The sequence below is a fragment of the Perognathus longimembris genome, chromosome 8 (genome assembly GCF_023159225.1).
Source record: "Perognathus longimembris pacificus isolate PPM17 chromosome 8, ASM2315922v1, whole genome shotgun sequence".
NCBI lineage: Eukaryota > Metazoa > Chordata > Mammalia > Rodentia > Heteromyidae > Perognathus > Perognathus longimembris.
This window is the reverse complement of record NC_063168.1, coordinates 25,439,605-25,510,854: the sequence shown is the minus strand read 5'-3', so window position 1 is coordinate 25,510,854 and position 71,250 is coordinate 25,439,605. Positions and strand designations below refer to the sequence as shown.

Below are 71,250 nucleotides of genomic sequence, written 5' to 3'. Positions count from 1 at the left end.
GACACACACACACACACACACACACACACACACACACACAGATTTATTCTCTTAAGTCTAACACTCCCATTATTTTCTTCCTCCCTGCCTGCTCCCTAAAGACCACTGGGCATGTGCTTACTCTGTTGTCTTTGAGTTTTATCGTCTCATAAAATATGCAATGTTTTATGTGCTTGTAGCTTTAACTGATGTACATAATATTGGGTCTCATGTTTCATGTTATTTTTACTATAATTAAAATCACTTTAAACCATTTCAAATGTATGGGTAAGTTGCAAAAATACTAGAACTAACTCCATTACAGTTGTCTTTTTGCTGCAGCTGGTTTAACATTTCTTTTCTCTGCAAACTTACAAAATTATCATTACTGACACACTTGACAGTAGATTGCAGGCACCGTGCTCGTGCTCCATCCATAACCAGTGAATACTTCAGTTGATAGTTCTTAAGGAGAGCCTTCACGTACAGTGCCAAAATGGAGTGATTTAAATCAGGAAATTTAACATGGATAAAATGTTAAGATATAGTCTTCAGAAATTCTTCAAACATTTAAATCAAATTTTCAATAATATTTTTATATATTGTTATTATTTTCTAGCTCAGGATTTAATCCAAAATTATTCATTACATTTAGCTTTCAAGATCTCATTAGTTTTTTTTTTAATAAGGCTGGAAACAACTCACTGACTTCCTTTGTCTTTGTAACCAATGATTTTGGAGAATATAGCCCACTTATTTTGAATACATTTGGTTTGCATTTAGTTTTGATTTTATTTTAAATAATCTGACAGAAAAGAGCTGCACAAAGAACCCCTTTACTGACCTATTTGAGCATAAGTCGTTAATACAATGCCTTTTTTGTATTTCTAACAGACATTCTCCCTTATAATCACAATGCAGTTATCAAAATTAGAAAATAATACTATCACCATTGACTTCTCAGACCTCATGAAATTTTGCCATGCCCTGAAAATGTTCCATATTATAAAAAAAGGACCCATCAAGATTATGTTTGCATTTAATTGCTATGAAATTAAATAACTAAACATTCAGTCCCTTTCAGTCTGTGAGTTTGTTCCAATAGTTGCTTGGTTTTCTTGACATGTTCTGTAGAATGTTCTCTAGTTTGGATTGGCCTGAGGTATTCTCAGGGTTCAATTCAGATTATTTAATTCAATGATTCAGATTCAATTCATTGGTAGGAATATCTCAGATGTGATGCTGAATTTTTCCCACTGCATCCTCTTAAATGGGACATGATTTGGATTTATTCCATTATGGTTAACTTTGACCAGTTGAGTAAGGTGATGCTTGCCAAGTTTCTCCCTGTACAGTTGTTGTGTTTTCCTTTTGTAATTAATAACTAACTATAGACTACACAAATATCCTGTCTCCCATCAAACTTTTGATTCATTATTTAATCAGTACCAACAAATGGGTTCCTATTGTTTCAAACGAGTTAAAATGTGTTACTATTATCATTTATTTAGTTGTCTCAAATATGGGAATTTCTTAAAGGTAGTTTCTTTGTCATTTTTGTAATGTTACAGGTTTATTGAGATATAATTTACATACCATACCATTTACCTCTTTAAAGTGCACTAATCCGATAGTTTTTAGTAGTTTCACAGAGTCATGAAACCAGCTCTACAATGAATTTCAGGACATTTTTTACTACCTTAAACAGAGACTCCAGGGCTAGGAACTGGCATTGTGGAAGAACATCTTCCTAGTATGTTTGAAGCTCTTGGTTTGAATCCTAGCACTTAATAAACATTTCTGTGTCCTTTTGTCACTTCTGTATCTTTTTTTGAGTATCTCCTTGCGTTTTAGCACAAGACACCTCACTCTCTAGCTTTTGACTCAGCCATTTCTTTCTCCAAATAACCATAGTTTTCTTAGTGGAGTAATTTAGGAGGCAAGATCTGTTATGTCAGTACTATTGTGGATTGCAGTACAAGATTACCTCAGTGAACAAAGCCAGAGAATGTATGCCCTTTTATGCATTTACAGTTATGCTTATTGAGAGTCATGTATTCTAACAGGTAACTATAGTCCCAAATCAACTACAAGTTGTGTGTGTGTGTGTGTGTGTGTGTGTGTGTGTGTGTGTAATTTTCTTATACTAGTGGGACACCTGGCTTCTTTTGTCTTTGATATATTCTTTGACCAGTCCCCTATTGTATAATCAGATTCTTGTCTGCCCCATGCTATTTATGGGTTGTATTGCACAATGTCACCTGACACAGATGTCAGATGAAGACTGAAAAAATTAAGTTAATTTTTACAGAGGTGCTGCATGGTTTAGCTGTGCTCCTGCCTCTGAGCCACAAAGGAGATGGCCATGTTCATGGCTCCCTGATAACAGGCCAGCCATCTGAAGTGGCCTACGGAAAGGTCCTCAGGATCTGCTATGAGCTGTCTTCTTTGAGGACGCTGTTCCCCAGGGAAGGGGACCCCATTTCCCCAGGCAGATGCCATCCCGTTCCCCTGAATGGGACTGTGTGGAGAGAAGAAAGGTAGACTCCTCAACTGGCTTGAGCTTTCAACTTGTTCTTTGGGGAGTGGGGGAGTAGAAGGTTAACCGAGATGGTGTCCCCTTTCTACTATTGAAATCCACAGCCAAAGTGACAACAAGTACAGAGAATTCAGGCTAAGTTCTTTTGGATAGAATGAGCATCCAAGGAGGTGGATAGGTGGGCAGGTGGCTGGGGAGAGTAGTCGCTCCTTTTACACAACAAGGAGGTCAGGCTTCAGGGGTTCCTTGGGGCTGGAGCCTGAGGGAAACCAGATGGGGTCCAGGGACTGATTTGGTTCGAGGTCTGAGCCAGTATTCTGAGGTCCACTGTGGAGCCTGGACAGCCTCGCGTCAGCTCCACTCCGCAGCTTCACATCCCCTCGCTGTGCAGTTAGTTACTAATGTCATGGATGCTGCTGGGTACTGCCAAAGTGACTGGCAGGCATTACCTACCTGGGGGAATACAGATATTCAGGGGACTTCTCACCTGTAGGGCAGAGATTGTACTCCTGGGTAAAGATCCTCAGAGATATTTTCCCATAGGTTCCTGTGGAAATTTGTGCAAGGAGAGAGGCACAGACAGGCAGTAGTTAAGCGCCTACTTGCTGTGTGCTTATGAGTTCTGTAATGACCCCATTGTTCCATCTAATAGATGGGGAAGTTACACAGGCATGGTGAAGCTTGTTTCTTTGATCTTTGCTCCATACATCACCTCAGTATGCTTATGCCATGCCCCAATCCTGAAGGTAATTTGCCCTTCATTGCTCTCATGGTTGCCTCCATCCAGTGTCTGCCAGCTCTCCAGCTTTGCAGCGCCAGCCAGCTCCAGAGAAGCGGCCTTATGCTGCCCCCACCCGACCACAAACTCGCAGTGCCAGGAGTTTGCCTCAGCCAACTTCCTGCGCAGGCGCTCTGGATGGTGGGCACCGTGCCAATCAGTCCCTTCTATTCCCTCAGGAACTCAAGTAGGGGTGTAGGGTGGGTGGAGGGGGTGGGGTGTTGTCACACGGCTCCCGTCTCTACAGGATTGACTGTGCCTAATTCTGGTTCCTAGGAGGGGGCTGTGGATGGGCTGGACCAAAGTTCCCTTAGGGAGGTACTTCCAGAAACATCTATTAAATACTATGGAGTACAAGGATGATGAAAAATGGCAGCTCCAACTCTAGGCTCCACTTACAACCTGACATCGCCACTTTCCTCCTTTCCCCCACTCCTCCGTCCCTCCCTTCCTCTTCCTCTCATCCTGGTAAGGTCTGAATGCAGTGTCCTGCTCCCTCCCCACACTTATAAATCAAAACCTAAGAGTTGAACTGATGGCATTCAGAGGTGGGGGCCTTTGGGGAGTTCTCAGGGCACGATGATCTGCCTTCATGAATGAGATTGCTATTCGCATCAACGGGACCCCCACAAAGAGCTCCCTTCCCCATGGGAGGACATGTCCCCACCAGAAGCCACAGTGGCAGATTCTTTGGACTTCCCAGGCTCCAGCATTGTTAGAAATAAATGTCTATTATTTATAAGTGACTAAAGGGACTTACGTAGGGGACGAAAATTATTCTTAATCTGGCCACTTTGGACTATTAGTTTCTGTGGCTTGTTTAGTTCACACAAGCAATGGTCTTTGGCTCTTATTTTATTTGTCGGAATGTGGGACCCTAGTGGGCCCCAATTTATGGGCTCAGGATCCTGTGGACACCTGTCTAGGGCAATGGCTACTAGGGACATTTATATTTTTTTAAATTTTACTTTTTTTTTTTTTTCAGTTCTGGGGCTTGAACTCTGGGTCTGGGCACTGTCCCTTGGTCTCTTCAGCTCAAGGCTAGCATTCTACCATGTTGAGCCACAGCACCACTTCTGGTTTTCTGCTGGTTAATTGGAGATCAAAGTCTCACAGACTTTCCTGTTGGGCTGGCTTTGAACCCCAATCCTCAGAAATCAGCCTCTTGAGTAGCTAGGATTATAGGTGAGAGCCACCAGGGCCTGGCTTACTGGGGCCATTTATATGGGCAAAATGTATATGTGAGAATCACTTTAAATGGTCCTAGAAGTTGCTATTTAAATACTTTAAAATAAACTTGATAAACAGATTGAAGGAGAAAAGGAAGCAAAGACATAAAAAAGAAACCAAATGGGAACACTAAATATGCAATACAATTCTTGAAATGGAGAACAGGCTGGGAGTTGGGGACTCATACCTAGTGATTCTGGAGGCTGAGATCTGAGGACTGTGGTTTGAAGCCAACCCAGGCAGAAAAGTCTAGAAACTCTTATCCCTAAGTAACCAGCAAAAAACTACACTGGCAGCATAGCTCAAGTGATAGCATCTAGTAATGAGTGAAAAAGTCAAGTCAAAGAACAAGGCCCTGCTATTTTCGCATATACACACAGAGCACTTGTACCACAGTTACCCTCCCCATTCACCCTTCCCCTTTACTGATACCTGCTGCCCCAACAGAAGCTATTTTGCTCTTATCATTCATGTTTTAATGTGTATTAATTGTTTCCAAGGGTTTCATCATGGCATTTCTCAATGCAAATATTATATTTTCATCAGAATAATTTCCCTCTATTGCTCTCTTTCCCATATTGTATTCTCCTAAGTGTTTTTTTATTACATACATTAATTGTACAAGGTAAGGGTTTCATTGTAACTTCTCTGCACACACACATGCACAGAAATGAAATAATATCAAATTACATTGTGTACTTTATAGAGATGCCAAAATGAAACTAATGTGTGCTAATAAAAACATTTTTTAAAAAAAGGAACACAGCTATGAAATAAATAGGAAAGGTTACAGTTGGTAATTAGTTGGAAGATAAAATTAAGAAATGTCTCAGGAGGAAGCACCAAAGGATAAATCAGCAGGAAAATCTAGGATAAAAGTTAAGGATTATGGCTGGGCACCCGTGGCTCACACCTGTTATCAGGAGGCTGAGATCTGAGGATCATGGTTCAAAGCCAGCTCTGGCAGAAAAGTTTTTATGAAATTCTTACCTCTAATTAACAACTCAAAACCCGGAAGTGACACTGTGGTTCAAGTGGTAGAGTGCTAGCCTTGAGCACAAAGAGGCTCAGAGACAGCACCTTGGGTTCAAGGCCTACAACCAACAGAAGAAAAAAAAAAAAGGTCAAGGATTATGGCAGAGAAGTACAGAATCCAGATGATGAGTTATAGAAAGAGAAAACTAAATACTCAAAAAAGACAAGCATATCTTTGAAGAAATTATAAGCCAATTTTCTTGAAATGTTGGAAAGATGAACAACTTCAAATGGAATGGATTTATGGCATGCCAAGCAGGAGATAAGAAAAACAAAACACTTAGACATGTTATAATGATTTCCCCCCAGCTTTATTGTTCATGGCTGGTGCTCTACTTGACTCTGACTTTTTTGTTGATTAATTGGAGATAGAGTCTCTTAGACTTTTGTGCCCAAACTGGTTGCCTTTAAACTGCAACCCTCTGAATCTCAGCCTGCTGAATAGCTAGGATTACAAACCTGAGCCACCAGTACCCAGCTGTTACAACGAAATTTAAGACCAAGGCTAAGATAAAACCCTGAAGTCTTCCAGAGAGGATATTACTTCCAAAGAAACATGTCATTGACATCAGACTTCTCATTAATAGCACTGGATGTCAGACAATCAAGTAGAGTATCTAACACCTTGAGAGAAAAGAAATTTGAAAGACATTTGTATTCAAGCAGATTACCACTCAATTACAGAAAAAGCTGGAAGTTCTAGCCCAGGGAAGGAAAGATATGGATGGGACTTCTAGTATTACTAGGTACAGTTATTAATGCCAGAATTCCTACATAATGTCATCGGGTCCTACAAATATCCAAAGACAAGATTCACACATTGTGCAGCAGCTGTCCAATGTGCAAGCTGAGGCAATGGCGCCATCTAGGGTCACTGGAGGAGACAGCACCATGTCTTTATCTCAGGATTCAGCCAGGCATGGCCGCTCATGGCAGCTCAGCCAGCATTCTGCAGGAGGAAGTAGGGGGATCACAAGTTACAGGTCAGTTTAGATTACAAAATAGTCTAAAGAGATGTGAAAAAAGGCTGGAGCAACTTGTGAGCCTGGTGTGCTCTTTAGCCACCACAGAGCCCAGTGAAGACGCTGAGACAGGTTGCTCAAGGTACACTTAGGAGATGATAAACTCCTTTGATAGATGACTTCAGATTGAAGGCTCCCTCTTGGCCTTAAGGAACACCCCTTACACAAATAGCAGCCTAGGATGGACAGCTGTTTTCTTTTTACCTGTCCCTCACTCCAGCAGGCTGACACGTTGGGCTTATCTTGATAGCTGTTAGCTTCCTTCAGATCTCTGCAGATTTCCTCTCACACACATCTCCCTTAGTGAATGCGGTGTGATAAATTGTTATTAAGTATCATATCTCAGAGGACCTGGATAAAGGCATTCCCTTGTTCAAGAGCAGAAGCCTCTTGGTGTATGTATTTTAGAAAATTGTTTTTGGAAACAATTTTCTATGTAGCCTAGGCTGGACTTAAACTCACTGTGTTGATCATGTTGTCCTTGAACTTGCCATCCTTCTGCCTTAGCTTCCTTGAATGCTTGGACTATAGGTGTGCGCTACTACATTCTGTGTGAAGCCCTCTTCAAACTCTTCCTTCCCAGCTCATTCTCCCTCTTTGCTTTCCATAAGTTTGATGTGAGTCTTTTTGCTTAATCTTCTATGTCTCTACTTAATTTTTAAACATATGGGATACATTTATGTCCATCTTAAAGTCCTCTGATAATTCTAATATCTGTGCTGTTCTAGGTTTATCTCAATGGATTGATTATTATCATCTTGGGTCTTGTTTCCTGCATCTTTGCATTTATTGTAATCTTTGATTAAATACCAGATATTTCTATTTTTTTCCTTTTTGGGCACTGGATATACCTGTATAATATTTCCTTATTCTTATGTGCAGTTAGCTAATAGACCCATCAAGTTAAATAAGACAAATTGAAGGAGATTTTCTCCCTTCCTTCCTTCCTTCCTTCCTTTCTCCCTCTCTCCTTCCCTCCTTCCCTCTCTCCCCCATCCCCTCTCTCTTTTCCTTCCTTCCTCCCTCCCTCCCTCCCTCCCTCCCTCCCTCTCTCTCTCTCTCTCTCTCTTTCTTTCTTTCTTTCTTTCTTTCTTTCTTTCTTTCTTTCTTTCTTTCTTTCTTTCTTTCTTTCTTTCTTTCTTTCTTTCTTCCTTTCTTTCTCTTTCCCAGTCCTTGGGCTTGAACTCAGGGCCTTGGCTATGTCCTTGAGCCTCTCTGTGCTCAAGGCTAGCACTCTAACACTTCACCCACAGTTCCACTCCCAGATTTTTCTGTTTATGCAATACTAAGGAATCAAACTCAAGGCTTCATGCATGCTAGGCAAGCACTCTACCACTAAGGCACATTCCCAGCCAGGAGAGATTTTCTAAAGAATGATATTTATTTGGAACTAGCAGAGTTTTGGGAACACATGTACCATAATATACTATGAACATATTCAAAGGGACTAAAATGAGGGGAAGTTTTGAAAGCCAAAGAAATCAGGAAGATTACATCAGATATTTTGAAAGAATCATCCTTATCTACAATAAGTACTAACAAGAGTGGTGTTGGAGGTTGAACAGACATTTGCTGGGAAGATTTCTTTGTAGAAATACTTTCTATATAAGATTGTGGGGGCCCTTGGGCAAGCTTGAGGTTCTGATAATCTTTGGGATAGTTTCCTACATTTAGTTTTGTGACAAGTCACCTCGAAAAATCAAAATCAAATTAAAGGATAAAAGATTTATTTTGGCTCACAGTGCCAAGGTTTTTGGTTTGTTTTTTGGCCAGTCCTGGGCCTTGGACTCGGTGCCTGAGCACTGTCCCTGGCTTCTTTTTGCTCAAGGCTAGCACTCTGCCACTTGAGCTGCAGCGCCACTTCTGGCCATTTTCTGTATATGTAGTGCTGGGGAATTGAACCCAGGGCTTCATGTATACGAGGCAAGCACTCTTGCCACTAGGCCATATCCCCAGCCCAGTGCCAAGTTGCTTTTTTTTTTTTTTTTTTCAAATTTTTATTATCAAACTGATGTACAGAGAGGTTACAGTTTCATACGTTAGGCATTGGATACATTTCTTGTACTGTTTGTTACCTCGTCCCTCATACCTCCTCCCTCCTCCCCCTTTCCCTTCCCCCCATGAGGTGTTCAGTTCACTTACACCAAACAGTTTTGCAAGTATTGCTTTTGTAGTTGTTTGTCTTTTTTTACCCTGTGCCTCTCAATTTTGGTATTCCCTTTCAATTTCCTAGTTCTAATACCAATATACAGGGTTTCCAATATACTCAGATAAGATTATAGAGATAGTGTAGGTACAACCACAGGAAGGTGATACAAGAACATCATCAATAATAGAAGCTACAGATACACATGGGACGTTGAAAGTAGTTACAATTGTGATATAACCATCGTTTCCATAACATGGAGTTCATTTCACTTAGCATCAACTTATGTGTTCATATGGGTATAGCTATTGGGCTCTTGTGATCCTCTGCTGTGACTTGCCTAAACCTGTACTAATTATTCCCAATAAGGGAGACCATAGAGTCCATGTTTCTTTGGGTCTGGCTCACTTCACTTAGTATAATTTTTTCCAAGTCTTTCCATTTCCTTACAAATGGGGCAATGGCATTCTTTCTGATAGAGGCATAAAATTCCATTGTGTATATGTACCACATTTTCCTGATCCATTCGTCTTCTGAGGGGCATCTGGGTTGGTTCCAGATTCTAGCTATGACAAATTGCGCTGCGATGAACATTGTTGTGCTGGTGGCTTTACTGTGATTTTGTTTGTGGTCTTTTGGATAGATACCCAAAAGTGGGGCTGCTGGGTCAGAGGGGAGCTCTATATTTAGCCTTCTGAGGAATCTCCATACTGCTTGCCAGAGTGGCTGAACCAGTTTACATTCCCACCAACAATGAAGTAGGGTTCTCTTTTGGCCACATCCCCTCCAACAATTGTTGTTGTTAGTTTTCTTGATATATGACATTCTTACTGGGGTGAGATGGAATCTCAATGTTGTTTTGATTTGCATTTCTTTTATGGCCAGTGATGTAGAGCACTCTTTCATATGTCTCCTGGCCATTCTCATTTCTTCATCAGAGAAGTCTCTTTGTAAGTCTTTAGCCCACTTGATGAGGGGGCTATTGGTTCTTTGCGGTTTTGTTTTGGAGGAAGGTAATTTTTTTAGTTCTGCATATATTTTAGATATGAGGCCTTTGTCCATTGAATGGCCGGTAAAGATCTTCTCCCAGTCTTTGGGCTTTCTGTTTATCTTGCGAGCTATGTCCTTTGCCATGCAGAAGCTCTGCAGTTTGATGCAGTCCCATTTGTCCAACCTTTCTTTGATTTGTAGCATTTCTGGGTCTTTGTTAAGGAAGTTACGTCCTGCGCCAAGGAGCCCAAGTGTTTCTCCTACTCCTTCCTTTAGTGTTTTCAGGGTGTCTGTTTTGATTTCGAGGTCTTTAATCCATTTGGAATTGATATATAAGGATCTAGTTTTAGTTTGTTGCATGTGTTGAACCAGTTTTGCCAGCACCATTTGTTAAATAGGCTATCTTTCTTCCAAACTATTGTTTTAGCTCCTTTATCAAAGATTAAGTAGGCGTAGTTCTGTGGGTTCATTTCTGGGTCTTCAATTCTGTTCCATTGGTCTTCAGGCCTGTTACGGTGCCAATACAAAGCTGTTTTTATTACTATAGCTTTATAATGCAGCTTGAAGTTGGGTATTGTAATTCCTCCAGCACTGTTCTTTCTGCTTAAGATTGTTTTTGCTATTCTAGGTCTTTTATTGTTCCATATGAATTTTTGGATTGCTTCCTCTATTTCATTAAAAAATGGTGTTGGGATATTAATGGGTATTACATTGAATTTGTAGATAGCCTTTGGCAATATTGCCATTTTGATTATATTAATCCTCCCAATCCAGGAGCATGTGAGGTTTTTCCATTTCCTTAGTTCTGCCTTAATTTCGTTTTTCAAGCTTTTAAAGTTCTCATCAAAGAGGTCTTTCACGTCTTTGGTTAAGGTTATTCCTAGGTATTTTATGTTTTGGGGGGCTATTGCAAAAGGAGTTGCTTTCCTGAGTTCAGCCTCAGTCTTCAGGTCGTTAGCATAGAGAAAGGCTGTTGATTTTTGAGGGTTTGTTTTATATCCTGCAACTTTGCCAAAGTTTTGGATCAGCTCTAGTAGCTTGGGGGTAGAGTCTATGGGATTCTTTAGGTATAGGATCATGTCATCTGCGAAGAGAGAAAGTTTAACTTCATCTTTTCCTATTTGGATCCCCTTTATATTTTCTTCTTGCCTAATTGCTCTGGCTAGGAATTCTAGTACTATGTTGAAGAGCAGGGGAGATAGTGGACATCCCTGCCTTGTTCCTGATTTTAAAGGGAATGGCTTTAGTTTTTCACCATTTAGAGTTATGTTTGCTGTTGGTTTGTCATAAACTGCCTTGATTATATTCAGGAATGTTCCCTGGAATCCCAGTTTTTCCAGGGCTTTTAGCATAAATGGGTGCTGGATTTTATCGAACACTTTTTCCACATCCAGAGATAAAACCATGTGGTTCTTTACCTTGCTCCGGTTGATGTGGTGGATTACATTAATTGACTTGCGTATATTAAACCAACTTTGCATCCCTGGGATGAATCCAGTTTTATTGTGGTGTATGATTTTTTTGATGACCTGTTGAAGTCGATTGGCCAGAATTTTGTTGAGAATTTTTGCGTCTATGTTCATCAGGGAAATCGGTCTATAGTCCTGTTTCCGTGATGAGTCCCTGCCTGGTTTTGGGATGAGGGTTATACTGGCTTCACAGAATGTGTCTGGTAGTGAACGTTCTCTTTCAATTTCATTGAAGAGTTTGAGAAATATTGGTGTGAGTTCTGTTTCGAAGGCCTTGTAGAATTCTGCAGTGAATCCGTCTGGACCTGGGCTTTTCTTGGATGGGAGATCATTTATTGCTGTTTCTATTTCAATACTGGATATGGGTCTGTTTAGAAGGTTTAAATCTTCATGGTTGAGTTTGGGGATATGAATTTTTTTCTAGGAAATCATCCATTTCTTCAGAGTTCTCGAATTTGTTGGCATAAAGGTTTGCAAAATAGTCCCTTATTTTCTGAATTTCGGTTATTTTTGTGGTGATGTTACCTGTTTCATCTCTTATCTTGTTTATTTGAGTGTGCTGCCTTCATTTTTTGGTCAGGTTTACCAGAGGTCTGTCTATTTTGTTGATTTTTTCAAAGACCCAACTCTTTGTTTTGTTGGATTCTTTCAATGTTTTTTTTTCTTCTCTAATTGATTTATTTCTGATTTGATTTTAATTATTTGCTTCCGTCTATTGACTTGGGGTTTGGCTTGTTGTTCTCTTTCAAGGAAATTAAGGTGCTTCCTTAAATTATTGAGTTGATGTTTCTCCAGTTTGTTGGTGTATGCACTCAGAGATATAAAATTTTCTCTGAGTGTTGCCTTTGCTGTGTCCCAAAGGAGCTGGTACTTTGTGTCCTCATCTTGGCTGAATTCCATAAACATTTGAATTTCCATTTTAATTTCTTCAATGACCCACTGATGGTTCAGCAGTGTGTTGTTTAGTCTCCATGAATTGTAGGATTTTCTGTGGTGGCTGTTTGAGTTGAGCTCTAATTTTATTCCATTGTGGTCTGAGAGAATGCAGGGAATGGTTTTGATACTTCTGAATTTGTACAGATTTTCTTTGTGCCCTAAGATGTGATCTATTTTGGAGAATATTCCATGTGCTGTGGAGAAGAATGTGTATTCTGTTGTTGCTGGGTGGAATATTCTGTAGATGTCGGTTAAGTCTAGTTGGTTTATGCAATTATTTAGTTCTGTGGTTTCTTTGTTCAGTTTTTGGCGTGTTGATATGTCCAGAGGTAATAGTGGAGTGGTAAATTCCCCTACTATCAATGTGTTTGGGTCTATGAGTGTTTTTAGAGTCAGTAGTGTTTGTTTGATGAAGTTGGGTGCTCCTGCATTTGGTGTGTAGATATTTAGAATGGTTATATCTTCCTGTATGAGAGATCCCTTTACTAGTATGTAGTAACCTTCTTTGTCTCTTCTTACCTTTTTTATTTGAAGTCAATTTTGTCTGATACTAGGATTGCAACTCCAGCCTGCTTATGGGGGCCATTTGCTTGATAGATTTGATTCTAGCCTTTCACTTTTAGAAGATATTTACTTTTGCTGGATGTGTCTCTTGGAGGCAGCAGAAAGATGGATCTTGATTTTTTTTTTTTTTTTTTTTTTTGGCCAATCCTGGGCCTTGGACTCAGGGCCTGAGCACTGTCCCTGGCTTCTTCCTGCTCAAGGCTAGCACTCTGCCACTTGAGCCACAGCGCCGCTTCTGGCCGTTTTCTGTATATGTGGTGCTGGGGAATCGAACCTAGGGCCTCGTGTATCCGAGGCAGGCACTTTTGCCACTAGGCTATATCCCCAGCCCTGGATCTTGATTTTTGATTCAACTTATGAGCCTATGTTGTTTGATTGGAGAATTAAGTCCACTAATGTTGAGAGTTAGGATTGAGAGATGATTGTTTGTTCCTTTCATTATCACTATCTTGTTAAAAGCTGTGTCTTCCCATTTCTTGATCTGATGTTTATTATTTAGGGTTCATTTCTCTGTCTGTATTGGGATCTTGATTATTTTCCCTGTATAGTACATCTTTGAGGATTTTCTGTGAAGCTGGTTTGGTGGAGATATATTGTTTCAGTTTTTCCTTACTGTGGAAGACTTTTATTTGACCTTCGGCTATGAATGAGAGTTTCGCTGGGTACAGTATTCTTGGTTGGTAGTTATTTTTATTTAGTGTTTGGTATACCTCATTCCAGGCTCTCCTTGCTTTCATGGTCTCTGCTGAGAAGTCTGGGGTAATTCTGATTGCTTTTCCTTTATATGTGATTGTTTTCTTCTCCCTAACAGCTTTAAGGATTCTTTCCTTGTACTCTACTGATCCTGTTTTGATCACAATGTGCCGGTGGGATGTCCTATTCTGGTCTGGTCAGTTTGGGGTTCTAAATGCTTCTTGTATCTGTATAGGACTTTCCTTCTGGATATTTGGGAAGTTCTCAGCTAATATTCTGTTAAATAGGTTGCCTATTCCATTAATTTCTTTCTCCAAGTTTTCCTCAATACCTATTTATCCTTAAATTGGGCTTCCTGATCATGTCTTGAGTCTCCTGTAGCGATCTGTTTTGTTGATTGGACTGGATTTGTATTGATTTTTGATCTTTCTCCATAGATTCTAGGGAATCTTCAGCTCCTGAGATTCGATCCTCTGCTTCAGTTAGTCGGGACTTTAGGCTAGCTACTTGATTTCGAATCTCTTTTCCTTCTGACTGGTCTTTCCTGATGATTTCCATGTCATCTCTTAGGTCTTGCATGGAGTTCTTTACTTCATTAATTTGGTTTTGAATGCTGTCTCTCAAATCTTTTACCTGGGTAGCTATCTTTTCATTTGACTCTTGAATTTCATTTATCTTTCTATTTGTTGAGGCCATGAAATCATCTATTACTTTATGGAAGGATTGCTGTATTGATTCAAACTTTTCATTTAACATGTTTATCAATAGACTTTGTAGAGCATTTTGAGGGTTCTCTTCTATGTCTTTGATTGACTGCTCTGTTTCCTGCTTGTTTTGAGTGGGAGAAAAGACTCCATTGTTTGCCATCTTTCTTGTGTTTCTTCTGCCCATTTGGATTGGGAATGCCAATCTACAAGCACCTGTGAGCACCGTTTAAGACCCAAAGCAGCCCTTACCAAGCACTGTTGTGTAAATCTTATAAGTTCACAATTATATACAGATACCTTGTATACCTGTCTATAAAATTAGATTTGGTGTTCCTAAAGAATACAATTTCAATATAACAACCGATCCTGGGCCCTGTAGTCAGTAGTTACTTATTTACTGTTACAACCCTATGAGCAATTCTTGTTCTTATATTAAGTTCTTTTAGGACTGGCTTTCTCTATGAACCCCTTTGATTCACTCGGATTAAGCAGGGATACCCTCTATCCAATAACCAGGAGTCAATGGAACCTGGAGGTCCTGGCAGTAAGTCAGGAAGGTAGGTTAGAGGTAGTAAAGAGAATAGAGTAAAATGTATTGGGGGTGGGGGGTGATGATTTTGGTTTAGTTTCAGTGACGTGGAAATGTGGAGAAGAGTAGAATCAGTAGAAAGAACAAGGTTAAAATGATAGACAATGGAGAGTTAGCAGAAAAGAGTGGAGGTGTTATTCATAGGAAAGTAATTTTTAAAGAAAGAGAATGCAAAGAGAGAAATAAAGAAAAAATACTGGAAGACAGATGCACAAAACAGAGAAAAATTATTTAAAAAAGAAAAAAATAAAAAGGAAAAAACCAGAAAAATGAACAACCAAAATAAAAAAAAACTTGATAAAACAAACAGGTAAAAATGGAAAACAAAAAAAGAACGACGTTTCAGAAGTGAAAAAATTAAAAAAATTTTTTTTTAAAGTTTAAAAAATGTTTGAAAAGAAAAAAATATGGAGTCCTCCTTATTTAGGTGGTCTTTCCCCAGCCTCTGGTTTCCTTGTGATGGTCTGCAGTCTATTTTCCTGACTGGCTGGTTTGACTTGGTTTCAGTTTGCAGGGGGTGGATCTGTTTTGACCCTTCTCCCCTGTTGGTGAAATCCTGGGTCTCTGTGGTTTGCACAGCTTGCAGGTAGGCCTTGGGTGTCCTCTGTAGATGGGGACGTGAGCAGTCTTGGGAACCGTGGCTCCTCCCGTCTGCTGTGGGGCCACTGCCTTTAATGCCTGGCTTTGAATAGGCTGTGGACTCAGCAGGGCGGGGCGCCTCTGGCCTGGTTTACCTGGCTGAGAGTCACTTTCCTGGGGGAGGTTCCTCCCTCCTGGGCGGGGCGGCCTCCTTGGCGGAGGTGGCTATGGAATTCAGCTCCGTTTTGGGCTGGGAATTGGGCTTCCTCTGTGAGGGGACTGTTTTTCTGTCTCAGGAACTGTTTGTTCCTCTGTCTGGTGTTTCCGTGCCGCCGGTAGCTGCTCTCTGCTTTCGCTTTAAATTTAGAAATTCCGGCGGGCAGGGCGGGGCACCTCTGGCTAAGCCAGGACGAGCCTCCTGCCTGGGCAGGGGGCATTCTCCTGGGCGGAGCTGGCTTTCACTGGTCGGTCCCTCTTGCCCTTTTCAAAGATGGCTCCGTTGTCCTCGCTTTCCCCAGGCCCGCTTTAGTTCCAATCTGGTCTGACCCCCATGTCAGTGGCAAAGATGGCGCTTTGCACTGGCGGTGGGGGAAGGGCTATCTTCCAGAAGCTGCTCTGTGGGCGCGAGTGAGAATATCTTTCGTGGGGTACTCACGCTTTCTCTGCGATTCCAGCCCGTCCATGCTCAGCCGCCGTCTGGAGGATTTCTCCCTGGTCTACGCTGTGTGCTTTAGCCGCGCGGAGTGTGGGTCTCTGTGCCAGGCGCTGTGCCGGCGCTGGCACTGGCGTGGCAGCGGGATGCCACCTGGGGCTCAAATCTGTGTTTTCAGATGAGCAAAGTCGATTTTTCCTTCCTGGCCAGAATCCCTGTACTGTTAGAACTTACTCTGGCTGTCTTTCTAGGAGTAAAAGTTTCTATGGGGTGAGAAAACTGCGATGTCGGAGGGAGCTCAGCTAAGGCTCTGCTGCTCCTCTGCTGTCTTCCCCGAAGTCCACAGTGCCAAGTTTTAATGTTAGGAGAGAGAGAGGGAGGGAGATTGGAAGGAAGGGGGAAAGACTGATCCATCGATTGATGAATTGATCAGAAGGGGCCAAAGACAAAATATGCCTTTGTAGACATTTAACCTTGCTTCATGCTTCAACCTTCCAAAGTTCCCACTAACTCTCAATAGCACCAACAAGTGGTGACCAGTCCTCCAATACATGCACCTCCAGGAGACATTCCATATTTAAATTATAACAGTGACTTTTAGGTAATCTTGTACAAGAACACTTTCTTCATAACCTCCCTTCTTTATTTACTTTTCTCATGTTAGGATGGAGCCTAGTGACTCCATTTTGACTGGCAACTTTCTTATTTCTTTCACAAATCTTTTCAGGCTCAGCTTTATGACTTATGCAGCAGGTTTAGGAACTGCTTAGTCTAGAGTTAAGCATCCTCTACACTGGAGACAAAAGCTTCATGTGTATTTTACCCAATTCCCTGTGAATTGTGAACTTTCCTGTCTGGCTGATGGAAACAGGCACTGTCTTAGACTTGTGTGAGCTCTAGCCACTGTTTCTTTTAATCATTTTGAATGGGTCTGTGCATGCCTCATATGTACCTCCTCACCCCTAAACAGTACTCACTAGATGCCTAAAGGGGATCAGATACAGATCTCTGGAGCTATAGATCGGTACAGCTTTCTCCTCTGGTGCACTGTCCTCTGTACCTCACTTCCCTGCTCTGCCTGGACTCTAAACTCTGTCTCTTTAGCTCAGGGACTCCGCCTGGCTCTCCCAAAACTGGGCAATCAGGGATCACCTAACCTTTTTACCTTTATCTCAAGGACTGTGCTCTTCATCACCTAGTATCAACTGATCTTGAATATATTTTCTAGTTTTTTTTTTTTTTTTTTTAAAGTTCCCAAGCTGGGGCTGTAGCACAATCTTTATTAGTCCCTCTGGCCAAATGCAGAAATCTTGTGATGACTTCAGTTTTGAAGTAGGCTATGCCACATTTCTAGATGGTTTAGAAGATGCCACTGAGCAGTTGTAGGGCATCCCAGTAGATTTGCACCTAACTCCTGTTATCAGGACTCACATTATAAACACACAGTTCTTCTCCATACCAGCTGGGTGTGGTTGGTATGTGGTGAAGGGAACACATGTTGTTCCTCGGGACTGTGATGGACTCCTTGGAGATACATACCCAGTGAATAACAATGGCAGAAAACATTGTCTTTGCCTATTGGAGCACCTTATTTATTCCAGTTGGGGGGTCCCAGAAACAAGGGCTTCCATGTAGAGTGGGTTCCCAGTTTCTTTGTCTTCTCTCAAGTCATTTGTTATAGTGGTTTGGACATTGTTATCAGAAGGCACCAAAACTTGATTCCAGGAGCTGTAGACCATTCTCTGGTCTAGAAAATTCCATATTAACATTCCATCTTGGGGTGGGGGTGTGGGGGAGAGGTCAGGACCTGATTACATCAGAACTGTGGAGCCACAGGAAGCTGGAGTCCAGGCTGGGCAGTGGCAGCCAGTATGCTTGCTAGGCCCTCAGCGTAGTCTCAGCTTGATGCACTGTTTATTTTAAAATAAAAATGGTATTTTCTAACCATGAGAAAGCAATCAGACAAATCTAGTCTTAGGGACAGTCTACAAGCAACTATCATGGATTCTCCAATATGCCAATGTTATGAAAGGCAGATAAAGGTGTGTGTGTGTGTGTGTGTGTGTGTGTGTGTGTGTGTGTGTGACTTGTGGTAGTGGTGAAGCAGTTCTAGCTTAAAGGAAACTAACATACCATTGCAGTCAAAGACAATGTATGAGTTTTCACTAGATTCTGACATTTAGATTTTTTTTTTGGGGGGGGGTCAGTTATAGGGCTTGAAGTCAGAGCCTAGGTGGTGTCCCTGAACTTTTCTGCTCAAGGCTAGTTGCTCTATTACTTTGAGCCACAGCTCCATTTATGGCTTTTAGGTGGTTAATTGGAGATAAGAATCTCCTGGCCTTTCCTGCTGTGGCTGGTTTTTAACCTCAGATCCTCAGATCTCAGCCTCCTGAGTAGCTATGATTACAGGCATGAGCCACCAGTACCTGGCCCTGACATTTACATTATTAAATCCCAACATTTATCTAATTTCTCCTTTTATACCCAGGGAAAGTCTGTAGGTCTCTTGAGTTGCCTCTATCATGGAAAGGTTTTGTGTTCCTTGTAGACATACCTACTATCTCTCTGGTAGTTAAACACTAGCCTTTGTGGTGGCTCTTTCTGGTGGTTCTTGCTCCAAAGAAAGCCCTCAGGAATTGAGGAGTTTCCATGTCAAGTCACTTATTCCTGAGACAGTAACCATAAGCCACATTCAGGAAAAGGAGCTAGGCTCACGTCAGGGCTCTGTGGTGATGGGGGCAGCCAGGCCTTTTGTGGTGAGGGAAGAGGAACAGTTCATTCTGGAGTTTCAGAGATATCTTCAAACAACACTATTCTATTGATGGAACTGGTAAAAGTGGACCAATACATTCTGAGACTAGAGAATCCTCAAGAAGCATAGGGAATTTAACTTTCCATTGTGTGTGTGTGTGTGTGTGTGTGTGTGTTTCCCCTAGCCCAGGTTTCCATAATAGCATTTAACAGTATCATACTCCTAGTAAATCTGTCCTGATAAATACAAATGCTCTTTTTCTCCTTCTAGGGGATCAAAGGTAGTGAAAAACCTACATAATAGAATACATCGGGGCCATAAGTAGAAAACATTCCTGTCCCCTAGTGGTTTTTGGGTTGAGTCTTTCAGGCTCTCAAGAGTCCATTGTGTGTCTCTTTCTCAACCATGCATTCAGTGACATTGTGCTAACTTGCAATTGTTCATGGTGGGGTTATTTACAGGATGGTAATTGGCAAATACTCCACATCAGGCTTCCTTTATGGAACTAGAAGGCCAGTTGTTAAATATCTATGAACACAGCACACCATGTTCCATTTGCTTAAAATTCTCTTGTGTCCTTTTTGTTTTTCAGAACTTTATTCTAGACTGATGGACCTACCTTTGATACTGATGTTGAGGATGGTGTTCATTAAAAAAAAAAAATCTTAGAAACTCAAGGAGAGAAACCAGATCTATTTAAAGTGAGTTTCAATAAAGAAGTATATTGAAAATAATCACAAAATACATCAGTTTTACTCTTCTGCCTAGAAGGCAGACTTGTTGGAAGTGTATAATCCTGTTCTTTTTTTTGAATAATAAAGGAGTCTTTTAAGATGTTTGGATTCCAGAGTTTGCTATGAGGTACTACCAAGTATTACCTTCAATCCTTGAGTCTCTGATTCTGACTGGTAGTTGTTCAATGTTTTGATAACAATATTTGCAATGAAGTTTTTTTTTCCTGAAGATATAACTTGCAAGGTTTTTGTTGCGTGTTTTCTTTTTTTTTTTTTTTTTTTGGTAGGTCTTGGGGGACTTGGCCTTGGCACTGTCCCTGAGCATTTTTTATGCTCAAGGCTTGCGCTCTACCCCTTTGATCCACAGCACCACTTCCAGTTCTCTGGTGGTTAGTTGGAGATAAGACTTTCCTGGCTAGGCTGGGTTTGAACCATGATCCTCAGTTCTCATCCTTCTGAGGAGGTAGGATTACAGTTGTGAGCCACCGGCACTTGGCTTAGCTTGCACAGTTTTAAATTAGCCCAGAAAAATAGGTTTGCTACTTTGCTTGTGTACTTCCATGTATTCTGGACTCCTGTTTCAAAGTATCTGAGAATTACTGACATTTAAGGGGCCACTTAGCATTCTAGGGTCATCACTGTGTGGTCTTCACACCTGCCTGTCATTTCCTTGTTTTTAGGGAGCTCTTTCCACTTTCCTTTACTACAGTTTTAACTCTTCACTCTTATTTTTGGTTTCTTTATGTAAACCCAGCAGAAAACCATTCCAATCCTCCTTTCTGTGTGCAGGGGTGGGGGTGGGGGTCCTTGGGACTTGAACTCAAGGCCTGGCCACTGTCCCTGAGTTTCCTTTATTCAAGGCTGCACTCTACCATGTGGGCCAGAGCTCCATTTATGGCTTTCTTGGGGGTAGAGAGGTAATTTATTGGAGATGAGAATCTCATCACCTTTTCTGCTCATCCTGGCCCTGAACTGCAAACCTCAGATCTCAACCCCCTGCCATGAGCCACTGGTGCCTGGCAAAATTCTGTCATTCATGACAATGTGAATGAGCCTGGAGGAGATTGTTGTCTTATAAAGACAAAAACACTTCCCCCCACCCCCAAAGCAGGAAAGAGTGAGAGGAAATGGCAGCAAAGAATCATCCAGGAGTTTTGGGAAAGGTGGTGGGTAGGTGGCCAATCGAACAGACTTACAGAAGGAAAAGAACAAGGTAGTGAAGCCCATAGAGGCAGTGCTCAAACCAGGAATGAGAAGAACCTTGAAAAGTGTCATGTAGAGGCCAAAATGTGGGCTGTAGGACTGAAATGAAATCGTATATGACAATGTGGTTCTTCCCTTGCAGAGTGGCCGTGGGGCAGAAGGAGGCCAGGTAGAACTCTGAAATAGTTCATTCATGTCCAGTATCCTCTCTGCTTCTAAACATATTGGAATCTCCCCAGTTTCTCTGTGTATCCATATTTTCCAATTAGCTTGTTTAGTATAGAGGAAAGACATTTATGTGGATTTTTTTGGACCATATGATTATAGAACTCTCTCAATTTAATAATTCTTCCCAATGGTTTTTGTAGTCTCCATGGGTTAAAAACATCATCTTATTTACAATAGCTTTAACTTCTCTTTTTTTTTTTTTTTTTGGCCAGTCCTGGGCCTTGGACTCAGGGCCTGAGCACTGTCCCTGGCTTCTTCCAGCTCAAGGCTAGCACTCTGCCACTTGAGCCACAGCGCCGCTTCTGGCCGTTTTCTGTATATGTGGTGCTGGGGAATCGAACCTAGGGCCTCGTGTATCCGAGGCAGGCACTCTTGCCACTAGGCTATATCCCCAGCCCTTAACTTCTCTTTAAAAAAGCATTTGGATTTATGAGATGGAAGCCAAAACCATTTTGACTGACAGGTAGAAAGGAAATATCGTGTGCATCTGAAAATAAGGGCCCTTTGAAAACAATCAAATCTTACTAAATTATATTATAGCTTTATAAACATTCTACTTAATATTTTTACAGGACTTGTCCAAAGGTAAATTGAAATAATACATTTAAAATAGCTAAGAAAAACTTTATTCCAAAGTTAAAAAGGGGAACTCTATATTAAAAATATTTTATAAAGCAACTATTAGTTTGGTAATATTAAAAGATTTAGAAGACCAATGAAATAGACTGGAAAGGTCTTAGACAGTATCTGGCATAAAATACCTTACAGTTGTCTAGGGAAGTCTCTAAAGTGAGTGGGAGGAGGAAGAGCTAATTTGCCAGACCGGTCCTGGTTTCTGTGGGCGGGAGGCCCCCTTAGACCTGGGCGATGATTCACTGTGTGAGTCCGTGGGGGAAGTCACAAGATCTCATAGAATAATCCAGAACTTGGAAATCAGAGGAAGTGCAATCCCTTTTGGAACTTTCATGAATTCAGGCTGGTGTTTCTAAGAGGGAGAAGTGTCCATGCATTATGTTTATCATTTTAAAATGTTGATAATGGAAATCCTAGTATAAAAATGTTAAGCAGATTTCTTTAACATGGGTCTTCTCAGAACCTTTACTATGGTCACAAATACCCTCAATCTCCAAGAAAGATAAAAGGTATGGGATATTTCATCAACTTATTTAATATTTTCTAAGGAGAGTATATATTCCATGCACAACATGAGAAGATTGGGTTAGTGTTAAAAGGAGAGTTGATGTTCTGGTGGGCATATTACTCAGGGTCCTTGTAAGGAAACAATAAACTCATGCCTGCATGATTTAAGCATAAAGACAGTTTATTGGGAGGATGACTATTTGCTCTAAGACTCAGTGGGAAACTTGGGAAACGAGACAGGATCAAGGAGGGTAAAATCAGAGAAGACTCTCAAAATGTCCCTTGAAGAATCAGATGTCTCTGAAGCAGTGTATTATTATGTCAGCCACACAGATGGTGGCATCTTCTAGCCAGAGCCTATGTAATAGGCCCGAGATCTATCTATCTGTCAGGCAGTCAAGAAAAGAACTAGGGGGTTAAAGTCCTGTCTATCACTGATTTTGAGATTCATCTTTATTAGGAAGCATATTCTGAGAGCTGAAGATGTGGTAGAGTGCTTGCCTAGTGGGGTAGGAGGTTCTAGGTTACATCCCTAGCATTGAAAAGAAAAGGTATTATGGAAAACCAAAGAAAACAGCTCTCTACAGCTCAGCCCAATTTATGTTTTTCTCTTCATAGTGACACACCCCAAGCAACTGTCATCTGGTCTCATACAGCTGTATCTTTTTTTTCTTTATTGTCAAAGTGTAATATACAGCTGTATCTTATCCAACTACAAACCCTAGAGAATGCCCTTCCTTCAATGGTCTATAGACAGTGAATGAATGAGCCAACCAGGTCTTGCCATTTGGGCCACGATGGACAGGTTTGGTGGGTCATCTTTGCTTCAGAGTGCCCTATGGTCACTATGGCTTAGCTCAGCCTCTCTCTCCACCCAGTTGCCTTTTTCCATTCCTATGAACCGATGTTGATTGTTCATAAGCATTCAGCACGCCAAACTCCACTCCACTCTCTGCTTCTGGAAAACTCATCTGGAGACAGAGACAAACTTGTGATCATTAGAAACAAAGCCAAAATTATTTTTCCCTCCTGACATGAGATGCTTGAAATAGCCTCTTTTCCAAACAGGAAGTAAAAGCTTTGTGATGGGTTACTATATGTCAGTTAGGGAGATGTCATCCGTTTGTGTTCTTGGCTATTCAGAGCAATGGATGTTTTGGGGAATCAATGACATTGTTTTTCTTTTGTTTGTTTTCATGGCAGTGTTGGAGAATGAACCCAGGGCCTCATGCATACAGGTAAGCACTCGACCATGGAGCCACTCCCACAGTCCGCAGCCCAGTTGTGAAGCATGTGCTTCATGGTGTCCAATACCTCCCCCAAGTTTCAATGACTTGTCTCCCAGCTGGCAACTGACTCTTCTATAAACTCTTCTCTACTTCAATATCCTATAAAGTCAGCTGTTTCTGGGTGATGGGGACAAATCCCTGGGAATGAGTCCATTGTTCTATTACTCTGCAGTGAGTTGTTTGGACAATAGTTATGTGTTGTATGGAATACCATGACATGTAGTGAGACAATGAAAGATGTTGCTGTCAGAAACATGGCAAGCAATGAGAACAAATCCAAAAGTAAAGTTTACTATTTTTAAAAAAATCAATGTGGATAAAAACACTATGCCTTTCATGATGACAAATAACCCAGCCATCAGGTACCACTTTGGTGAGCAAATATTTAGGGATCAGAGTTATTTGAGAAGATCTTGAAGGCTGGGCATCAGCAGTGGAAACCTTAAATTTTAAACTGTTGAGCCCATGCTTACCTTCTGTGACTGACAGTTTGATCACAAACCTGTCACGTTATCATGGAGGAGGCTGGGCAAAAGACAGACTCTCATCCATAGACAGCTCACCTGGTCCTCTGGCTACTCAGAGCATCTTCTTGTAGGAAGCTTTTGTAGAAGAATTAACTTGATACAAAAATATTCTTCTATTATCATGCAATTTAGTATTCTACCCCGGACAAAAACATCTAATATAATGAACATGTTACTAGGTAGCTGACTGCTTCTACTCCTCTGTGCATAGAAGTAGAGGTATTCTTACTATTAGAGCCCAATAGCTATACCCTTATGAACACATAAGATGATGCTAAGTGAAATGAACTCCATGTTATGGAAACTATTGTTATATCACTGTTGTAACTATTTTAAATGTGCTATGTGTAACCGTAGCTTCTATTATTGATGATCTTCTTGTATCCCCTTCCTGTGGTGTACCTGCACTATCTCTGTATCTTATCTGAGTACATTGGAAACCGTGTATACTGGTATTAGAACTAGGAAACTGAAAGGGAATACCAAAATTGAGAGACACAAGGTAAAAAAGACAAACGACTACAAAAGCAATACTTGAAAAACTGTTTGGTGTAAATGAACTGAACTACTCATGGGGGGGAAAGGGAAAGGGGGAGGGGGGAGGGTGGAATGAGGGAGGAGGTAACAAACAGTACAAGAAATGTATCCAATGCCTAACGTATGAAACTGTAACCTCTCTGTACATCAGTTTGACAATAAAAATTAAAAAAAAATAAGTATGTAATATTCATGGAACAGTGTCTATATACTTGTGCTTATAATAACTCATGAAATCCCTATAGAAACCTGTGAAGTAGATATCATTATGTTCATTTACAGATAAGGCAGTGGCACCACAGACATTTTAACATTAAATAACAGAGTTCTATGTGTCTTTGGTTTTTTACAGTGCTAGAGATTCAGCTGAAGGTCTCATGCTTGTCAAGCATTCCACCTGTGAGATATAGCACCAACCCAACCTACTCTCTTGAAAAAGAACAACCTGGACTTAAACTCAGTTGGGCTAGTTCCAATTGCCCTTGTTCTTTTTTTAGGACTGAATCTGGGACTCAAATTCAATGATGCTTTTGCTGATTGACTGGCACTTTACCAACTGAGCCACGCCTCCAACCCCCATTACCCCCCCCTTTTTTTTTTTTTTGCTAGTTTTGGGGCTTGAACTCAGGACCTGATTGCTGTCCCTGGGTTTCCTTTTGCTCAAGGCTGGCATTCTACCACTTGAACCACAGCTCCACTTCTGGAATTTTTGGTGACTAATTGGAGGTAAGAGTCTCCCAGACTTTCTTGTTTGAGCTGGCTTTGAGCTATGATCCTCAGATCACAGCCTCCTGAGTAGCTAGGATTACAGGCATGAGCCACCAGTGCCTGGCTTTGTCCTTGTTCTTTAAAAAAAATTAATTAAATTTTATTGACAAGGTGTTGTGCAAAGAGGATACAGTTATATAATAAGGTAGTGAGTACATTTCTTGTGATATCTGTTGCACCCTCATTTTTCTTTCCCTTCCCTAGTTCAGGTGGGCATATATACAATATCCAGTGTACCAAAATCATATATAGTAACCACATAGGGTACGCCAAAGGAAATTCACCTAGAACATTAAACGTAACGACAATAGAATCCTTCGGTGTCATTCTCTTGGAGTTCTTTTTGCTTATCCTCATCTTATATAATCATATGTACATAGCTGTTGAGCTATTGTGATCCTCTGATAGGTCTATCCTAGACCTTTCTATGTTTGTTTAGTAGTTGTTTGATTTTAGATACATAATGTAAAGTCGCTGACCCAAACATGTGGAAATACCATTTGAAAAGAAGTTTGTTATTTTGCAGCCCTGGTCTCTACTGTTCCCCCACCCCCACCCCAGCAGTCATATATCAAGGAGATCATGCCTCTTTGCTCTCTGTGTTCTAGGCTTGTCTCACTCAACATTATTTGTTCAAGCTCTGACCATTTCCCTGCGAATACCAGTATTTTATCATTTCTAATCTCTATGTTGTCCTTATTCTTTTTTTTTAAAATTTACAGCATTTTATTGATTATGGAAGCAAAACTACAATTAAAAATTTTCACATGATGGTTCTGTTTTGGTCACATGTTAACTGAAGCTTAGTATGCACCACAGAAGTGGCTTGATAATTTTTTCCACTTGATTAGAGATGTGCCAAGTTTTTCTGTAAAGGTCCAGAGAATAAGACTTTGCTAGGCCATCTGGTTCTCTGTACTTATCAACACTGCCATTGTATTAGAAACAGCCAGAAGAAGCCATCAATATATGATTGTGCCATCAACGTTTGGTATGGAGTTTTCAGTACAACTTTATTTAGAATAACAGGTGGTAGGCCAGAGTTTTTCTTTAGGTTATAATTTCTTACCTATCTGTGATGATTGTTTTAACCGTTCAAAAAATGTGTCTTTTCTCTTTTCATGTTTATTGTCTCCAGGAACTTTTAAATCATTTTTAAAGTAAGTTCATTCTTTAGATAGGTCCTGGTAGCTCATGCCTATAATTCTAGCTACTCAGGAGGCTGAAATCTGAAGATTGTGGTTTGAAGTCAGCCTGGGGAGGAAAGTCCAGGAAACTTTTTTTTTTTTTTTGGTCATGGGGCTTGAACTCAGGGCCTGGGTGTTGTCCCTGAGCTTTATTGCTCAAGGATAGTGTTCTGCCACTTTGAACTACAGTGTCACTTCTATCCAGGAAACCTTTTTTTGCCAGTCCTGGGACTTGAACTTAGGGCCTGAGCACTGTCCCCGAGCTTCTTTTTGCTCAAGGCTAGTACTCTACCATGTGAGCCACAGTGCCACTTTGGCTTATTCTGTGTACTGAGGAATCAAACTGTGGTACTGAGGAATCAAACCCAGGGCTTCATGCATGCTTGGCAAGCACTCTACCACTAAGCCACATTCCCAGCCCAAGGAAACTCTTTTATCTCCAGTTAACCAGCAGAAAGCTGGAAGTAAATCTATGGCTCAAGTGGTAAAACACCAGCATTGAATAAGAAAGCTCAGGGACACTGCCCAGGCCCATAGTTCACTTGCTGGGCAAGTGCTCTACCACATCAGCTTTACTCCAGTTCTTTTTCTTCTGGGTATTTTTTAGACAGGTTCTTGTGCTAAATTTGCCTTGGCTGGTCTCAGGAATAGGATCATAGGCATGTACCACCATGCCCTACCACATTGTTTTGTTTCTTTTTTTGCCAGTGATGGGACTTGGGACTCAGGGCCTGAGCACTGTCTCTTGCTTTTTGCTCAAGGCTAGCACTCTACCATTTGAGCCACAGTGTCCCTTCTGGCTTTTTCTACATAAGTGGTGCTGAAGAATTGAACCCAGGCTTCATGTATATGAGACAAGCACTCTACCACTAGGCCATATTCCCAGCCCTGTTTTGTTTTCAAAGAAAAAAAAAATCTCTGTATGGGACAGCACTGAATTTAATTAGTTGATTTAATGGAATAGATTTCTTTTTGGAGCTTTTTTTGGTCATTCAGTTTTTTCACTGAAGTTAAATTTGTCAATTACTTGGGATCCTTGCCATTTAATGAATTTTGCCTAATATGTTTTTATAAGATAGATTTCTCTCCTCCTCCTTCTCCTCCTCCTCCTCCTCCTCCTCCTCCTCCTCCTCCTTCTTCTTCTTTTTTGATCTTGGGGCTTGAGCTTCTGGGCCTGGGTACTGTCACTGAGCTATTCAGCTCAGGACTGACAGTGCTCTACCACTTAAACCACAGTGCCGCTTCTGGTTTTCTGGTGGTTAATTGGAGATAAGAGTCTTATAGACTTTCCTGCCCAGGCTGGCTCCAAACCACAATCCTCAGATCTCAGTCTCCTGAGTAACTCGGATTACAGGTGTGAGCCACCAGTGCCTAACTACAAGATATAACTTGGCCTTGGTTTGTTCTTTATAAATATCAAATTCTATGTTAGATTAAAAAAAATCTTCAAAGTAAGCCAGGTACCAGTGGTTCAGACCTTTACCTAGCTACTCAGGTGGCTGAGGTCTTGAGAATTGAGGTTCGAAGCCAGTCCGGGTAGAAAACTCCCCATGAGACTCTTATTTCCAATTACCCACTCAAAAACCGGAAGTGAGATGTGGCTCAAAGTGGTAGAGCACTTAGCCTTGAGTAAAAGAGCCCAGGGACAGTGCCCAGGTCCTGAGTTGAAGTCCCACAACTGACATAAAAAAATCTTCAAGGTCCACTTTTTTTTTTTTAATGTATGTATGGTGTTGGCGATGTAACCCAGAGTTACTTATGGTTTAGTTGTATAATTTTCCATCATGAGCATTGGAAATAATATTGATTTATTTGATTTTGGTGGTTAACATTAGCAGAAGTCTTAACAAAATTTGTTGGGAGCTCGGCACTGCTACTTCACTTATAAGCTGTTCATACGTAAGCATAGCTTACTTCGTTAAAATACATTACTTAGCTTATCATGGGGAAGAATTTGGAACTGAGCTCTGTAATAACTCTTTTGTTTCCCAAAGGTTATTGTGCAGTTCCAGCCTTCCTCAGTGCCCGATGAGTGGGGGACTACCCAGGATGGACAGACAAGGCCCAGGGTTGTGAAGCGCGGGATTGACGACGGCCTTGATGAGATTCCTGATGGTATGCATAGCTTGTTTAGGTGTCAAGTCTTGCTTGCTTGGAAGGGCCATCCATTTCTTTGGCCAGTTTATGATAATAAAAAAGTATTTGATGGATTTTGCTATTTAATGAATAGAACTCAAATTCTCAATTAAAAAATTTTTTTAATAGGGGAAATGCCTCAAGTTGACCATTTGGTGTTCATGGTGCATGGTATTGGACCTATGTGTGACTTGCGCTTTAGAAGCATTATTGAATGTGGTAAGTATTTTGTCCTGTTTTCGCCCCTAGAATGATTTAAGAACTAGTAGGAGAATATTTTCTTTCTTTCATTCTTTTTTTTTCTTGGTCACAAGATTAAACTTGGCCTAGGTGCTGTCCCTGAGCTTTTTGGTTTGTTAGTTCTGGGGCTTGACTCAGTGCATGAGCACTGTCCCTGGCTGCTTTTTGCTCAAGGCTAGCACTCTACCTCTTGAGCCACAGTACCACTTCTGGCTTTTTCTGTTTATGTGGTTGTGAGGAATTGAACCCAGGGCTTCCTGCATGCCAAGCCAAGCACTCTACTGCTAAGCCATATTCCTAGCCCTGTCCCTGAGCTTTTTTTTTTTTTTTAATTTATTTATTAATTGACCACAAATTTTTTGACAAGGTGTTGTGCAAAAAGGGTACAGTTACATAGTAGGGCAGTGTGTACATTTCTTGTGATATCTTACACCCTGTTTTTCTTTCCCTTCCTTAGGTCAGGTAGACATATACACAATACACAATGTATCAAGAACATATACAGTATCCACGTGGCCTACGCCCAAGAAAATTCGCCTAGGGCTTTAAATGTAATGTTGATATTAGACAATATGTCGACAGTAGTCTTATATGAACGTACATACATAGCTTTTGAGCTATTGTATTCCACTGAGAGGTCAATTTTTGACCTTTATATGTTGAGTAGTTGTTTGGTTTTAGTTACATAATGTTGGGTCGCTGACCCAATCCTGTGGGAAATACCATTTCACAAGAAGTTTTTGGTTTCACAGACGTGGTCTCTACTGTCTCTCTGTCTCCCTTTCTTAATAGTCATATATCAGGGAGATCATGCCCCTTTGTTTTCTGTGTTCTAGGCTTGTCTCGCTCAACATTATTTGTTCAAGTTCTGACCATTTCCCTGCGAATAACAATATTTCACCATTCCTAATTGCTATGTAGTATTCCATTGTGTATAGGTACCATATTTTTTGGATCCATTCATCTGTGGAGGGGCATCTGGATTGTTCCCATATTTTGGCTATTGTGAATTGTGCAGCAATAAACATGGAAGTACATATGTCTTTTTGATATCTTAGGACCTGTTGTTCAGGATAGATGCCTAGGAGTGGTATGGCTGGGTCACAGGGTAGGTCTATATTGAGCTTTTTGAGAAACCTCCATACTGTTCTCCAAAGTGGTTGTACTAATTTGCACTCCTACCAACAATGGAGAAGGGTTCCTCTTTCCCCGCACCCCCTCCAGCATTTGTTGTTGCCTGAGTTCAGAGTATAGGCCATTCTAACTGGAGTGAGGTGGTATCTCAGGGTTGTTTGTATTTGCATTTCCTTTACTACCAGGGATGTTGAACATTTCCTCATATGTTTCTTTGCCATTTTTATTTCTTCTCTTGTGAAGTCTCTCTTTAGCTCCTTTGCCCATTTCCTAATTGGTTTATTGGGCTTGGAGGGGTGTTGGGGAAGCCTTGGCCCGAGACGCCGCCCTTTCCGCAGCTCTGGGGAATGCAGAAGCAGGCCACATTTCTCTGGGTCCGGAACCAGAAGAACTGGCTTTGCGAACAGTCCCCCAAACTTTCTCGCCAGCCCATGTGCCCCCAGTCTCATGGGTTTTCACCCCTGACGTGGCGCTTTCCAAGTGATGTTAGCTCATGAGGGGGTCCTAGGGCAAGCTTGCCAGCCTATCAGCGCTCTTGCCGATCACCCTTCTCTCGTCCCTTCCTACCATTAGCCTTTGCCCCGCCCTAATAAATCAGATTGCTCACGAAGCGTCTCCGAGATCCGAGCACGCCTGGCTTTCTTCATGGATAAGGAGGGGGTAATGCGATCTCATATGGCCCCGTGCACCTGAGGTCTTTCCTGAGCCCCCCACTCCACCCTGGCCTTACCTGCGGGTCGGGTGACCAGGGGAGAGGGTGAGAAAGGAAGCTGTTAGAGCAGAGCCGAGCCTTGATCCTCGCGCCAGGGGAGGTGAACCGAGCCTGGCACTTGGCGCCCAGCGTGGGTTGGCAAAACCCACGGGAGGAAGTCCGGCTTCTGATAGACCCTCAGGGAATTAGAGTGGAAACTCTGGGACATGTGGTCCTCCCACCCAGGTCAGAAAAGAGGATGGGACAAGTTCAAAGTAGGCGAAGTAATTCGCCCCTTAAAATCCTGAAGTTCACCCTCCAAAATGCGGGGATGAATATCTCAGAACCATGTGCCATGCTTATTTGGCAGGAGCTAAATCTCAGGGTCCCGTGGCTAACTGGAGCCAACCCACTCTTGTGGGAAACTTGGGACCTCCTAGAGCAGGAGTTACAGGAGGCAGAATGGGGAGAAGAACTCCCACTGTGAGCTATTAAGACCCTCATGGCTTGCTTCTCCTAGGACCCAGGGGAGAATCCCTGGACTCAGGAGAGGGCAGCCGGAGGGAATTTTGGTCTGGAGGGGGCCTCGACGCCCTGGTCAGAGAGGCCCAGGGATGAATGCACGCTTGGTCCGCGGGACCCCAATCCAGGTGCCGCTCACGCAGCAGCCGGGAGACACGCAATGCTGCCGGCTCGCTACCCCTCCCCGACGGGAGGCCCGGCTCGGCTCTATACATATGCAGATTCTGGCAGCCCACTGAGCGGCAGCGTCACAGCCGCAGCAGCCTCAGCAGCGGCTGCGCTCCGCCACCAAGCACAAACGGCCCTGCCAGTTCTAAACTCAGAGCCCTTACCACTTCCTGGGAGTTGCAGGAAACTAAAGATTTCCATGAGTTCAGGAGGGTGGTCCTTGAGAGAGGCGGGCCGAATGCGCCCTGGGCAGAGCCATCTGCTTTACGGCCTGACTTACCAACTCTCCACCGACCAAGACAATAAACAGCCTGAGGCCCTCTGGGCAGTCTCCATCGTCCCCAAGATGAGGCCAGAGAAAAAAAATCATCATATTTGGAAAGAAGTTCTGATTCTTAATTGATACAGGAGCAGATCGGACCATATTAAAGAAAGAGTTAGTGCCTCCATGGTGGGACCTAATCCCCGGCCCCCAGATGTCGGGGGTGGGAGGCACAGCTGAGAGTGAAACAACCAGGGACTGGCTTCCTTGGGGTGATATGAATGGTGGCAAGGGAATAGTGCATCCCTTAATAATAACAAAATCACCAAATAACCTGTTGGGACGAGATATCTTGGGAAAGATTAAGGTTGCGGTCATCACAGGCCAGCCCTGTCAGGTGGCCCTAGGGGCTACTAAAAAGAGCCTCCCTCTGAGGCCTCGGGGCAGGAGGCTCCTAATTCTTCTACAGGGCCTCACACCCAATCCTAAGGGCCACTGTTCCTACTGTCCTTGCCATTCGATGGCACCCGGGAGCCCCAAATTGGGTGGAACAGTGGCCTACTCCCTCAAACAAATTAGAAAAGTTAAAGGAAATAGTATTAGAACAGCTATCCCTTGGGCATATTAGACCCTCACTGAGCCCTTGGAACAGCCTGTATTTGTTGTACAAAAGGCCTCAGGTAAATGGAGGATGGTACAGGACCTAAGAAAGATTAATGAGCGGATAGTCCCCATAGGCACCCCCTTAAGGGGGCTGCCATGGATCCCCTCTATTCCTCGGGATCTTAATTTTATTATAATTGACATCAAGGACTGTTTCTTTTCCATTCCCCTTGACCCCCAGGATTTTGAGAAGTTTGTTTTCTCTGTGCCCTCGGTTAACTACCAGGGGCCAGACCAGAGGTATGAGTGGGTAGTATTACCTCAGGGCATGGTTAATAGTCCGGCCTTCTGCCAACATTATGTGTCACAAGTTCTTCAACCTCTTCAGAACCAGTCAGATATTATCTTATACCTTTACATGGATGACATTATTATTGGATCAGCAGATGTTCAAGTGCTAGACTTGGCCTATAGCAAGGTACAAACACTCCTGCAAAGAGGAGGATTGCGTATAGCCAGTGACAAGGTTCAGAAAGTATACCCCTTTAAGATCTTAGGGGCAGAGCTTAAACTAGACTCTGTGTGCCCCCTTAAGCCACAGTTATCCTTCCAGTCATCTTATACTCTGGTGGAGATGCAAAGACTGTTAGGTGAGATTAATTGGCTAAGACCCTGGCTTCACCTGCCTACAGAGGAGCTGCTTCTGCTCCATGACGCTTTGAAGGGCAAAGCGCCCACTGATGTTATTACAATAACTCCATCACTTCAAACAGCCTTCCAGAAAATCCAATTGGCCCTAAATATGGCACAGCTGGCACACTACAAGCCTGAGTGCCCACTTTGCCTTTGGATCCTCCCCAGGTCTGAACTTTCCTCAGCTACTATTACCCAGTCAGGCGAGCTTCTTCAGTGGGTGCACGCCTCAGTGGGAGGAGCTCCCAGAGTTTATTCCCTAGCTGACTTGGTAATTAAGGGCAGAGATACTTCCCTGAGACATTATGGGCGAGATCCCGATGTGCTAACTATTCCCTACCGGTTGTCAGATTTTGAATGGGTCAGAAGGAATAACGCATGTGTGTCCAGTGCCATGGAGGGCTTTATGGGAAAGGTAGATTGCCACTATGGCACCTCGAGGTGGGTGACCTCATTTTCCAGGCTACAATGGACACCTCCTGTACTTTTTTCTACCAGGCCTCTTGTCAAGGCTGCCAATGTGTTTGCAGATGGGGGACGAGCCGGCTCTGCCGTAGTGGTGCGCTCCGCCTCGCCCCCTGCCGGTGAGAAAGAAAACACCCATTACTTTGAAGCAGTCACTGGGTCTGCGCAATTTAAGGAATTGTACGCAGTTGCCCTGGCACTGACCCATGTCAAACAGCCAATGAACTTGTTTTCTGATAGTCTGTATGTGGTTAATTTGCTACCCAACCTGGTATTTTCATACATTAAATTAGATGAAAATCCAATCACCCCTCTGATGATCCAAGTCAGGTCTCTGTTAAAAGAGCGGGGTGAGCCTATATTTTTACAGCACCTTCGTTGCCTGGGGACCTGGCACAAGGTAATCGTATGGCTGACCAGCTGGCCACTAATGGAACCATTATAGCTCTGGCCATTGTACAACCTCAAAACCTTCAAATGGCCCAAGGACTCCATGAGCGTACTCACTTAAATTGGAGAGGGTTACATCAGAGATTTCCTTCAATTCCTATAAAAGACTTAAAAAAGCTTATAAGGACTTGCAAATCGTGTATGCCTTTTGTGCAGGTCCCTCCACTGCAATCTCCTGGGGTCAATCCAAGAGGCTTAAAACCCAATGTTATCTGGCAGACTGATGTAACCCACTACGCTCCTTTTGGAAGGCTAAAATATATATATTTATGTCTATTGACACATGCATGTTGGGCCTCCCTGCATACGGGGGAAAGAGCATGGCATGCTGAAAGCCACTTCTTACAATGTTTTGCTATCCTAGGGCTTCCTTTACAGGTGAAAACAGATAATGGACCTTGCTTCACCAGTAAGCCTTTACAGGCCTTTTTCCAAATGTGGAATATTAAACATACCACTGGAATACCATACAACCCAAAGGGTCAGGCCATAATTGAGAGGCATAATAAGACCCTGAAGGAGCAATTATTAAAACAAAAAAGGGGGGGGAAGCCCCCAGGACCAGCTGAGGACAGCGATGTTTACATTGAATATTTTAAATTTCTCTAAGGACCAACCTCTGTCGGCTTTCCAGAGACACTGGTCAAGCCAAACACCCTACTTAAAGGTGGAAGTCCGTTGGAAGGACCCCCTTACAGGGGCATGGCGAGTCCCAGACCCACTTATCAGTGCGGGAAGGGGCTTTGCATGCGTTTTCCCAACTGGGGAGCCGAATCCAATCTGGATACCAGCTAGAGACTTAAAATATTGTTCATCAGAATGACCACCCAAGGGCACTTGCCCTTGAGGGATGTCTCTTCTTGTTTCCTCTCACGAAAGCAAAGACCGTGGTGGAATTTTCTATGGAGAAACGGGAAAGCATGCCTGTACTGGCGATGGACCCAGTGTCGGCCCTGTTTCTTCCCTGGACCTTGCCTGGCGCCCTTTGGAGTAATGTTTGCTGTGGCAGTGTGGCCCACAGCCTTGCACAAGAACCAAAGGGAAATTTTGCACACTGTTGTTCCTTCCTTCGCTCCCCCCTTTGCTGCTTATCTTAGGGGCCCCCATTGGAGGGAAATAGGAGCTAAAGGACTTGGGCACCTTAATGTTTTATGATAAATGTTTACAATAAGCAAGGAATTGACACCTTGCTGCAATGTTTACTATAAAGTGTTTACTAACCTCAATTGTTAAGTTACCAGCACCCTGGCTGCCAAATTGCCAGGACCTGAACCTACCTCTACCTCATCATCGAGGAAAGGGAGAGCTGCACTACCTTGAGTGACACCAGAATGGACCAGGATTCCTCTATTTCCTATGGACTAAGCCAGATAAGAGACCCTCCATTGCTTTGTGCCTGTGTTGTAATTGCTCATGTGTTACAGTTGCTCATGTTTGCATTTGCCTTGTATTACGATTGCTTATGCTCATGTCTGCTTTATGCTCCCATTTACATTATGTTTACATTGCCCTGTGCCAGACACATGGGTCTCTTATATTGTAAGCGATAGGCCAGAGCTGTCTAGATAACAAGTGGCCTTTGGCCTTTTAGCCATCTAGGAACCCCATGAGGCTTGTCACTCGACCATTAGGACCTGCTGCTCACTGAGGTCCGCTGGCATGAGAGAAAATTATCAGGGCTTTCTTTCAAGTGCCAATCCCACTCTCCCCGAGTCCTCTCATCGGGCCCACCAGCCCAGCAGGAAGGTCAGCCTGAAGAGCTAGGGCGTGGCCCAAGATGGGTACGACTCCCCATGGGGGGGCAACCTAAGACACGGCGCGCTCTCAAGTAGGGCGCCTCCTGCTGATCAAAGAAAAAATAAAAAATAAAAGTAAAAGGGGCAGATGTTGGGGAAGCCTTGGTCTTGAGGGGGAAGGGCATTGGAGAGCGCGCCCGAGACGCCGCCCTTCCTCCAGCCCTGGGGAATGCGGAAGCAGGCCACATTTCTCTGGGTCCGGAACCAGAAGAACCGGCTTTGTGAACAGTCCCCCAAACTTTCTCTCCAGCCCATGTGCCCCCAGTCTCGCGGGTTTTCACCCCTGATGTGGCGCTTTCCAAGTGACCTTAGCTCATGAGGGGGTCCTATGGCAAGCTCGCCAGCCTATCAGCGCTCTGGCCGATCACATCCTTGGTTAAGTTGATCCCTAGGTACTTTATTCTTTTTTTGGCTACTGTAAATGGAATTGTTTCCATGATTTCCTTTTCTGCTTGTACATTGCTGGTGTAGCGAAAAGCTGCTGAGTTTTGTGGATTGATTTTGTATCCTGCTACTTTGCCAAAATGGTTTATTAGGTGTAGGAGTTTGGGAACTGAGTGTTTTGGGTTCTTCAGATATAAGATCATGTCGTCTGCGAATAGGGATAGCTTGATTTCTTCCTTGCCGATGTGGATCCCTTTGATGTCCTCCTCTTGCCTTATTGTTATGGCTAGGGATTCCAGCACTATGTTGAAAAGAAGTGAGGAGAGTGGGCATCCTTGTCTTGTTACTGAGTTTAGGTGGAATGATTTAAGTTTCTCTCCATTTAATATGATGTTAGCAGTTGGTCTGTTGTATATGGCTTTTATTGTTTTGAGGAATGTTCCATCTATTCTTGTTCTCTCCAGAGCTTTTAGTAAGTATGGATGTTGTATTTTGTCAAAGGCTTTTTGGGCATCGACTGAGATAACAATGTGATTCTTGATTTTAGTTCTGTTTATGTGGTGAATTACATTGATTGATTTACGGATGTTCAACCATCCTTGTGACTGTGGGCTGAAGCCTACTTGGTCTTGATGTATAGTTTTCTTGATCAGTTTCTGGATCCTGTTAGCTAATATTTTATTGAGGAGCTTTGCCTGGTTTGGGAATGAGTATGATATTAGCTTCATAAAATGAGTTTGAGATTTTTTCCTCTGTTTCTATTTCGCGGAAGAGTTTGAGGAGTATTGGTATTAGCTCCTCACTAAAGGTTTTATAGAATTTGTTGGTGAATCCATCTGGGCCTGGGCTTTTCTTTGTTGGGAGGTTCTTGATTACCCCCTGTATCTCACTGTAAGTTGTTGGTTTATTTAGTTTATTTATTTCTTCTTGGTTCAGTTTGGGCAGTTTATACTTCTCTAAGAATTGATCCATTTCTGTAAAATTATTGTTTTTTGCTGAGTAGAGGTTCTGGAAATAGCTCCTTATGATTGTTTGAATATTGTGTGTACTTGTAAGTTTTCCGGTGGAGTACCTGATTTTACGTATATGAGTCTCTTCTCTTCTTTTTTTTTTTTTTTTTGTAAGTCTTGTGAGGGGTGTCAATTTTATTTATTTTCTCAAAGAACCAGCTTTTACTCTTATTTATTTGTTGAATGGTCTTTCTATTTTCAATCAGATTTATCTCTTCTTTAATCTTTGTGATCTCTCTCCTAGTCATTTTAGATTCGATCATTTCTTGTTTCTCCAGTTGTTTTAGTTTCATCGTGAGGTTACTCACCTGCTCTGCTTCCATTCTTTTAATGTAAGTGCTGATGGCAATGATCTTGCCCCTCAGTACTGCCTTAGCTGTGTCCCATAGGTTTCTTTGTGATGTATTTTCATTGTCATTGTGTCTTATGAATTCGTTGATTTCATCTTTAATTTGGTCTGTGACCCAAGTGTTGGATAACAGTGTGGGGGTTAGCCTCCAAGAATCTGTATAGCCTCTGTGGTAACTGTTGTTATTGAGGGTTACCTTTATTCCACTGTGGTCAGATATAATACATGGGATGACGTCAATACTTTTGTATTTGCTGAGGTTCTTTGTGTGGGCTATGACATGGTCTATTTTGGAGTATGATCCATGGGCTGCTGAGAAGAAGGTGAATTGGTTCTCTGTAGGGTGGAAGATTCTGTATAGATCTGTCAGATCCATTTGGGATATGGCGTTACTTAGGTCCTCAGCTCCCTTGCTGATCCTCTGGGTGTTGGATCTGTCTCTTGGAGAGAGTGGGGTATTGAAGTCTCCCACTATGATTGTGTTTGGGTCTATATTGTTCTGTAGTTCTGTGAGAATTTACTTGACATACGTAGGGCCTCTTTTGTTCGGTGACTATACATTTATCACCGTGATTTCTTGGTTCTTGATTTTTCCTTGTATTAAAATGTAGTGTCCTTCTTTGTCTTTTTGAGTTGATTTTAATGAGAAGTCCAGCTTGTCTGAGATCAGGATGGCTACACCTGCTGTTTTGGTAGGTCCATTTGCTTGGAAGATCTTGCTCCATCCTTTCATTCGGAGCTTGTTTTTGTCCCTTGCTGTAAGGTGGGTCTCTTGTAGACAACAGATGGCAACTTTTTGTTTGCAGATCCATTCTGCCAGTCTGCTCCTCTTTATCGGAGAGTTTATACCATTTATATTCAAAGAGATCAAGGATAAGAGTGTTTTTTCTCCTTCCATTTTCTTGTTGGCTGTTTTTCCTCTTTTTTTTTTTCTTGTCTTTAGTGAGCTGCTCTTTCTGTTGGGCTCTGGCTATTGTAGTTTCTTTCTGTTTCTGTCTGTGTGTCCTGTACGATTTCTGTTGGGTGGGATTCCCCTCTTAGAATTTGCTGTAGGGCTGGTTTTTTATTTACATACTCCTTTAGATCCTCGTTGCTATGGAAAGATCTGGTTTTCCCCTCGAATATGAACTCCAATTTCGCTGGATATTTTATTTTAGGTTGGCAGTTGTTGGCCTGTAGAACTTGGATGGTGTTCTTCCACTCTGTTCGCACATGGTAGGTTTGTGTGTAGAGGTCTGCTGTTATTCGAATCCTCTTCCCATTGTAGTAAATTTCTTTCTTCACTTTGGCTGCATTTAAAATTTCCTCTTTATTCTTGAGATCTGAAGTCTTGAATATTATGTGCCTTGGCGTGGCTTTTCTGGGGTCTAGCCTGCCAGGTGTCCTATAGGCTTCAGTTACCTGGATGGGGTCCCTTGTGAGATTGGGGAAGTTTTCTGCAATAACTTTATTGAAAATATGATGAAGCCCTCTGCTCTGGTATTCGGATCCTTCTTCTATTCCAATTATGCGCAGATTATATCTCTTGTCTTTGTCCACTAGCTCCTGGATTAGTCTGCCCTGAAGCTTCACTGTTTCTTGGAGTGTGGTAATTTTCTGGTCCTTATCGGCTGCATCATTGTCCAAGAGAGAGATTCTGGATTCCATATGGTCAATTCTTTGTGCTGTGGATTCAATTGTGGAGTTTATGGCTGTCAGAGAGCTATTTATGGTTGTCAGATCAGCTGTGATCGTGGAAATTTCTTCCTTTAAAGAATTGTATTTTAAATCTATTTTTTCATGCATTTCACTTCTCAGGATGTTAAAGTCTTCTTTAACGAAGGTTTGCATTGTTTCCATTTTTGCTTCCATTTCTTTCTTGGCTTCCTGGATGTCCTTCAAGACTTCCACTCTAAACTCCTGGAATTGTTTTCTGATTTCGTTTCTGAAGCTTTCCATCATTTCTGCTAACATGGCCTCAGTTGATCTTTTATTCTCCATCTCCTCTTCAGTTATACTGCTTTTTGGAGCTGGTGAGTTGGCTTGCCCTTTGATGAACTGTGTTATATTTCTTTGTGATTTGCGCATCTGGAGATCTGTGGGTAGCTTCCCTGGTTTGGCTTTGTGCTGGTTCCCGCTGGTCCATCAGTGGGAGCCTTGTGACCTGGTGTCCTGGCTCTGGGTTTGGCTGTTGAACCTTGCTGCCCAATGGGTGAGCGTGACCTTCTCAGTTGTTGCTGAGGTGGTCACTCTCCCTGCACTTGGAGGTTGGTAGGTTCTGTGTCTTTCTCTGTGGGACAGTGTCCTGTCGTTGTGTTGTGCTGACCCTAGCGTGCCCCTGGTGGGGGTTTGCTGGTCGCTGATTCAGCGTGGCGTGGAGGCTTATCGCTTCTTTGGTTTTTTTCCCCACTCTGTATCTTGGTCAGAGGAGCTCACCTCTCAGGTGGTTCGCCTTCCTGTGTGGAGCACTCAGGGGCCGGTGTTGTTGAGGGGCGGCCCACCCACTTGTGCGAAATGTGCCAAATTGAGTGGGCATGGCTGATGGAGAGCTCTGCCCTCCTGTGCGGGCGCGCCTACCAGAGCGGGCACTGTCGCCGGGGGCCCCACCCACCTGTGCGCTGTGCGCCTACTACAGCGGGTGCTGTCGCTGTGGCCCTGCCCACCTGAGCGGGCCCTGGCAGAGCAAGCCCCGGCTTGTTGGGTTGTGCTTGTGCCCTCCTGCGAGTCCACTCTGGGGGGCGGTATGTGTGGCGCCCAGTGGGATCAACTGTCCGGGCGTGGGTTAGCGCCCTCAGACTGCGCCTCTGCTGTGAGGGGGGGGCGTGTGATCAGGCCCAGGTGTCCCTGCTGTGCTGGTATTGCCCACCAGCGCCTGTGATTTTAGTTGAAATAGTCCACGAAGCCCAGGTGCCTCGGGTGGGGCTTGCACTGCCGGCCGTCCCCCGGCCCCTGTTGGGAAGGGGGCAGGGCCGATTTGGCCAGTTCAGGCTCCTCTGCTGACTTGGCACTGCTCCACCCTTCCCCTGTTAGCTCCTGTGTCTTCCCGGAGCCTGATGGGACCTTCCCGCCTAATTTGGGGGTTCTTTGTTCCCTCAGGGTGGGAAGGGGGAGGGAGAGAGATCTAGCTTCTTTATAGGGCTTGGGTCTCTGATAGCTGGTCTCCCATTGGGGGAGGGGCAATGGGGAACTCACTGGTCCTGAATTGTGTGTGTGTCCCGCACCGCCGTTGGTCCTTCGGTGGTGGAGTGCTGGGGTGTGGCAAAAGGTTGTGGTGGCGTCCCCGGCTCTCCCTTTCTGCACCGCTCGGTTCTCCCACCGCTCACGTCCGTTCCCGGCTGTGTGGACCGGAACTTCCCATTGCCTCCATGTGTCTTGGTCAGCGCTCTCCCTGGGGTTGGTGGAGTCCTGCTGTCTGGACTCTGTGCTCCTGGTGTGGGTTTTTGGCAGTAGGTCTGCCATTCGCTGGGTCCCCTTTCCCAGCCTGGCCCTGTTTGGGCCAGGGTCGGCTGGTGGGGGGAGGGTACCCTGGAGATTCTCCGGCTCTGTGCAGGTTATAGGCTCTTCTTTTCTTGCTCCTTTTTGTTTCCTGCATTTCTCCACTGCTTCTGGCTGCTGGTTTTGCTGGGTTCTTGATGGGGTGTTGGGTGCTGGAGTTCCCAGCTTGCTATTCAGTTGGAGCGAGTCGAGGTGCCTCCCTATTGTGGCGGCGGCATCTTCCTCCTCTGTCCTTATTCTTAATACCATGGTATACTATCTCTTCAGTTCCAATCTCTCTGATCTTCCTTCTTTTTTCCAGAGTGTTACATTCCTTCAGAATCTCAACTTTTGCAGGAATCCTTCTCCTTGGTTACAAAGACTTATTCCAATTTTTCCCTTTGTTCCCTATTCCACTGATACTTCCCAGAGAAGCCTTCTTTAATTCCTGCAGACAAAGCCAGCTGCTATTTTACATGCTCTGCAGCACCAAGTCCTTTCTCTTGATGTCACATAACACAGCATGGGATGTAGCAATTTGTATTCTATTTATTGTAAGTGCCTTACTCTTTCTCAGTATTTATGCAGGCCTTGCATGCAGAAGGCATGCGATACACTTGTATTGCCTGGCTCTCTGGTGATAGGCTCTGAGTGTGCTCTTGATTCCCTAGGAATGGGATTCAATGCTCTGTTTGTGATGGGTGAGTAGTGGATTACTCTTTTCAAGAACCATGTGTATATACTTGAAGCACTGGAGCAGTTAATCTATGGTTGGTCTAACTTTTTGATCACCAATGGCTCACGTTTCTTTCTTCTTTATGGTTCAAAATCCTTCACTGTGAGCAAGCACTGGCAAAGATTTTCCCTCAGCAATCATCTTTTTTTTTTTTTTTTTTTTTTTTTTTTTTTTTTTTTTTGCCAGTCCTGGGCCTTGGACTCAGGGCCTGAGCACTGTCCCTGGCTTCTTCCCGCTCAAGGCTAGCACTCTGCTGCTTGAGCCACAGCACCGCTTCTGGCCGTTTTCTGTATATGTGGTGCTGGGGAATCGAACCTAGGGCCTCGTGTATCCGAGGCAGGCACTCTTGCCACTAGGCCATATCCCCAGCCCCTCAGCAATCATCTTGATGGAGCAACTCTTGTTAGGTGGCACTGAACTGATACTTCCACATAAAGTTATCTCGCTTGAATTGTTGAGCTGACGGAGGCTCCCCAAGTCATTACCCAATTAGTTCATGACAGCAGCATTCTGGTGTAGGACACATTTCCCCAATGGATCAGTGGTTTTCAATTTTTCTGCATGTAGGATTTACCTGGAAAGTTATTGAAAGTAGTGATGTTTGAGCTTTAGTCAGCACCAATCAAGTCAGCTTCTCCGGGGGTGAGTGCCTCCATTACACATTTTTACATTCCTAGACCTGTAGCTTTCACATTGCTTCACTCCCCCATCCTCGCTCCTCCCTGGGGAAAGGGAGGGGCAGTACAAACATGTAGTTCATGCTAGGCTGACCAGTTGAGAGTCTGCATTATTATAAGGAATGGATTTGTTTGTAAGAAACAAAAGCATGCTCTATGTGGTCTCAGTCTTGTGCTGTAAATAAAAGTACTTTGGAAAACTGTCATTACTTTAAACTATATGCACATATATTGTTGTATTAGGCTTAATCAGGGTTATAACTTATTTTATTTATTTTTAATTTTTTATTGATTACCTGAAAGAAGGTCAAGAGTTATTCTTGCACCTTTCTGCAGGGAAGGGACCAAGACACTTGTACCTACTTTGGGCACTTTTGACTCCAAATAGCAACCAGGATCAATGTGGCTAAAGTCCTAGTGATTATCAACCAAGCTACACATTAAGAGCACATATGAGAGAACATATTATACATTATGCATATGCATATTATTATATACTATACATGAGTGATCAGCTCTTATTTCATTGCCCTCCCTCCCCTGAAATAGATGTGTAAGTACCCTGGCCAAGAACAGTGTGAAATATGAATAAATAAATAGATGAGTGAGTGAGTGAATGATAAAACCCCTTTTCATAGCTTTTGCCATCCTCAGCTTCAGTTCCTCCTTGTTTGGGAACTTGTGCTAACTCCTGCCCATGAGGTCAAGGGGATGGCTTTCATCCTAGGGATTCTCTTTGGGTGTCTCATGACATCTCTTCCCCATGATGGCTGAATCTTCATTCATTTATATCTCTTTTCCTTTTCTGTTCAAGAAAACAGTAGGCAGTTCACCATGGCAGCTCATTTTGTGTGGTCCTGGGAAGAATGCCTAGGAGTGTGGGATGAAGAGAAAGGCTGCAATTGGTATCTGATATCACATCTATAATCTCTAAAGGTCTGAGGACTCTTAAAAGTTAAATAGTCTATACCTAGGGCATAGGTATCAAGTAAGCTGGACCTCACTGTTTCTTATTATTTCTCCTTCAAACCTGCTTCCCTGACTTGTTCTTCCTCATTCTTGGATGGAATTTCAGGCAAGTAGTGTTTCTGTTCCCTATTGCTATACAGAAAAATCCAGTCAAATAATCAACAAAGTGTAATCTCTAATCAAAGTATCTCTCCCCTTCCCCAGGCCAGGCTCAGTCTTGGAGGTCTGAGATGGTGGCCATCTTTTGTTCCCTTCCCTATCTTTCTTCCCTCCTCAGGCCTGCTCATCCTCCCTTCCTCCTCCCAACTAAACCATGACTTGTCCCAGGTGGCAGAAAGAGTTCCTTGTTTGGAGCAGTTAAAATTTGGTGGTTATGATCTCTAGGTGTAGCAAATTAATGCTGTTTAGTTTGATCAATGGGTACTAAGTTATAGTTATATAGGACTCATATAGAGAGGGGGTCATGGAATTCTTTGACTATCTGGTCAAATTCCCTACTACATTAGGTACATAACTCCCCTCTAAGTCTGTGGACTAACTGTGATCACTGGCACCCAGCCTCAGCTTGCTCCTGTAAGGTGGCTCTCAGTACTGCTGGGATGTTTAAACAATTCAAGTTTCTTTTCCATTCTTTTTGGTGATATTGTCAGTTTACCTTAAAGTACAAGGAGAAAAAGTAGTGGAGGGCTGGGAATATGGCCTAGTGGTAGAGTGCTTGCCTCGCACACATGAAGCCCTGGGTTTAATTCCTCAGCACCACGTATATAGAAAAAAGCCAGAAGTGGCTCTGTGGCTCAAGTGGTAGAGTGCTAGCCTTGGGCAAAAGAGCCAGAGTCAGTGCTCAGGCCCTGAGTTCAAGCCCCAGGACTGGAAAAAAACAACAACAACGTAGTGGAGCTGTTTCCTTCCTCCACCTTCAGTCAGAGGAAGTGTTGGAACCCCAGAAGCATGGGGAGAGGGGCAACATGAAAGTGACACAGACTTCCCTTTCTCTTATGACAGTAGTGATTTTTGGTCACTCCAGATTAGACCAAAGTTCCTCTTTTGTTAGGAAGAGTAGACGCTGTCCTGAGTGTGCTGGAGAATTGTCTACTTTCCTGGATGGAAGGTGTGGCAGGGACACCTGACTTTCACTCTGTCTGTTTTCCTCAAGCATCATGGGCCCAGATAGAGCATCCAGAGGGCCTCACAGAATAGATGCTAAGTGAATACCTATGGCCAAATATGGCTATAGACAATAGCTTGTGACTTACTTCTTTCATGTAAAATAGGAAATGAAACTTCTTCTGGCTTGGGATTTTACACCCATCTCCTCTGAAACCACAGGAACCCAACAGCCCAGTAACTGTGGGCTTTCAATGTGGGGTACAATGGCTGGGTCACCCATTGGCTTAGAGATCTATAGAATATCTACTTGATGTCTTTATTCTGTCATTTGGAATAAATACTGTCCAACCTTCTCTTATGCAGTGAGCCCTAGCATGGTGAGGCTTCCTGTTCCTTTCTCAGAACCACTGAGGGAGGGGGTCCACCCCGGGCTCTATTAATAACTCATCCTACACACTAACTATGACTTGGAAAAAGTCAACTTCTTGACAGAGCAAGAAGGGAGCAGACACTCCTGAGACATGTTGTATGGTAGCTTTTTCAATGTCCCCACACGAAATTAGGACCCCTGAAGGGTGTCTTCCATCAGGATCTTGAGTAATTTAGAGCCCCTTCTGCCTCTTAGCCATGGACTATAATGGTTTGTAGATGTAAAGCTAGGAGCCAGGGGCAGAAGGGCTGAGATAACTCTGGGCTTAGACTGGATACAAAGCATCAAGGTCCAGAAGCAGAATATTTTAATATTTTTTAAGCCCTGGTGGAACTAAGGCTCTTAGCAGCCCGAAGAGGGCAGTTAATATTCACAAAAGTCCAGAGAGAGTGAGTTAGAGTCTGGTCCTTAGGACATTGCTAAATGCCAAGGATTAGAGCCAACAGCAGACCTGGAAGCTACCAACAGAATTTGGATAGGGAGGACAGAAGACTGGATAAATGAAGCACTTTGTTTTCTGACTTCCTTCCTGGGGATGAGGGAGTGAAGCATGAGGTCCTCTCTGTGTTCCCTCATCCAGTTGTAGACTCAGCTTCAGCAGGAGCCCAGTCAGAGAGCCCAGTCAGAGAGTGGCAAGGGGCTGTAAGTACACTGGACCTCCAGATGCAACTATGCTTAGAAGGAAGGAAGGATACCCTCAAACATTGAAGGCAAATCTCAGGCAAAGTGTAGGTAGCTATTTCCTTGGTCCTTATCATTTAGTCTGTAGCTTTGATCCCTAACATCACATGTAATCCAGTGCTAGTGCTTAGATTCAGTGAGGACAGTCCGCTTGTTGGTCCTTTGGCTGGAGCATTTATTCATTTCAGGGTAAGGTATAAGTCACATGTTCTTATGCCACTTTCTTGGAAATGTGAATGCTTGGAGACTGTGGAAAGAAATAGTAGCTTTTGGAAGGTAGATCCCACTCTACAGACTGTGTAGAGTCATGACCAGTTATCAAATCTTTCATTTACCTTTCACCCACCCACCATCCATCCATCAATCCATCAATGTATTCATCTATTGATCTATTCACCTGTCAGTCCTATGTCTCTTCCTGTCATCTTTCCATTTATTCACTTATCCACCAGTTTCTCCACACCTATTGAATTATTAATGTCCCATCCATCCATCAATCCATCTGTCCATACAACCACCCATACATCTATTTACCCCTCTTTCCTTCCTTCCATTAATCTACCTACCAATCTATCTATCCATCCAATTAATTGTACCAACTTGCTTTTCTCTGCCTCCTTTTTCTCTGTCCCTGGGTTTCCTTTCTTCTTTCTTACCTTGTGAGAAATATTTGTCTCAGGTGTGCTATATATGAAATTTCTCAGGTTTAGTAGATTTGTCCAAAGCATGAGAACCTTACTAGGAGAAAATTTTCTCCTTCATTGAGCCCCAAGTAACTTCTCTGAGCCCAAAGCATTTACCAAACATAGAACTCTATATTTAAGATTGCAGGGAAAGAGAGAAAGTAGGTGAAAGGAGGAGAGGGAGAAAGGGGGAAATGAAAGGTAGTTAGAATGATGTTGTTGAACCTTTCTGCTTTTTTGAGATACTCACAGTCAGGAAGCAGGGAGGGGGACCCAAATCTCACATTTATATTTTGAATCTCTAAGCTTCTTCATTTTAGTAGGGGATGCTGTAGCGCCTAAAATACCTTAACAAAATAAGGTCGAATATTTTATTCCAATGGTTTCCTAATTGGTCTGCCTGCTTTCAGGTTTTCTGCACTCCATTCTAGATTCCTTGCCATCAGAGTGATCTTTCTACACTGTCCTTGATCTTGTCTTCTTCTTGAAGCCCTTTGTTGGCTCCACAATCCAGAGGACAATCTAAAAGGATCTTCCTTAACCTAATCCAAAAGGATCCTCCCTAACAAAGATAGTCCAAAAGGATCTTCCTTAACATAATCCAAAAGAGTCTTCATGATCTGATATCAAGTGTCTCTTTAGCCCCATGTCCTTCCTCTCCTGTCATAAACTTTATACTTACACATAACCAGAATAGTTTACATGTTCTCAAGCGTTCTGCACTGTCTAATGAAAGTGTTCCATATGTTGATTATGCTTATTCCTCAGCCTGGAATTTCCCCCATTACTTTGTTTAATGTACTTTCTTTGAACTATGCATATTCATCTACTGTTAGGTTCACCACCTTGGACTGTAACTGACTTGCTTAAGTTTGTCTTTCCTATCTGATTGAGTGACAGTCTTTACAAGAGAAATGGGATGGCTTTGGACAAGATAAAGTGCCATTTCACAGGAAAGAAGATGAGTGACTTCTCCCTTAAAGCCCAGACCTTTGAAGAGAGGACCAAGCTGTGGCCTTGACCAGATAAGGTATGTAAGTCAAGAATGGGGAACTTTGGGATGATATTGTGACCTGCCTTGGGACTCATATCCTGTTTTCTCAAAATAAAAGATCTTTGGGGAGACAGGCAGCTAGAGTACCTGTACTACAAGGACAAAATGAACGCTACAGAGAAGGAGGCACCGGATGCCCACTTCACAGTGGACAAACAGAACATCTCCCTCTGGCCCACTGGCAAGTATGAGTTGCTGCTTGACACCTGCTAGGTGCTGTATCTAAATCCACCTTTAGCTGGTCCTTAACATGACTTTTCTTTTTCTTTTTTCCAGAGACTCTTCCTAAGCAAGGTCCGAATCTGGTCCTGAGAAAAGCTCTCACCGTTCGTGTGGTTTTAATCTGCCTGTCTCTGATCATGGCCACTTCCATTATCCTCCAGGCCATTCTCTGTAAGCTCTCAGGATTTCTTGTCTGCTGATCTGTGTCTACTTGCTTTCTGGAGACACAGACCCTTTTCCTTCTGGTTCTCCTCTGTCTCTCTTGCTTGTGGTGTTTCATTTGCCTCATTTCTTCTCTGCACCTATAGTTTTAGGATGCTCTGTCCTAGGGAGATGAGCCACTTCACTTCCTTTCCTAATTTCTGGGAGGTTTTTCTGAATGACATCAGTACTCACACATTTGTGTTCAAGGGTACAGATTTCTATTTTGAGGAAGTTACCTGTTTGTTTTTAATCTCATGCCATTTTCCCCCCTTTGCCCTTCTTACCTCTGGGTTCTTTGGATTCAGATCCTTGTGGACAGTCTGGGACAGTGAGTGCATTGTTTCTTGACTCAACAAGGGACCGAGTTCCAAGTGTGTCCTCAGTCGTGACTGATCAGATGGAGAAGCTGGTCAATAAGTGTTCACCCTCCCCAGATTTAGTTCATTCACTGGAACTCTTTCATGTTTTCTTCATTGTCTTGTCTGGGTGAAGATCATGCCAATGGAGCCTTCCTCCTCATCTGTTCTTCCTCTTTTGGAAGCTTCCTGGTCTCTGCTGCTGGTAGAACCCACTTCCTTCTGCAGGGTCATCAGAAAGCAAAGCAAGGGAATATAATTTTTTCATTCTTCAGGGCCTCATAATATTCTGGATCTTAGGCTGTATACTCTTCATAGGACTCCCAAATCCATCATTCACTGCATTCCAGACCCCTTATCTTGAACCCAGAACTTTCTTTTGACCATTCTCAGTTTATTTTTGGTCTTCTACATGGTACCCCAAAACTGTGACCTGAGAAGAATGTGAAAAGAGATGGGGAAAAGGAAAGAGAGATGGTTTAAATCTCTCTTTCCATGTTGTGGACTGGAAGTCTACATGGAGCTCCCGTGGTCCTGAAGGGGCCTAGCCCATGAAGAGATGTGGGAGACTGCAGGGTTCTCAGAAAGAAGAGGGCAGGGGATCAACTGACATGTTCAGAGGGGAGTAAGTGATGCAGAGGGTGACAAGAGGGTGATTGAGGGCATTCCTTCACCCATGTACTCTGAGTACTCAAAGGAAACTGAGGACTGGGTTCTATTCCTGGCTTCTGCTTGCTCATGAAATCTCCCACAGGCAGTCCATGCTTTATCCATCTTCTTACTATGCACATCGTCTGCATTCTTAGTACATGATGGATGCCCATTGCATGCTTGCATTCACCTTAGTGAATGATTGTAAGGAGGTGGCTACAGTCCTTGTACTATCTTAGCTCCTTAGGGAACATGTTTCCCAACATCCTGCTAGCAGGATGAGAACTGTTTCAGAATCCCTAGGTATCTCCTCAGTTGACATCTTGGCTTTCTTCAATGCAGATCCCTGGTTCGTGGGCACACTATCAGATGTAAAAAATAATGCTCAAGTGTTGAAAAGTCGTGTGGATAATGTCAGCACCCTGGGTTCTGAAATTCTGAAGAACAGCAAAGACGTGGAGGCAGCTGGCAGTCAGATCCAGATGGTGCACGTTATCCTCAATCAGCTGAATTCTCACATCTTGACATTGGAGACCAGTGTGGACAAAGCCAACACACAGATCCAGAACTTAACAAGAAGTTGGAAGGAAGTCGATTACTTAAATGACCAAATTCCAGAGTTGAAAAGAGAGTTTGATAAAGCCAGTGCTTTAACTGCAAAGGTCCGGGGACTACAAAACAGCTTGGAGAACATCAGCAAATTGCTCAAAGGACAAAGTAAGTGAGTCTAAAAAGAGCACTGTAAGCTGCTCAGTGGCCTGTAAGACTTTGCCTGTATTAGATGTGATGCCATTGGGCTGGTGAATGAGCAGGGGAGTGGGGCAGGAAAGGAGATGGGCAGGCATGGACTTGCTAAGATGTGAGGGCTTAGCATTGGGGTTGAGGAGGACTTATGGGCTATAAGAAGAGAAGATATCAGGGTCCCGTCTGGGCAGCCATGCTGAGGTGCAGAGCGTGAAAGTATTAGAGAGTCTCTGTTCTGGCCCAAACCTGCCATTTCCCATTAGCTTTCTTCCTTTGCTTTTTTTTTTTTTTGCCAGTCCTAGGGTTTGAACTCAGGGCCTGAGCACTGTTCCTGGCTTCGTTTTGCTCAAGGCTAGCCCTCTAGCACTTGAGCCACAGCGCCACTTCTGTTTTTTTTTCTATATATGTGGTGGTGGGAATTGAACCCAGGGCTTCATGTATATGAGGCGAGCACTTTACCACTGGACCATATTCCCAGCCCCAGCTTTCTTCCTTTGAACTTAGGAGCTCTGCCACTTGTCATGGCCTATGAAGAATTGCTTCTTCCATGGGGGAAGAAACGTTGTTTCTTCTCTAACCCCAGGGTCCCTATCCATCGGTCTCAGTCAAACTTTGGGGACACAAGAAAGTGTCCTCAAGCCTTTACACCAGGACTCAAGGATGCCAGAGCCCTGCTCCATTCACTGGTGTCTCTGGGATCCCACTTGAGTACTGCACCCTTACTCAGTACCCTGAGGCACCAGGTACATCCTGTTAACCATCAGCCCCTGTTTTCTAGATGACATCTTACAGATGGTTTCCCAAGGTTGGAAGTACTTCAGAGAGAACTTCTATTACTTTTCTCATAGTTCAAAGACCTGGTACAGTGCCCAGCAGTTTTGTGTGTCCAGGAATTCACACCTGGCCTCAGTGACCTCAGAGGGTGAGCAGGTAAGTATTGTGTCCATGGGCTCTCTAAGGGTGTGCGGGGTCAATGTCTCCCAGAGACTGGGCAAGATGATATGGTGGTAGTGGAAGTTCTCAAATGTCGGCAACCTACCAATGAAAAGTTTATTTACACCTAGCAAGGGCTAGTGGGTGGGTTCTTCTCACTGTCATACTTAAGGACCTGAGCCAGAAAGACTTCTTTGTTACATGAATTTATAATTACTGGAGCAGGGAAATGGAATATGACAAGCTGTGCATGGCTCTTAAAGCTTCTGCCCAGATAGAACATATGTCACTTCTGCTCACATGTCCCTAGTGGAAGCAAATTGTACAGAACTCATGGCTTCAAAGAGACAAGGAAGGGGCACTTTTTCCATGGGTCCAGAAAACACTGCGTGATTCAAGAAGTCTCCTCATTGGTGAGGCACTATATGAGCTGGGCCCCTTCCATCTGGGCAAGCAGTGCAGCTAAGAGTATGTGCGCTGGAGTCCAGAGTGCCAACCTACCATCTACTAGTCCTAGAACCCTAGGTAGATTACTTACCTTCACTAGGCCTTAGCATATTCATTGATGAAACTTGTATGATAATGGTGCCTGCCTCTGAGAATAAAGGAGAAAACATATGAAGTACTTTTCCTAGTGCCTTTCACATTTAAGGACTCCTTGAATTTAGTTATTATTATTCATGCCATAAGGTTCCTGGTCTGAAATTTAGCTAAATCTTTTTTGTACTCCAATATCTTTTCTGAGGGGCAAGAAGACCTGAGTCTTGAGTTTGTTAGTTGCAGCTAAAAGACAAATCAGAATTTGGAAGATGGAGTAAGGGCAGGAAAAGGAATGAGAGAAGCCACGCATACAGCTATCTGAGCACAAGTAGAGAATGCTTAGAGATAGATATTTAAACTTTAGGAAGTGGTGGCAATTCTGTTCATTCTGGGTTCTCCACAGGAGTTTCTGTACAAGACAGCAGATGGACTTCCGCACTGGATTGGCCTGACTAAAACAGGAAGCGAAGGGGATTGGTCCTGGGTAGATGACACTCCATTTAATAGTGTCCAAAGTAAGAGGTGAGCCTTCAGTATCTTCCTTCCCAATATGACTTTTCTGAGCCAGAGCCAAGGCACAAAGGAGTAGAGGTTATTTCCCTCATTTTAACGTAGCAGGAATCCTGGAGTTGAGATACGGCTCACTGTTGCCACTCATTGGCTATGGGACCTGCAATGAGTCCATGACCTTCCATGTCTTATGGGATTTGACAGTGAGACCCTCTACTCAGCTCACACAGAGATCCTATCCCAGGCCTATGTCTTCACAGTATGGGTTCGTGTAGGGGCTTGAGCATGGGGGACTGTTTGGCCTTAACTTAGGCTGTGACTCAGAAATGTACTCTACCAACCTCCTTCCTCTTAAGCTTGGGTGCAAAGGCTATAATCAAGACTAAAGCTGTGATTGAAAAAGGTGTGTGTGTGTGTGTGTGTGTGTGTGTGTGTGTGTGTGTGTGTGTGTGTCCTGAGGTTTGAACTCAGGGTCTCATGCTCTCCCTTAGCTTTTTCATTCAAAGCTAACATTCTTGCACTTGAGATATACTTCTACTTCTGGATTTTTGTTAGTTATTTGGACATAAGAGTCTCAATGCACTTTTCTTCTTGGACTGGCTTTGAACTGTAGTCCTCAGATCTCAGACTTCTGAGTTGCTAGGAATACAGGCATGTCCCACCAGTACCTGTCAAAAACTCATTTCTTTATGGGAAAGAAGCCCTTTATTTTCCAAGTTTGTGAGTATATCTTTGTATTTTCACTTGGGTAGGTTCTGGATTCCAGGAGAGCCCAACAATCTGGGAAACAACGAACACTGTGGCAATATTAAGTTGTTCTCACTCCGGTCCTGGAATGATGATTCCTGTGACAATAAACTCCTTTTCATCTGTAAACGACCCTATATCCCATCAGAACCATGACAAGACTGCCCCAAATTCAACCCTTGAGCTCTAATGCCTCTCTAACTTGAAGAACGAGTCCTCACTCTAGCATGATTTGCCACTTATTTTATTTTGCTTCAAAATTGTCCTGAAGGCATCTTGAATTCTTATCTGCATTGGCTGAGAACTCTCTGACTCCATATGGGCAGCTGGGATGGAAAAGACTTGGGTTACATGGGAGGGGACACTGGAGAGCGCTTAGAAGTTCACATTGTTTAAGAACAGCATATCAGGACTCCAAAATCTTATGTTACCACCTCGGACCTTCCCTTCCTTCTGAACCCACTTTCAGCATTATGTGTGCACACAATGTGTACATGTATCCAAGCTCCACATGGTAACCCATAAATAGGTACAATTTTCATGTCTTTATGTATCAGTTTAAAATAAATTTCAATTAAAAAAGGAAGAACAACGGATTTAAATCACATTATCAGACCAACCGAACAATTCTGATACTGTTCCTTAGGGCTGTTCCTGGTTAGTCCTTCAGAATTCCCGTATGCTGCTAAGAGTGCTGCTGGTTGGCAGCTGGCTATGTTTTCCACGGGGATAGCTCTGCTCTTTGTGACTCTGTCCATGCCCTGCTCCATTGCCCTCTCCATCCACATCCTCTGAAGCCAGAACCCCTGCTTTCCCAGGATGAGCTTATCCTGGTTCAGGTCAAGCTAGACATGGTTTGTGCCTCCATTTGAGCTGGTAGGTACTTCACTCACTCAGTCACTCACTCTGTATGCTTGGATGCCCAGCTCTACCAGCCACTATCATCATCTGCCCCGCCCTGACCTCTCTTGCCCTCCTCCTGTCATTTTCCTCTGGTGCCTTGTGCAGGGGAACTATTCTCTCTCAATCTAAAGTAAATGCTCTCGGGGTCAAGACCTCCTTGTGGGCACACACTTTTCATTCCTGGTGGCAAAGGTAGTGTGGGAAAAGGCAGTCTGCTTTGCTGGATATCGTGTTCTGGGGTACAGTCAAGATTCACACAGGGACTCACATTTCCTTGGCTTGCTTGTTCTGCTGGCACTCTATGATTGGAGCACGACTCTAGCACTGCTTTTTTTTTTTTTTGGCTGAAGCAATGAGGAAACTCAGGGAAAGGGGCATTATGGGCCAAGCCAAAGTTCAACCCTGGAGCTGGAAATTATGTTTGAGACCAGCTTTAGCCATAGCACATGGACTGAGGACAAGGGAAGGGTGGTTTTCAGGGCAAACTCTTGGCATGATACCTGAAACAGGGAGATGTGCCAGCCCTTAGCTGCCAGGGCTCCGGTTTTTAGCCTTTGATTAATCTTTTTCATTAAACTATTGGACCTGGCCTTTATGTGGAACAAGTCCCCAGCTTGAAGTAAGAGAAAGACTAGGTCTCAGTAAGTCACCTTGTTCTTACAGATATCCAGGTGCCTAACCAGATATTGGAGGCTGTCTACCCAGCTTCAGAGGCCTAGAGGTGAGGCAAGGCATCCTTTGAATTGCAGATACCTAGCTCAGTAGGCAAGGAGGGCTCTGCTTTAAGGATTTGCGGATATCATGTTGGTTAGCTGCAGGGAAACTAATCCTTGTGCTTTTGTTTGTTGGGGCTTTGTCTCCATCCAAGCATGCGGTTTTGTCTTCAAAAGCTTGGTACAAGCTCTGTGCAGGGCTGCCAGTCTTTGACACAATAGTCCACCATGAAGACACTGGTTTTTTAGTAAAGATTCCCAGCTTGACCTCTCAACATATGGCTTCTCTGTTTTCTAGCAACTGGATTTGTATGTGAGATACCTTACAACGAGCTCTGTGGCATTAAGGTTTGATATGCTTAACTGAAGCCATTCCCAGGTGTAAGGTCTACCCAGCCCCATGCAGATGCCTTAAGTCTGCCCAGTACCTATATTACCTAGGTAACTGGCACACCTGGAGGCAGCTAAACCTCCCATTTCTTCAAGGTCACATCCAAATCCACCTGGCCACACATCCCCACCCCTGCAGCTATGGGTCTATTGTTGCCAAACTTGTGAATTTCCAAGAGGGTCATCCTGGGACCTTCAGTAAGGGCAGGAAAATCAAAGGTGTGAGTGATCTTAGTTGTGCAGTGGTTCTGGTACTCATGCATAAAATAGTTATTAGTCTTTGTATGACAGCAGAGGAACAAACCTCTTAACAAGGATCGAGAAGCATCTGGGTATTGCTGCAAATGATGTTCTTTTAGGAAATAGGTGGGAGGGGATAATAAAAGTAGGTGAAGACAGAACGTGGGGGTAATCATAGTGTAGGGAACTATGTTCTTCTGATCCAGACTCTTTCCTTCTGCTGAGCAAGAGATCCCCAAGTTCCGCTTTCAAGGTCATCTCAGCCTCCAAAGCCCTAGAGAAAACAGCTTCTTATGGGACCCAGCCCAATCCCTTCTGTGTGGGGAAACGGAAACCAAGACTAGCCCTTTCCTTTTACTGCCATTTGTGGGGAGGAGTTTCCCCAGCTCCTGACCAACATGGAGAAAGAAGGGGCTTAGCAGATACTCCTGGGGTTTTAGGCAAGGATGGTCACTGGCTCAGAAATAAGGTGGCTTTCTTCCCTTTCATTCCATCTATCAACAGATAGGAAATAAAAGGCCAACAGATTGTGGCTCTATACTCTACATGCCATCCTCCTACCTGCACAGCTCAACACACAAGTGCACACACATAACAGCAAACATCTGGTGAAGTGGCTATGCCTTTCTCACACCATAGATCAAGTTCAGCAGTCCATTGCTATCTGAGCGGCAGCAGCTGCTATAACATGCGCTTGTCTTGCAACACTGAGATCCTGGCCTCTTCCAGTGCTGTTTCTCCATCACTAGTGTCTGCAGTCTTTTTAGTCAGTTCACAGGGGCTATCAAAGGCTAATCCCAGGATTTGTAGAAAAGACACTGAAATGAGATGTAAGAACTGAGGATGAAGAAAAATCACAACTACTCATACAAGAATGAAGCAACCGTTTGCAAGCTTGTAATTGATAGCTTCAAAGAGAGACCCTAAAATGTTATTTTTATGACTTAGAGAAAATTTGAACCATGTCTGTAAGAATGTAAACATATGAAGTAGTGGGGGGGGGGGGGAGTGGGAGCCAAGAGATAAAGACCTGCCTGTCCTAATATCCATCATCTACAGAGAACTCAAAAAACTAGCCCCCTCAAAACCCAGTAAACCAATTATTAAATGGGCAAAGGAGCTAAAGAGAAACTTCACAGGAGAAGAGATAAAAATGGCAAAGAAACATATGAGGAAATGTTCAACATCCCTGGCAGTAAAGGAAATGCAAATAAAAACCTCACTCCAGTTAGAATGGCCTATACTCTGAACTCAGGCAACAACAAATGCTGGAGGGGATGCGGGGAAAGAGGAACCCTTCTCCACTGTTGGTGGGACTGCAAACTAGTACAACCACTTTGGAGAACAGTATGGAGGTTCCTCAAAAAGCTCAGCATAGACATACCCTATGACCCAGACATACCACTCCTAGGCATCTATCCTGAACAACAGGTCTCAGGATATCAAAAAGACATATGTACTTCCATGTTTATTGCTGCACAATTCACAATAGCCAAAATATGGAAACAACCCAGATGCCCCTCTACAGAGAACAAAGGGGCATGGTCTCCTTCATATATGACTGTTAGGTTGGGGAGGGGCAGTAGAGCCCAGGTCTGCAAAACAAAAAACTTCTTTTTAAATGGTATTTCCACAGGTTTGGGTCAGCGACCTTACATTATGTATCTAAAACCAAACAACTACTCAACATAAAAAGGTCTAGAATAGACCTATCAGTGGATCACAATAGCTCAACAGCTATGTACATATGATCATATAAGACAAGGATAAGCAAACTCTATTGTTGACATTATATTTAAAGTTCTAGGTGAATTTCCTTTGGTGTACGTCACGTGGCTACTGTATATGATTTTGGTACACTGGGTATTGTATATATGCCTACCTGATTTAGGGAAGGGAAAGAAAAACGAGGGTGTAAGATAGCACAAGATATGTACTCACTGCCCTATTATGTAACTGTATCCCTTTTGCACAACACCTTGTCAACAAAATTTAATTAATAAAAATTAAAAAAAAAAGACCTGCCTGCCTTTCCAGAACTGATTTTGGGAGGGGAGCCTTGGCTGGCTAGGGGGGATACTGTTCAGCTATTTATTCCCTTAGTGGGGGTGCGTGCACAGCTCTGAGGCACCATCCACTGAGATGCCTCACTTCTCTTTCTCCTAATTTTAGACCCATCAAGCAGCAGGAACCCCTGAAGCAGTATTTATCCTGAAAGGAAGTTATAGATCTCATTGAAAATGAACGCATTGGGACCAGTCTTAGCTACCGGTTTTTATTATTTTATTTTAAAATTAGTCTGAGAACTTTAATATCTCAGTGGCTTAGATCCAATCTGTTAGAGCTGAGATCTCGGATCAAGGTGGGCCCGGCTTAGTATTTTCTGACAGTACTTCTGACCTCAAATGTGACAGTACTTCCAGACACCAGCTGGGCATCCAGCAATTCTACTGACCTCTGACACTGACCCCTTGAGTTATAACACAATTCTCACAGCTTAAGGGCTCTGTATTACAAGACTGCTCCTACTTCAGAAGCTGTGACAAGAAGTGTTGCCAGGAACCAACACGTCTGCCTGGCTAACGACAAATCTGGAGGGTCCCCTGATGCCACTTCATTTTTGATGCTTCACTAGAACAACTCACAAAATTCAGGAAACTACTAGATTGACATTAGAGTTTATTCTAAAGAATAATATCAACCAGAAGGATATAGAGCAAAGTCCAGAGGGGTCCTGAGCACAAGAGCCTATCTTTGTGGAATCATAGTGGAACCCACCCTGCACACATATGTATTACCAGCCTGGAAGCTCTGCAGGTATACTTCTTTAGAATAGTCCCCCTTCCCCAGCCCTCACTGTTTAAACTCAGGGCCTCATTCTTGCTAGATGGACACTCTACCACTTAAGTCCTAACTCCGATCCTTTTTTGCTTCAGTTATTTTTCAAGTAAGGGCTCATAATTTTGCCTGGGTTCCAGCCTCAGATCTTGTTCCTTCTACCTGTGCCTCCTGAGCAGGTGGGACGACAGGTCTGTGCCACTATGTCTGCAGCTTCATTTTTTGAGTTTTTATAAACTCATTTCCTCTCCTCTCATCTCCCAGACATCTGAGAATAAGGAGTGAGGGTGAGTTGATTTAAGTTCCACTGTCCAATCACTTTGGCCTTTCTGGGACTAGCTGCCACCCTAAACTGTCTAGGGCACTTGAGCCATTTCACTAACAACAAAAGACACTCCTGTCATTCAGGAAAGAGGGTTGGTAGAGCTCTAGGCCACAGGACAAAGACAAAAACTTTTTTAAGGCTACCTGAGGTCCTTTCCTGTAATCCGGCTATGAGATTCTCAATGAGCAGAGTCACCTACCCTCCTTGCCTCCACCTCCTCCTCTGCACACTGACTATTTAATTTGTTAGCCTTTTACTTCAGAGGAACTGGGACTAAGAGCAAGGGTCAGATGCAGTCACAGAATATTTTCTCCATAGAACTGCGTTATGCCCCTTCCCAAGTTGACCCCCAGAGATCAAGGGAGTTTGTTACTTGGAAGCAGTGTGTGGGACTCTGAGGAAGTGCTATTGGGAAGAGGAAGAGACTCGGACCCAGGGCTGACCACCAGGCTTCACCTCAGGAGGGGAAGGGTTGCACTGGTTTGGGTTTCTGCCGAGTCAATAGAGAGGGAGGCAGAACTGTGAAGTGGTCATGACCTCATCAGGAGCTTATAAATCTGAGGTATCGCAGCTCTGCTCTCATTCTCAGCTTTCAGGACCATCCTTTTACAGGCCAGTGACTGATGGTAGTTTTGGAAGATGAGGGACTTAGAGATAAATGGTGACACAGCCCATTTCTGCACAGACAACCAGTGTGTTTCCTTGCATCCCCCAGGTAAGAAAACTCATGGCCTAGCTTGCCTATCTCCCTGTCCTGGGAACCCCCCACCCCCCACTCAGGTAGTCCTTCACCTGCACAGAATGTGAGTGGGCAGTCCCAGTGTCTGCAGAAAATCTTTCTAGACCCCTTTTACTGGGGTCAGTAAGTAACCTGGCAGGAGAAAAGGCTTTGAATTTAGATGGATCTGGGTTTGAATTCCAGCTCTGCACATGAGCTGAGCCCATGGAGGCCTCTGGAACTCCAGAAGCTACCATTAGTGGTTTTCCTTGTGTGTCTTCTAACACTACCAAATCTCAAGAAGGTTCAGGAATGGCCTTTTTCAGAACATTAATGGCTGCATTTGGGCCTAATAGGAAGCTCCAGGACTGTCATTGTGTGGGTATCAGCACTGTAGCCCCAGGAGCTGTGACTCTTGCCTTAGCCAGAGTTCATGGCTAGGAGTGGCTCCAAGATTCAGGTCTGGGATCCTGTTTGGTGCCTTTGTCTTGTGTCAAACATCCACCCTCCCTCCTTCATCTCTCTTTCCTTACTTTTCTTCTTTCGTTCAAACCACATTTCTGTGGCTTTCTACAACCAGGGTTTGTGCTCCGAGTACCACCACTGCCTTCTTGAGAGTTTGAGTTTTAGGATCTTGGCTGCATTCTTGGCCTTTGGACTGCTACCATGACTCACAGTTGAATTTGGTGAACACCAGAGTGATTCCAGATCACTGCCACCTGTATGAGAAGAGTGGCAGGTGTTCTCGTCCCCACTAGATAGACCAGGATCCTGGGTCACACAGGCCAACTGTCCCCGTCCTTCTCTCATCCTGGACTCTGGCTTCTCCTCTACAGAACTAAGCCCCACATCAGTGGCATCTGCAGCCCCCAGGATGCCGAGACTTGTTCAGATTGCCTTGGTGTGCATGACTGGGATTGTGATCTCCTGTTTGATAGCTCTCTTCGTGGTGGGTGAGTTCTCAAATGTCCTGACCTCTACTGACTCTCTCTCCTTGTTCCTGTACAAGACCCATGGGGTACTAGATGCACATTCTCTCTGACTCCCTCTGTTCCCCAAAGGATCATTCCAAAGCTACTGTTGGCCCACACTGCAGCAGAGAGAGGCCACTGTGCAAGGGAAGCCTCCCAATAATTGAGGTTTGTGAAGGAAACTCCATGTGTCCTTGCTGCTATCTTCTTCCTTTTGATACCCTAGATGGTATAGGGCATCCTGTTTTCCCAGCTTAGGGCTGAGGATGGCACTAACCCAGGAATGGGGTATTTCAGCCCTACAGCCACAAAGCCCTGAACGGAAGAAAGATCCTCTCTCCCAAGAGCGTCAAGTCATGTCTCTGGAAGACAACAATATTGGACAGTTTTCCATGGAAAGACCCAAAGGTGAGAAGCCAAGGGGAGCTGGGGGCTGGGAGGGACCTGGGGCATTGAACACTGTAGATACTGGGACTAGCTTCTCTTCTAATTCCCCCAGATCTCTGAATGGGTTCCATGCCCCTCATCAGAAAAGCAGTCATTTTTAAAAATTTAATTTTATTGTCAAGGTGATGTACAGGGGTTACAGTTACATACATAAGATAGTGAGTGCATTTCCTTTCAAATTTGTTACTTCCTCCTTCATTTTTTCCTTCCCAATCACCCCCCCCCTTCTCCAGAGTTGTACCATTGATGTCCAACATATTGTCTTGTGGGAATTGCTGTTGCATTTGTTCGCCTTTTATCCTTTGTCTCACCATTTTGATGTTCCCCTTCCCTTCCTTAATTCAGATTAAACATATATACAGTACTCAGGGTACCAAAATCAAATACAGTGACAACAAGGGGATAAACCATAAGGAAGATAAATGAAAGAAAAAAGAAATAATTTCACATAGTACATTAAAAATAACAACAATGTAAAACTTCTGGTTGCCCTATCTTGGAGTTCGTTTTGCTTAGCATCATCTTATGTGTTCATATGTACATAGCTACTGAGCTATTATGATCCTTTGCTAGGACTATCCTAGACATATACTAATTATTACCAATGAGAGAAAACATAGAGTCTATGTTTCTTTGGGTCTGGCTTACTTCACTTAGTATGATTTTTTTCCAAGTTTTTCCATTTCCTTATGAATGGGGCAATGCCATTCTTTCTGATGGAAGCATAGAATTCCATTGTGTGTACATACCACATTTTCATGATCCATTTATCTACTGAGGGGCATCCATATCTTAGCTCTTGTAAATAATGCTACAAGGCATATGGTTGTGCTAGTAGCTTTAGTGTGGACTTGTTTGTGATCCTTTGGGTAAAGTCACACAAGTGGGGTTGCTGGGTCATAGGGGAGCTCTATGTTTAGTCTTCTGAGGTTCCTCCATACTGCTTTCCAGAGTGGGTGAACAAGTTTACACTCCCACCAACAAGTGTAGTAGCCTTCCCTTTTGGCCACATCCCTGCCAGCATCTGTTGTTATTAGTTTTCCTAATAATGGACATTCTAACTGGAGTGAGATGGAATCTCAATGTTGTTTTGATTTGTATTTCTTTTATGGTCAGAGATGTTGAACATTTCTTCATGTGTTTATTGGCCATTCTTATTGCCTCTTCAGAGAAGTCTCTCTTTAAGTCTTTAGCCAACTTATGAAGGCCCAGGGCCTTGTCCGTACTATTAATGTTTCTTTGAGGATTTGTTTTGGGGGACTTAATTTTTTGAGTGCTAAGTATATTTTAGATATGAGGCCCTTTCCTGTTCTATGGCTAGTGAAGATCTTCTCCCAATCTGTGGGCTTTCTATTTATCTTGCTAGCTATGTCCTTTGCCATGCAGAAACTCTGCAGTTTCATGCAATTTCAGTTGTCCAACCTTTCTTTGATTTATTGTTTCTGGGTCTACATTAGGAAAATTTTGACCTGTGCCAAGGAGCCCTAGTGTTCCTCCTATTCCATCCTGTAATATTTCCAGAGTATCTGCTTTTATCTCAAGGTATTTGATCCATGTGGAATTGATTATGGTGCAGGGTGATATATAAGGACCTAACTTTAGTTTTCTACAGGTATTTAAAATGGTCATTTTTTTGAAAAACAAAAATGAAAAATAGTCTGGGTGCCAGTGGCTGACGCCTGTAATCCTAGCTACTCAGGAGGCTGAGATCTGAGGGTTGATGTTTGAAGCCAACCTGGACATGACAGTCCATGAGACTCTAATCTCTAATTATTAACTACCAGAAAACCAGAAGTGGCACTGTAGCTCAAAGTGGTAGAATGGTAACCTTGAGCAAAAAAGCTTAGGCCCTGAGTTCAGGTCCCAAAATAGCCAAAAAAGAAAGAAAGAAAGAAAATACATTGTATGTATGTATGTATGTATGTATGTATAATTTATAACACCCATCTTTAAAGCATATGGTCTGGTAAATTTTGATGTGTGCTTGTGGTCATGAAACCATCACCATGTGAGGGTAAGGGATAGTATCATTGCCCTCTGCCAGAGTTTACTTGTGGCCCTGTGGTTCTTTGTGGTTTCTCCCTCTCCCACCTCTTTCAATCCCAGGTCACCACTCACTTCAATGTGGTAACTAAAGAAAATTTGCTTTTCCTTACATTCCATATAAAAGGGACCATATAATATTCACTCTTTTAAAATCTTTAACCAGTCATGTGGTTTGCAAATATTTTCTCTATTTGTGATTTGATTTCTCTGCCTCTTAACAAGATTTTAATTTTGCTAAAATATATTTGTCTTTTTTGTCTTGGTACTGAGGATTGAGCCCAGGGCCTTGTCCATAGTAAGTATGTGCTTTCCCACTGAGGTATATACCCTTGGCCCCTATCATTTCTTTTTTTTTTTCTGGAACGGATTATGCTTTTGGTCTTGTATCTGAGAAAATTTGCCCAATTCAAAGTCTCAAAGATGTCCCTTTTTGCTTTCTTCTGGAAATTGTTTAGGTTTTTGAGTTCACATTCAGAAATTTTTGTAGTCATGTGAGGGATAGAAAAATGATTTTGTTTTTCTTTTGTATGTAGACATCCTATTGTTTTGGCACTGTTTGTTGAAAAGATTATCTTTTCTTCATGAATTACCCTTGTCTGTATTTGTATGGCTGCACTTCTAGATTCTCCATCCTATTGCATTCATCTGTCTGTATTTATTTTGTAAGGTAGAATCTTTGACCCTTCCACACCTTCAAAGACCATGTGAGCTTGCACACCTGGGTGGAATGTGGGTGGAATGTGAGGAATAGCACATGAGTAGTCCAGAAGGTTCTTCCTTCTACTTCTGTGGTGAGGTGACCATGAATGTCTAAGATTGGATCCTAGTTCATGAGGGAAGCCAAGGATACCAGCAGGGCCAGAGTGGGTGGTGGTAGTAAGGACCCTGAACTGTTCTGTAGGACTCTTTGCTCCATGTAACACTGACTCTTTATAAAACAATTCCAGCAGAGGTCCAGTGTCATTTTAATGGCATGTCTCCTTCCTGAACCTGTGGACTAAACACAATACTTCCTTCTAGGAAAAAAATTTTTTTTCTGCCTCCCTCCATTCCTTGCATGGGATTTTGTGAGCAGAAAGTTTGTGTTATCGGTCTACATATGTTTAGGAGGTAATAATGGTAAATTCATAGGATTCATGCTTGATGTACACCAGTTTTATAGCTTTATAGAACTTATTTGGGGCTTTATTAATATCTAACTCTTCATAATAACCCATCAGTGGCAAAATCTCAGTATGTTTTTGCTTCTTTGCCAGTCCTGGGGCTTGAACTCAGGGCCTGAGCACTGTCCCTGGCTTCTTTTTGCTCAAGGCTAGCACTCTGCCACTTGAGCTACAATGCCACTTCCACCTTTTTCTATATAAGTGGTGCTGAGGAATCAAACCCAGGGCTTCATGCATACAAGGTAAGTGTAAGCACTTTACTACTAGGCCATATTCCCAGCCCCCAAATCTCAGTAGAATTAAACTTTTAAGAGCTTACAATATACATAGTTACTACTTGAGTAGTTACAATAAAAAAGAATTCAGATATGTCATCATATGATTCTCATTGGCTAGTTTAGAGTAATCCTTTCTATCCTTTCATTCATCTATGACAGCTAGGTAGGTCTTCATTTACTTTGGTTTTTGGCTTATATTCTCATGTGGACCCAGGGTCTGGGTGAATGCAATGATCATCCAGCTCACTCTCTGGGAACCTGGAAGAACATTCTGATTGGCCCTTACAATCTCACCTACATAATGAGTCTCTTTGGTTGCCTTGTCTGTTTCCTCCCCACAGATCACCATTCCATTGACGGGGTGGCAGGTGTGGAAGCTGCTATCCTGACATTCAAAGACCACATGGAGAATTCCAGTTCCTGGCACACAGAGATCCAGATGTTGAAGTGCAGAGTGGACAATGTCAGTGCTCAAGTCCAAGTGCTCGAGGGTCATCTGGGAAATGCCAGTGCTGACATCCAGATGGCAAAAGGTGCTCTGAAGGATGCTAGTGTCTGGAGTTTTCAGACACAGGTGCTAAGAAGTTCCTTGGAGGTGACTGATGGGGAGATCCAGAGGCTGAAAGGAGATCTGGAAAAGGCAAATTCTATAACTTCTCAAATGCAGAGTTTCTTAAAAAACAGCTCAGAGAGCACCAGCACTGAGCTCCACATGTTGAGCAGAGACTTGAAGAGTGCCTATGCTGAGATTCAGACATTGAAGGCTCAATTGGAAGTGACAAATGGCCAGGCCCAGTGGGCAAATAGTAGTTTAGAGAATGCAAATGCTGAAATCCATGCTTTGAAAGGCCATCTGGGTAGTATCAATGAATTAAAGACCCAAGACCAGGTTTTAAGAAGTAGTTTGGAAGAAGCTCAGGCTGCGATTCAGAGGTTAAAAGGAAATCTGCAAAAGGCAAATGCTCTAAACAACCAGACCCAGACCCTTGTCAAAGTCAGGTTAGACAACACCAGAGCTGAGACCCAGGAACTGAAAAGTCACTTAGAAAAGGCTGGTCCTGAAATAAACTTGTTAAAAACAGAATTGGCATCTGTTACTGCACAGATGCAAATAGTTAACAGCCGCCTGGAGAAGGCAGATGCTCAGGTCCAAGGGATAAAAGCAAAACTAGAAGACACCAGTACCTTAAACTCCCAAATTCAATTACTAAATAGTAAGCTGAGAAATGCCAGCAAAGAGATACAGACCATACAAACAAGAATGAAAGATGTTTCAGCCTTAAATTCCCAGGCCCAGATGTTAGAGAGCAATCTGCAGAATACCAATGCTGAGATGCAGAGGTTAAAGGAGGATTTGAAGAACACCACAGCTCTCATTAGCAAGATCCAGGAGGAGCAGAGTCACCTGGGAAACCTCCACGTGACTGATGTTTTGCAGGAGCAGCTAAGGAGCCAGAGTAAGTGACAGGGAGGGGTTCCGATGGGGAGGGGTCCTGAGGGCAGAGGCTAGAGATTTTTGTCCCTTCAGCTCCTTTGCTTAACATGTCTATCTCTGGGGAGAAGAAGAGGGCTTGACATGGGACTAAACCCAATGAAACAGGCAGTGGTGGTGATGGCATAGGAACATGGGAAACCAACTGCATATGATGGGGATTTGAAATAAGGATTGTGTGGACTTATGGGCTAGACACTGACTTCCTACCATCAGAAATGGTGAACGTACTACTTGAGGGCTAGAGGTTAATGATTGTCATCCTAGCTACTTGGGAGGCTGAGATCAAGAGGAGTGAGGTTCAAAGCCAACCTAGATAGAAGAGTCCAGGAAACTCCATCTCCAATTAATGAACAAAAAGCTGGCCTGGAGATATGATTGAAGTGGTAGTGTGAGGGTCAAGCAAGCAAGCCAAGCAAGAGCTCAAGGCACTGAATTCAAGCCCCAGTACCGAAAAACAAAAAGGAAGAAAGAAATGGTGAATAAATTGCTTACGAACTCTGAGCTTTACTCTCCTCATCTTCAAAGTGGAGACAATAATATTTGTTTCACAGTTAAGACCAAATGAGGTGATATGTAAAGCATTTTAGGCCAGGCACCATTAGCTTATGCCCATAATTCTAGCTACTTACGAGGCTGAGATCTGAGGATGAAGGTTCAAAACTAGCCCAGGCAGGAAAGCCCATGAGATTCTTTTATCTCAAATTTGCTACCAAAAATTCTGGAAGTGAAGCTGTGGCTCAAGTGGTAGAACACTAGCCTTGAGCACAAAACCTCAGGGATAGTGCCTGAGTTCAAACCCTAGGACCTGCAAACACACAAAAAATCTTTAAGTAGTTGTATACAGGAGTTGCCATTTGACAAAGCAGCTTATGAATACAAGGCATTTTGATCAATGTTACCCTTTTCAACATTCTCACCTATCTTTCCCAATCCACCCCTTTCATAATATTAATACATATTATTGTAATTATTACTATTATTTGCTGGTCCTGGGGCTTGAACTTTGTGCCTGGGTACTGTTCCTGGGTTCCTTTTGCTCAAGACTAGCACCACTTGAGCCACAGCACCACCTCCAGTTTGTTCTGTGATTAATTGGAGGTGAGAGTCCCATGGACTTTCTTGCTGGCTTCAAACTGCGATCCTCAGATCTCAGCCTCTTGAGTAGCTAGAATTACAGATGTGAGCCACCAGTGCCCAGCTTATTTGTGAGATTCTTATCTCCAATAAACCAGCCGGAAGCCAGAAGTTTGGAGGCATGGCTCAAGTGGTAAAGCACCAGCCTTGAGCAAAAAAACAAAAACAAAAACAAAAAAACAAGTGAGGCTCTGAATTCAAGCCCTAATAAGGCACATAATAAGAGCATTTTTATAAAGTGCTCTGTGTTCATGCACTCATCTGACATTTTATTGAAGTCCTATCAAGTGCTGGGGAAGAAAAATGAATAAAATGTGTCCTTTAGTTTTTCCAAGCTTTCAGGCTAGTATAGCAGACTTGTATAGAAGACAGGTGTAAGAGGTAAGGCGTGAGAAACTGGTCCTGGGAATCAGGGTGAAGCAGGGGCAAAACTGAAGAATTTTCTGAAGGAAGTGTGTGTGTGTGTGTGTGTGTGTGTGTGTGTGTGTGTGTGTGTAGAGAGAGAGAGATATATCTTTCATGAAAAAGCATCAGATGATACCTTATTGAGTTGATGGCTTTTGAACGGAGTCTTGAAGCATTAGTTGGTGTTTGCCAAGCAATAGCATAAGAGAATGGTAAGTTCAGAGGCATGGACATGAGACAGCCTGGGGAAGGGGGGCAACTTCATGAGGTGAAGGCTGAAAGGATAGAAGACGGGCTCCAGCAATGGGGTTCTCAGTTTGAATGAAATCATAGCATGAAGCTCAAATTATACTGTAACCCAGTCTAATTATAGACATGCTACAAAAAGCAAATTTTACTGCATCAATACCCTTTGATTACTTTACAATATGCATCTATTCCTTTTAAAAGTTTTTGGTCAGTAGTGGGACTTGAACTCAGGGCTTCATGCATTGCTTACCTTTTTCACTTAAGGATAGCCACGCCTCCACTCTGGCTTTTTGCTGGTTAATTAGACATAAGAGTTTCTTGGACATTTCTTCTCAGGCTATCTTTTGCTGTGATCCTCAGATCTCAGCCTTCTGAGTAGCTAGAATTACAGGCGAGAGCCACTACAATATATGCCTGGCTGCCTGGAGAGCTGCTTGCAGGATTGTGTAGTGAGATGGGGCTGCAGCCTCCTGGCCTTGTGCTGGAGCACCGTGCTTCAGGAATGGCCTGGGCTCCTGAACCTCAGTGGCTAGCTCTGGGTCAGAAAGGTCAGGGCTGGGTCACCCACTATCTGCTCCTAATTCTCTCTTCCCACAATCTTTGTTCCAGGTCAACTCCTCCAGCTAGCCTTGGAAGGCTGGAAGGCCCACAAGGGAAGCTTGTATTACTTTTCTCAAGAGAAGAAGTCTTGGCAAGAGGCTGAGAAGTTCTGTGTGTCCCAGGGAGCACACTTGGCATCGGTGACCTCTCAGGAGGAGCAGGTGTGGGATGTGGGTGAGGGGGTATGATTAGAGATCTGGGTGCTTTAGTTCTCATCCTTTCAGTGCTGTGGCTGAGGAGACCTCCAAGTCTCCAAGTCAGGTGGGATTTTTTAATATTTCTTGAGCTCCAAGGAGCACTTTGTACTGGAGGTGGAAGCTTGACAGTAACTTGCACGTGCTCAATGATGAAGGAAGAGGCCCAGGTATCGGCAGAGGTGAGTGGGAGGGGAAGGAGGGCAGAGAAAATCGGTACCAAGTGACTGCTTGGGAATGTGAATCCTTTCTGTGCCCTGGATTTCCTGGCAGGCTTCCTTTCTGGCTGTCAGTATGAATGTGTCAGCTAGCCCAATGGCTATGGAGGGGACAGGAGCAGGAGACCTGAGCCCTCTGGAGAGCTGAAGTACTCCTCCATATTTGAGGACCATCATAAGCAATATCCCAGGAAAGCCATCTATTATCTGATAAGGGTCAAAGATCTCTACCAGAACCGGCCAGGTTATTAACAAGGGTTGCAATAGCTTTTGGTCCAATTAACTTGTAGAATAGTCCACTCCTTGAAGTTCATCAAGCTAGTATTATAGGGTCAGTGCAGGTTATATTGTTTTGTAAAACACTTCTTCCCTCCTTTTTTTTTTTTCTTGTTTGGTTGTACTAGGGACTGAAGCCAGAACTGCATGAATGCTAGACAAGAACCACTGTGCCATACTCTCAACCCCCAAATGCATCTTTTCCCAGTAAAGCTATACTCCTCCTCAAGAACAGAAGCTTTTTGTGGATAATCAGTATGGGAGAATCTGGGCTTCTCCTGTGGGGGGCAGAGGCGGGGGGAAGAGATGTGGCTGTTGCCCTAGGTCTCAACAAAACAGAAAGGAAAGGCCATGGCCTAGTTCCTGCAGAGGAGTAGGCTTCATGTCCCAGTACTAGTGAAAAGACAGCTTTGAGAGCCAGCTACTGGCACACATAAACAGTCCTGCCTCTTCTCCACAGGCCTTCGTGGTACGTTTCACAAGTCCTGCACACCACTGGATTGGCCTCACTGACAAGGGCAGTGAGGGCTCCTGGTACTGGGTGGACGGGACACCATTCAACAGCGCAGGGAGCAAGGGGTGAGTCCACATGCTAAACTGTCTTGGTGGGCCTGGCTACATTCTCATGTATCTCTGTCTTGTGTGTATGTGTCCAAGCTCAGTGAGTATTAGTGTTGCATGCGGTGTGTGTGGTGTATGATGTGTATGTGTGGTATATAATGTGTGATATGCATGTAGTGTGTTTGTGTGTGGTGCATGTGTGGTATTTGTGGTGTATGATGTGTGATGTGTGTGGAGTATGCTGTGTGATGGATATGATGCATGATGCATGTGTAATGTGTGTGGTGTGTGTGGTACATGATGCATGTGTGATGTGTATGTGGTGAAAACCATGTCTTGTGAGTGTGATTTCCCTCAGAGAGCCACGAGGAAAGGATCGGTCCTATGGCCGACAGTCTGTTGGTGGGTCTTTTTGCTCTGTTTTGTTTTGTTTTTTTGTTCTTTGGGGTTTTGTTTTTTTTTTTTGAGGGAAGGTCTCACTAAGTAGTCCAGGCTGGCTTTGAACTGGCTATGTGATGCAGGCTAGTCTTAAACTTGTGATCTTTCAGCTTGTGGATCCCCTGTGCTGTGCCTTTAGGTGTATGCTACAATATCCAGCTGCTGTGTGTGTGTGTGTGTGTGTGTGTGTGTGTGTGTGTGTGTAATCTTTGCTTTCTACCCTATGCCCTACTTTAACAGATCCCAAGGGCCTCTACCCTCACTGGACGGTCTCTGAGTGTGAATTCTGTGGTGGGGCTTGCAGCATCATAGGTTTCTTTCTGGCCCAGATCTTCAATAACTAAGGGCAGCCTCGGTGAACCACTTTCAGAGTTCTGCTGGCCCTCACCCTGTCCCCATCTCAGGGCCAATAAGGGATGAAGGATCCACATCATTGTGCTGTCAGCTCCTTTTGCCAATGCAAAGGAAGGGACACTTGCTCTGTCTAGCAAGAATAAAGTTGTGTTGTTCCCAGGTTTTGGGACAGAAATCAGCCCGACAACTGGCTACATGCGAACGGAGAGAGGGAAGACTGCGTTCAAGTTCAGAAGAAGTGGAATGACATAAGCTGCAGTGCGTCCTATCCCTGGGTCTGCAAGAAGTCCATGGGCTTGGCTGGAGCCAAGGCTGCCCAGAGCTGAGGGGTCTACTCCTGCCTGCATGCTGGACTCCTCTCCACCTCTAAAGGCCCTTGAACCCAACCTGTTCTCTAGGGCTTGTTCATTGGCCTTTTGTTATTTCTTGACTTGTCTTTTTATTTAACCCTCTTGAACATGTTTGCTTTATGTAACCCAGCGGGATCAATGACTCCTCAGGACAGAGCCCTTGACCTTCCCCTATTAACCCTTCTGCTGCCAGCACAGGCCTGGGAGGCTGCAGGTCCCCCAGAAAGTCTCACTGAATGAGCAGGGCATTATGCTTCCTAGTCCCTTGTGACGGTTATCACATGTGTTTCTCTCTAAACTTGCTCTCTTTCCTTGACTGTCCCTTCTGTCTCCAAACAAGTGTATCTTTCTGTAAGAGCTTTATAGATAGTAATTTTTACCTACTATATAAAGAACAGCACAGCTTCACCAAAGACTCCAGGGACTTCACAAGGAATACAAAGACCCGGGAAGTTCCTGCCATCCGGTTTGTTCTCGGATTTCCCTGGAGTCCAGTTGGGGCCAGAGCTGGATTCCCAGCCATTAAAGCACTCTGAAGATTTATTTCTTTTTCTATCTTGTAAGCTGGTCTCATTTCATGTTTAGACTTAACTGTGCGAGCTGTGTCTCTAGATCCAGCCTCTTCCAGAGGCTTCCATTCACTCTTCAGCGGAGTTAGTTTTCTGCCAACTTGGCTTGGAATAAAAATGTCTCTGTTGGGCCTGTGGATCTTCCTTCTACGGGACAGGAGCAGACAAAAATGAACGGGAACCTCCCTGCTAACACCCCATGGTCAGTCCTCATGCTCCACTGTCCCTTCTCAATTTCCCAAAGACACAGGAAGAGAGGCATGAACTTCTCCACAGACTGGCTGGTGCCATCTGGGGAGCCAGAAGTCCTCAGTTGACTTGAGGAAGTGGCTAGCTTGTCACCCTGCAGTGTCTACCCTTCCTGCCTCCACTGTGGGAACGCCATATAGCTGCCGCCTGCTGGGACATGGATTGCTGACAAGTGCAGTCCATGAGCTATGCTGTTGACACAGCAGTGCCTGAGTCTCCTCTTGGTCTGAGCACCCAACCTGATGGAAGTCTGGGTACTACATGTGATTTAGGGAAGCGCCTGACCCTCAACCTCACAGTTGTCATGAAGTGCCTGGGTCTGGTTTTCTGGGGACAGAGAGCAGTTTGATGAGAGTGACAGAGTGGATACATTATACATAATGTGTTGACAGGATTTTGAGGATGAGGAAAGTCACTAGATTAGAGAAAAAAGTTGATGTTTGACTAGTAGCTTTATTGTTACTATTTTTGAGGTAGTACTGGGATTTGAACTCAGGGCTATATGCTTGCTAGGCAAATGCTCTACTATATGAACCCTACCTTTGGACTTTTTGCTTCAATTATTTTTCAGATAGTCTCCCTTTTCCCCAGGACTGACTGTGGACAGGCATAAACCAGGACCTAAACCACCTTGCCCAGCTTTGCCTTTAAGGTGGGGTTTCACTAACTTTTTGCCCACGTTGGCCTCAAACTGCAAAGTTCCTATCCCTGCCTCCCAAGTAGTTGGGATTAAAGACAGAAATCACTATGCCTGGTCTTGGTCAGTAACTTTGTCCTCTTCCAAATAGTCTCCCCTCCCCCATGCTCTGAATTTGTACACTTACTGTCCATATACCAAAATTTGGATACCATAGCGAAATCCCTTGAAGCAATTAAAAAGGGGGGGGGAGAGGAGGGAGGGAGAGATAGATAAGAAAGTAAAACAGGCTTGGATGGGAGTGGGTACCAATGAGATCAAGAAGGCCTAACAGCAAGTGAATGAAGATGAATGTAGTCCATGTAGTTGATTTGCATGTATGAAAATAAAATAGTGAAACCTGTTCAATTGTTTTAAGAAGGGGAGGGGTGGGGGAGAGTGATAGAGGGGGTAAACATTGTTTGGGATACATTTGATACATGTGTGAAAATGTCACAATGAAAAACTAGGAATCTAAGCCCTCTTCAAGGTGTCCCCCACCAAGACACCTTGATGTGTTTCATTTCTGAAAGTGTCACCAGAACAGAGTCAAGACCCCTCAACCAGCCATGATGGC

The 71,250-nt window shown here is 43.5% G+C and overlaps 2 protein-coding genes across 2 annotated transcripts; both read left to right on the top strand.

Annotated features, from left to right (window-relative positions):
* The first annotated feature begins 47,071 nt into the window (after positions 1-47,071).
* Cd207 (CD207 molecule) lies at positions 47,072-52,029 on the top strand. The gene is made up of 6 exons (XM_048353569.1): positions 47,072-47,147; positions 47,243-47,359; positions 48,742-49,116; positions 49,922-50,073; positions 51,020-51,138; positions 51,879-52,029. Exons 1-6 carry the CDS (start codon positions 47,072-47,074, stop codon positions 52,027-52,029), a joined length of 990 nt encoding a protein of 329 aa, XP_048209526.1.
* A 5,892-nt stretch (positions 52,030-57,921) lies between these two features.
* On the top strand, positions 57,922-69,155 carry Clec4f (C-type lectin domain family 4 member F). The gene is made up of 6 exons (XM_048352210.1): positions 57,922-57,997; positions 58,837-58,953; positions 63,247-64,362; positions 66,798-66,949; positions 67,937-68,055; positions 68,990-69,155. Exons 1-6 carry the CDS (start codon positions 57,922-57,924, stop codon positions 69,153-69,155), a joined length of 1,746 nt encoding a protein of 581 aa, XP_048208167.1.
* Positions 69,156-71,250: the final 2,095 nt, after the last annotated feature.

What these genes read in the sequence shown, in the direction of transcription:
- Cd207 (XM_048353569.1), top strand. Translation starts at nt 47,072, where the DNA reads ATGAACGCTACAGAGAAGGAGGCACCGGATGCCCACTTCACAGTGGAC. An exon ending in CATCTCCCTCTGGCCCACTG is followed by an intron (nt 47,148 to 47,242) that starts GCAAGTATGAGT and finishes TCTTTTTTCCAG; the next exon opens with AGACTCTTCCTAAGCAAGGT. An exon ending in TGACCTCAGAGGGTGAGCAG is followed by an intron (nt 50,074 to 51,019) that starts GTAAGTATTGTG and finishes GGTTCTCCACAG; the next exon opens with GAGTTTCTGTACAAGACAGC.
- Clec4f (XM_048352210.1), top strand. Translation starts at nt 57,922, where the DNA reads ATGAGGGACTTAGAGATAAATGGTGACACAGCCCATTTCTGCACAGAC. An exon ending in TGTTTCCTTGCATCCCCCAG is followed by an intron (nt 57,998 to 58,836) that starts GTAAGAAAACTC and finishes TCTCCTCTACAG; the next exon opens with AACTAAGCCCCACATCAGTG. An exon ending in AACAGCGCAGGGAGCAAGGG is followed by an intron (nt 68,056 to 68,989) that starts GTGAGTCCACAT and finishes TGTTGTTCCCAG; the next exon opens with GTTTTGGGACAGAAATCAGC.